Genomic DNA, 72089 nt, shown 5'->3' with positions numbered 1-72089 from the left:
CACCGTTTCCTCTGCTCCCTCGTCTGATTGCCAAGATCAAGCAGGAGAGAGCTTCAGTGATTTTGATAGCTCCTGCGTGGCCACGCAGGACTTGGTACGCAGATCTGGTGGACATGTCATCCTTTCCACCTTGAACTCTGCCGCTGAGGCAGGACCTTCTACTTCAAGGTCCCTTCAAACATCCAAATCTAATTTCTCTGCGTCTGACTGCTTGGAGATTGAACGCTTGATTTTGTCAAAACGTGGTTTTTCAGAGTCGGTCATTGATACCTTAATTCAGGCTCGAAAGCCTGTCACCAGGAAAATCTATCATAAGATATGGTGTAAATATCTTCATTGGTGTGAATCCAAGGGTTACTCATGGAGTAAAGTCAGGATTCCCAGGATATTGTCCTTTCTCCAAGAAGAATTGGAGAAGGGATTGTCAGCTAGTTCCTTAAAGGGACAGATTTCTGCTCTGTCTATTCTTTTGCACAAGCGTCTGGCGGATGTTCCAGACGTTCAGGCGTTTTGTCAGGCTTTAGTTAGAATCAACCTGTGTTTAAACCTGTTGCTCCGCCATGGAGTTTAAATTTAGTTCTTAAAGTTCTTCAAGGGGTTCCGTTTGAACCTCTGCATTCCATAGATATCAAGCTTTTATCTTGGAAAGTTCTGTTCTTGGTAGCTATCTCTTCGGTTCAAAGAGTTTCAGAGTTATTTGCCTTGCAGTGTGATTCCCCTTATCTGATCTTCCATGCAGATAAGGTAGTTTTGCGTACCAAACCAGGGTTTCTTCCTAAGGTGGTATCCAATAAGAATATCAATCAAGAGATTGTTGTTCCGTCACTGTGTCCTAATCCTTCTTCAAAGAAGGAACGTCTATTACACAATCTTGACGTGGTTCGTGCTTTAAAGTTTTATTTACAAGCTACTAAAGATTTTCGTCAAACATCTGCATTGTTTGTTGTCTACTCTGGACAGAGGAAAGGCCAAAAGGCTTCAGCAACTTCTCTTTCTTTTTGGTTAAGAAGCATAATCCGCTTAGCTTATGAGACTGCTGGCCAGCAGCCTCCTGTAAGAATTACAGCTCATTCCACTAGAGCGGTGGCTTCCACATGGGCCTTTAAAAATGAGGCTTCTGTTGAACAGATTTGTAAGGCGGCGACTTGGTCTTCGCTTCATACGTTTTCTAAATTCTACAAATTTGATACTTTTGCTTCTTCGGGGCTATTTTTGGGAGAAAGGTCTTACAGGCAGTGGTGCCTTCCGTTTAAGCGCCTGCCTTGTCCCTCCCTTCATCCGTGTCCTATAGCTTTGGTATTGGTATCCCACAAGTAATGGATGAATCCGTGGACTGGATACACCTTACAAGAGAAAACAAAATTTATGCTTACCTGATAAATTTATTTCTCTTGTGGTGTATCCAGTCCACGGCCCGCCATGTTATTTTAAGGCCAGGTGTTTTTTAATTTTTAAACTCCAGTCACCACTGCACCCTATAGTTTCTCCTTTCTCTTGCTTGTCTTCGGTCGAATGACTGGGAGGTGGCAGTTAGGGGAGGAGCTATATAGACAGCTCTGCTGTGGGTTATCCTCTTGCAGCTTCCTGTTGGGAAGGAGAATATCCCACAAGTAATGGATAAATCCGTGGACTGGATACACCACAAGAGAAATAAATTTATCGGGTAAGCATAAATTTTGTTTTTCCATTCTGATAAGGTGGTGTTACGTACCAAACCTGGTTTTCTTCCTAAGGTTGTTTCTAACAAAATTATTAATCAGGAAATTGTTGTTCCTTCCTTGTGTCCTAATCCTTCTTCTAAGAAGGAGCGTCTGTTACATAATTTGGACGTAGTCCGTGCCTTGAAGTTCTACTTGCAGGCAACTAAGGATTTTCGTCAAACATCTTCATTATTTGTTGTTTTTGCTGGGAAACGTAGGGGTCAGAAAGCTACGGCTACCTCTCTTTCTCTTTGGCTGAAGAGTATCATCCGTGTTGCGTATGAGACTGCTGGACAGCAGCCTCCAGATTCTACTAGGGCTGTGACTTCTTCATGGGCATTTAAAAATGATGCTTCTGTTGAACAGATTTGCAAAGCTGCAACTTGGTCGTCGTCTTCACGCTTTTTACAAATTTTACAAATTTGATACTTTTGCCTCGTCCGAGACTGTTTTTGGGAGAGAGGTTCTTTAAGCAGTGGTGCCTTCCGTTTAGGTTCCTGTCTTGTCCCTCCCTTTCATCCGTGTCCTATAGCTTTGGTATTGTATCCCATAAGTAAGGATGAAATCCGTGGACTCGTCATATCTTGTAAAAGAAAAGGAAATTTATGCTTACCTGATAAATTTATTTCTTTTATGATATGACGAGTCCACGGCCCACCCTGTCGTTTTTTTTTTTTCTAAAGACAGGTTTTTATTTTTGTTAAACTTCAGTCACCTCTGCTCCTTCGCTTTTCCTTTCTCTTCCTAACTTCGGTCGAATGGGTTGGGGGGGAAGGGAGGAGCTATTTATGCAGCTCTACTGTTGAGCTCTTTGCCTCCTCCTGCTGACCAGGAGGCGATATTCCCATAAGTAAGGATGAAATCCATGGACTCGTCATATCGTAAAAGAAATAAATTTATCAGGTAAGCATAAATTTCCTTTTTGCTGCGTAATACCGGAGCACTCTTCCAAAACCTGTATGAAAAATAAATGGGTTTAGTATCACATTTTTGCCAAAGCATAAAAGCCGCTGGCCATTGTCAACTATTCACAATAACGTTTTAAAGCGACAGGAAACCCAAAAATGTATTTGATTTGGATATAACATATATTTTTAAACAACGTTCAAATTTACTTCAATTATCAATTTTGCTTTATTCTCTTGTTATCCTTTGCTGAAGGAACAGCATTGCACTACAGGCAGCTAGCTGAACACATCTTGTTAGCCAATTACAAGAGACACATGTGCAGATATCAATCGGCAACTAGCTCCAACTAGTGTATAATATTTGCGTTTTGTTTTTCAACAATGAATACCAAGAGAATGAAACACATTTAAAAATAGAAGTGAATTTAAGCGTCTTAACATGACATGCTCTGTCTGAATCATGCAAGTCTAATTTCAACTTTCCTATCATTTTAAGTAAAATCTTTTGTGTGTAGATAGTTCTGCTAGCTCAATAATGATTAAAAAAATAATTTTAGGATATTTTTCTTATTTACACAGTAAATTTTTTTATCCAGTTTTTAATTTTTACAATTCTTCAATATGTTGTAATGGATATCTGCTCGTGCTACATTTTGGAGATCCAGGGGTTTTTCGGTTTATAAGCAGTTTTGCCTTTAAAGGAGGGGAATAGCTTATCTTAAAGTTAAGGAAAGTTACATGTCTACTGCAAAAAGCTGCCTCAGGAAGAAACACCTCTCCAGACATAGTCAAGGAGAGGGAGATTGATTACTGTTGGCTCTGGATGAGTGAGAGCAGTAGATTAATAGTAGCTCTGTACTCTACCTCTGTCTTTATTTTAACTCCTCTGTTTCTCATACTGAATCCTCCTGTTATGAGTGCTGTTCCTTTAATAGGTTAGTCAAATCTTCTAATATTGGAACCACAAAATATAGGTAATTACTGCAGATGTGATTTTAAGAATTGTTCTTTTGTGAGGGGAGTCCTCAAACCAATTTGAGGCGCATTTTCCCTTCAGAGAGCTACTGTTTGGGCAGAGGAAAGTTTATGCAGTATTGGGTAGTAGATCACTCAATGGATCATAGTTATCCTTCACATATACAGATCCTCTGCTGTGTCATGCTTACAGCACTGGATCTGCTGGCAGCAGCTTTTATCTGCAGATTTTAAGTCCAGTAGTATGGGTGCTTATTAGGTACATATGTAGTTAACATTTATTTGGGCACTCACTTAACCTATAGGCTATTAAGTTGGTACACTTAGTGTTGTACATCATATCCATGGCACTATTGTGACAGGCATCATTTATTAAATGTTATGTATGGGATTTTGGGCTGCAGAAACCTTATTTTTTTCAATTCACCCTATATTTTATTTATCTTTTTGTAGCATGTCCATTTTTTTATGAGCTTGTTATTTAGGTTTTCGCATGTGTTCTTTCTTTCATACAGGTGGTGAATATCCACGATCCATTACACCTGTAAATTATACTCCTGGTTACTAGGAGGAGGGAAAGATTCTCAAAACTCAAAGAACACTTAAAACCCTTCCCAACTTACTGGAAACTAGTCTTGTGTTTTGTCTCTGCAGAAGGAGGGTGAAGAATGAAAGTGTGTCAACTTTCATACAGATTGTGAGAGTCCACAATCCATTTCTTTTACAAAGATATGACGAGTCCACGGATTTCATCCTTACTTGTGGGATATTAACCTCCTGCTAGCAGGAAGTGGCAAAGAGCACCACAGCAGAGCTGTATATATAGCCCCTCCCTTCCCCTCCACCCTTAGTCATTCTCTTTGCCTGTGTTATACTAGGAAGACATGGTAAAGTGAGGTGTTAGTTTTAGTTTCTTCAATCAAGAAGTTTTTTATTTTAAATGATACCGGTACGTACTATTTTCCTCTGGGGGATATGGAAGAAGATTTCTGCCCTGAGGTTTGATGATCTTAGCATTTGTAACTAAGATCCAAGCCGGTTCCCACAAGACTTCTGAAGGTAACCATGAGACATCTTCAGTGTGGAGACCGGTTTCATGCTACAAGCAGCATTAAGGTATGTGCAGCCTTTTTTTCTGAGGAGACTTGGTGTATCAGAACTGTCTGGCATTATTTCCATGTATGGGAATGGGGTAAGCAGTAAAACCTATTTTAATAAGAGGGGTGTTACTGGAGTCCCTATTTTATATTTATCATTAGTTGATATTTGGGCATTATGTGACATGGGAGATAATATAAAAAACAATGTTTTATGTTTTTTATTTTTCGCACTTAAAACTTATTGGTTTTATGCTTGAGGGTTGTATTGTGTGTGTATTTTTACTTTAGTGCAAAACTGCATTTCCATGCGGTGTTGTTTGGGCCTACTCCGACTTTTGACCTTAAGGGGCAGAGCCTATTTTGGCGCAATTTCTTCAGGCTTAGCAGCAGCAAACAGTAACTTGGTGACTCCTGGACTGTGTAGCTGGTCTGAAGGGTTGGAAACTTGATTCAAAGTACCCTGGGGGCAGGTAGGCGCCACAGAGGTGCAGAGTGTATTTTTATCTATCTTTTGACTACATGTTGATATAAGTACTTCTAAAGCCTTATTTCTGCCCTTGCTTCTGGGTGCAGTAATTTTTAAATTAACCAACGATATTAAGTTTAATTTGTGCATTTTGGAAAAATTGTTAACTTTCTCCTGTTAAGTGTAGTCAGTCCACGGGTCATCCATTACTTATGGGATTATAACTCCTCCCTAACAGGAAGTGCAAGAGGATCACCCAAGCAGAGCTGCTATATAGCTCCTCCCCTCTACGTCATACCCAGTCATTCTCTTGCACCTAACTAAAGATAGGACGTGTGAGAGGACTGTGGTGTGTTAAACTTAGTTTTTATTTCTTCAATCAAAAGTTTGTTATTTTAAACAGCACCGGAGTGTGTTGTTTGTTCTCAGACAGCATTAGAAGAAGAATCTGCCTGAGTTTTTCTATGATCTTAGCGGTCGTAACTAAGATCCACTTGCTGTTCTCGGCCATTCTGAGGAGTGAGGTAACTTCAGAACAGGGGATAGCATGCAGGGCCCACCTGCAAGGAGGTATGTGCAGTAAATTATTTTCTAAGGAATGGAATTGACTGAGAAAATACTGCTAATACCGATGTAATGTAAGTGCAGCCTTAAATGCAGTAGTAGCGACTGGTATCAGGCTGATATGTATGTATGTATACTCTGAGGTATTTCTGGGGAATGGAATTTCACTAAGAAAATACTGTCAATATTAAAGTAATATTTGAGCCTGCACTGCAGTGAAAGCGACTAGCAGCAGGCTTATTAATAACACTTCATAATTTTCAATTTTAAAACGTTTACTGGCATGTTAATCGTTTTTTCTGAGGTACTTGGTGATAAAACTTTATGGGCATGATTTTTACCACATGGCTGTCGTTTTTTTCTGCATAAAAACAGTTTACTGAGCTTCCCCACTGTTGTAATATGAGTGGGAGGGGCCTATTTTAGCGCTTTATTGCGCAGTACAAATTTAGTCAGTGTCTTCCTATTTCTTCCTCCATGATCCAGGACGTCTCTACAGAGCCCAGGGGTCTCCAAAACTAGTTTTGAGGGAGGTAATCAGTCACAGCAGACCTGTGACAGTGTGTTTGACTGTGATAAAAACGTTTATTATTTCAACTGTTATCCGTTTTGGGTATTAAGGGGTTAATCATCCTTTTGCTGGTGGGTGCAATCCTCTGCTAACTTTATACATTTTCTGTTAAAATTTGTTTGTTTTAACATATTTGGTTCATTGTTAATTCAACTGTGTCACATTTTTATGTTTCTTAAAGGCGCAGTAGCGTTTTTTATATAGCTTGTAAATTTATTTAAAAGTTTTTTCCAAGCTTGCTAGTGTTATTGCTAGTCTGTTTAAACATGTCTGACACAGATGAATCTGTTTGTTCACTATGTTTAAAGGCCAATGTGGAGCCCAATAGAAATTTGTGCACTCAATGTATAGATGTTACTTTGAATAAAAGTCAAACTTTATATGTTAAAAAAATATCACCAGACAACGAGGGGGAAGTTATGCCGACTAACTCTCCTCACGTGTCAGTACCTTCGCCTCCCGCTCAGGAGGTGCGTGATATTGTGGCGCCAAGTACATCAGGGCGGCCCATACAAATCACTTTGCAAGACATGGCTAATGTTATGACTGAAGTACTATCTAAATTGCCAGAATTAAGAGGTAAACGCGATCACTCTGGGGTAAGAACAGAGTGCGCTGATAATAGTAGAGCCATGTCTGATACTGCGTCACAATTTGCAGAACATGAGGACGGAGAGCTTCATTCTGTGGGTGACGGATCTGATCCAAGTAAACTGGATTCAGAGATTTCAAATTTTAAATTTAAGCTTGAGAACCTCCGTGTATTACTAGGGGAGGTATTAGCGGCTCTGAATGATTGTAACACGGTTGCAATTCCAGAGAAAGTATGTAGGCTGGATAAATATTTTGCGGTACCGGCGTGTACTGACGTTTTTCCTATACCTAAAAGGCTTACAGAAATTATCAAGGAGTGGGATAGACCCGGTGTGCCCTTTTCACCCCCTCCTATATTTAGAAAAATGTTTCCAATAGACGCCACCACACGGGACCTATGGCAGACGGTCCCTAAGGTGGAGGGAGCAGTTTCTACTCTGGCTAAGCGCACCACTATCCCGGTGGAGGATAGCTGTGCTTTTTCAGATCCAATGGATAAAAAGTTAGAGGGTTACCTTAAGAAAATGTTTGTTCAGCAAGGTTTTATATTACAACCCCTTGCATGCATTGCGCCTGTCACTGCTGCGGCGGCATTCTGGTTTGAGTCTCTGGAAGAGACCCTTAGCACAGCTCCATTGGATGAGATTATGAACAAGCTTAAAGCCCTTAAGCTAGCTAATTCATTTATTTCTGATGCCGTAGTACACGTAACCAAACTTACGGCTAAGAACTCCGGATTCGCCATTCAAGCGCGCAGAGCGCTGTGGCTTAAATCCTGGTCAGCTGATGTGACTTCTAAATCTAAATTGCTTAATATTTCTTTCAAAGGGCAGACATTATTCGGGCCCGGCTTGAAAGAAATTATCACTGACATTACTGGAGGTAAGGGCCATGCCCTGCCTCAAGACAGGGCCAAATCAAAGGCTAAACAGTCTAATTTTCGTGCCTTTTGTAACTTCAAGGCAGGAGCAGCATCAACTTCCTCCGCTCCAAGACAGGAAGGAACTGTTGCTCGCTACAGACAGGGCTGGAAACCTAACCAGTCCTGGAACAAGGGCAAGCAGGCCAGAAAACCTGCTGCTGCCTCTACGCTGTGTACAAGACCTCTTACTAATGGGAGTGATCCACCCAGTTCCGCGGTCGGAACACGGGCAAGGATTCTATTCAAATCTGTTTGTGGTTCCCAAAAAAGAGGGAACCTTCAGACCAATCTTGGACTTAAAGATCCTAAACAAATTCCTAAGAGTTCCATCGTTCAAAATGGAAACTATTCGAACCATCTTACCCATGATCCAAGAGGGTCAGTACATGACCACAGTGGATTTAAAGGATGCCTACCTTCACATACCGATTCACAAGGATCATTACCGGTATCTAAGATTTGCCTTCCTAAACAGGCATTACCAGTTTGTAGCTTTTCCCTTCGGGTTAGCTACGGCTCCAAGAATCTTTACAAAGGTTCTGGGCTCTCTTCTGGCGGTACTAAGACCGCGAGGCAAGCGTCAAGTTTCCAAACTGCCAAGTCTCATACAGAGTTAGTTCTGGCATTTCTAAGGTCGCATGGGTGGAAGGTGAACGTAGAAAAGAGTTCTCTATTGCCACTCACAAGAGTTCCCTTTCTAGGGACTCTTATAGATTCTGTAGAAATGAAAATTTACCTGACGGAGGACAGGTTATCAAAACTTCTAAATGCTTGCCGTGTCCTTCATTCCATTCAACACCCGTCAGTGGCTCAGTGCATGGAGGTAATCGGCTTAATGGTAGCGGCAATGGACATAGTACCATTTGCGCGCCTGCATCTCAGACCGCTGCAATTGTGCATGCTAAGTCAGTGGAATGGGGATTACTCAGATTTGTCCCCTCTGCTAAATCTGGATCAAGAGACCAGAGATTTTCTTCTATGGTGGCTTTCTCTGCCACATCTGTCCAAGGGGATGCCCTTCCGCAGGCCAGATTGGACGATTGTAACAACAGACGCCAGCCTTCTAGGTTGGGGCGCAGTCTGGAATTCCCTGAAGGCTCAGGGATCATGGACTCAGGAGGAGAGACTCCTTCCAATAAACATTCTGGAATTAAGAGCAATTTTCAATGCTCTTCTGGCTTGGCCTCAGTTAGCAACTCTGAGGTTCATCAGGTTTCAGTCGGACAACATCACGACTGTGGCTTACATCAACCATCAAGGAGGAACAAGGAGTTCCCTAGCGATGATGGAAGTCTCAAAGATAATTCGCTGGGCAGAGTCTCACTCTTGCCACCTGTCAGCGATCCACATCCCAGGCGTGGAGAACTGGGAGGCGGATTTTCTAAGTCGCCAGACCTTTCATCCGGGGGAGTGGGAACTTCATCCGGAGGTGTTTGCCCAACTGCTTCATCATTGGGGCAAACCAGATCTGGATCTCATGGCGTCTCGCCAGAACGCCAACCTTCCTTGTTACGGATCCAGGTCCAGGGACCCGGGAGCGGTGCTGATAGATGCTCTGACAGCACCTTGGGTCTTCAACATGGCTTATGTGTTTCCACCTTTCCCGATGCTTCCTCGATTGATTGCCAGGATCAAACAGGAGAGAGCATCGGTGATTCTAATAGCGCCTGCGTGGCCACGCAGGACCTGGTATGCAGATCTAGTGGACATGTCGTCCTGTCCACCATGGTCTCTGCCTCTGAGACAGGACCTTCTGATTCAGGGTCCTTTTCAAACATCCAAATCTAATTTCTCTGAGGCTGACTGCATGGAGATTGAACGCTTGATTCTATCAAAGCGTGGATTCTCGGAGTCAGTGATTGATACCTTAATACAGGCTAGGAAACCTGTTACCAGGAAAATTTACCATAAAATATGGCGTAAATACTTATATTGGTGCGAATCCAAGAGTTACTCATGGAGTAAGGTTAGGATTCCTAGGATATTGTCTTTTCTACAAGAGGGTTTAGAAAAGGGTTTATCTGCTAGTTCGTTAATGGGACAGATTTCAGCTCTGTCTATCCTTTTACACAAACGTCTGGCAGAAGTTCCAGACGTTCAGGCTTTTTGTCAGGCTTTGGCTAGGATTAAGCCTGTGTTTAAGACTGTTGCTCCGCCGTGGAGCTTAAACTTAGTTCTTAACGTTCTACAAGGTGTTCCGTTTGAACCCCTTCTTTCCATCGATATCAAGCTGTTATCTTGGAAAGTTCTGTTTTTAATGGCTATTTCCTCGGCTCATTCAGACAAGGTAGTTCTGCGTACTAAACCTGGGTTCTTACCTAAGGTAGTCACTAACAAGAATATCAATCAAGAGATTGTTGTTCCATCATTGTGCCCTAACCCTTCTTCAAAGAAGGAACGACTTTTGCACAATCTGGACGTCGTCCGTGCCCTGAAATTTTATTTGCAGGCAACTAAAGATTTTAGTCAAACTTCTTCCCTGTTTGTCGTTTATTCTGGACAGAGGAGAGGTCAAAAAGCTTCGGCTACCTCTCTCTCTTTTTGGCTTCGTAGCATAATACGTTTAGCCTATGAGACTGCTGGACAGCAGCCTCCTGAAAGGATTACAGCTCATTCTACTAGAGCTGTGGCTTCCACTTGGGCCTTTAAGAATGAGGCCTCTGTTGAAAGATTTGCAAGGCTGCAACTTGGTCTTCACTTCATACTTTTTCAAAATTTTACAAATTTGACACTTTTGCTTCTTCGGAGGCTGTTTTTGGGAGAAAGGTTCTACAGGCAGTGGTTCCTTCCGTGTAAAGATCCTGCCTGTCCCTCCCGTCATCCGTGTACTTTTAGCTTTGGTATTGGTATCCCATAAGTAATGGATGACCCGTGGACTGACTACACTTAACAGGAGAAAATATAATTTATGCTTACCTGATAAATTCATTTCTCCTGTAGTGTAGTCAGTCCACGGCCCGCCCTGTTTTTACGGCAGGTCTAAATTTTAATTAAACTCCAGTCACCACTGCACCCTATAGTTTCTCCTTTCTCGTATGGTTTCGGTCGAATGACTGGATATGACGTAGAGGGGAGGAGCTATATAGCAGCTCTGCTTGGGTGATCCTCTTGCACTTCCTGTTAGGGAGGAGTTATAATCCCATAAGTAATGGATGACCCGTGGACTGACTACACTACAGGAGAAATGAATTTATCAGGTAAGCATAAATTATATTTTTTCTATATTTTTTCTTTGTGGGATATTATCCTCCTGCTAACAGGAAGTGGCAAATAGCACCACAGCAGAGCTGTATATATATATATATAGCTCCTCCCTTCTCTCCACCCCCAGTCATTCTCTTTGCCTATACTAAGTAATAGGAAGAGGTAAAGTGAAAGAGTTGTTAAAATGATAGTTTTTATTTTCTTCAAACAAGATTTAGTTATTTTAAATGGCACCAGTGAGTGCTATTTTTTCTCAGGCAGCAGATGGTGAAGATTTCTGCCTGGAGACTGATGATCTTAGCAATTGTCACTAAGATCCAGAGAAGTTCCCACAGACTGGCTGAGGAGTACTTGAGAAGCTTCAGTGTGGGGAACATTTTTTCATGCTACAAGCATTGAGGTATGGTCAGTCATTTTTTTCTGGAGAGACTGTGTTATTTCAGAACTGGCTGACAGTATCCCCATAAGGGAAGGGGTAAGCAGTAATCCTACATGTGATAGCAGGGTATTACTGGAACCTGTATGTTATGAGCTGAAAATGGTTGACACTGATAACGTAATGTTTTTTGAGCAAAACGATTTTGTGTTTAGAGGGCAACTTAACATTTTCTCCAACATTGGTGTGTCCGGTCCACGGCGTCATCCTTACTTGTGGGAATATCTCTTCCCCAACAGGAAATGGCAAAGAGTCCCAGCAAAGCTGGCCATATAGTCCCTCCTAGGCTCCGCCCACCCCAGTCATTCTCTTTGCCGTTGCACAGGCAGCATCTCCACGGAGATGGTTAAGAGGTCATTCCAGAAAAATTATGCAAGATGGACAAGTTCCTAGAGGTTCCGGTGCACCCCGACGCTTTTCCTATACCCAAGCGGGTGGCGGACATAGTGAATAAGGAGTGGGAGAAGCCCGGCATACCTTTTGTTCCCCCTCCTATATTTAAGAAATTATTTCCTATGGTCGACCCCAGAAAGGACTTATGGCAGACAGTCCCTAAGGTCGAGGGGGCAGTTTCTACTCTAAACAAGCGCACTACTATTCCTATCGAGGATAGTTGTGCTTTTAAAGATCCTATGGATAAAAAATTGGAAGGTTTGCTTAAAAAGATTTTTGTACAGCAGGGTTACCTTCTACAACCCATTTCGTGCATTGTTCCTGTCACTACAGCAGCGTGGTTCTGGTTCGAGGAACTAGAAAAGTCGCTCAGTAGAGAGACTCCATATGAGGAGGTTATGGACAGAGTTCACGCACTTCAGTTGGCTAACTCTTTTATTTTAGATGCCGCTTTGCAATTAGCTAGATTAGCGGCGAAAAATTCAGGGTTTGCAATTGTGGCGCGCAGAGCGCTTTGACTAAAGTCTTGGTCAGCAGATGTATCATCCAAGACAAAATTGCTTAACATCCCCTTCAAGGGTAAAACTCTCTTTGGACCAGAATTGAAAGAGATTATCTCAGACATCACTGGGGGAAAGGGCCAAGCCCTCCCACAAGATAGGCCTTTCAAGGCCAAGAATAAGTCTAATTTTCGTTCCTTTCGTAATTTCAGGAACGGACCGGCCTCTAATTCTACATCCTCTAAGCAAGAGGGTAATGCCTCACAGTCCAAACCAGCCTGGAAACCGATGCAAGGCTGGAACAAGGGTAAGCAGACCAAGAAACCTGCTACCGCTAACAAAACAGCATGAAGGAGTAGCCCCCGATCCGGGACCGGATTTAGTGGGGGGCAGACTCTCTCTCTTTGCTCAGGCTTGGGCAAGAGATGTTCAGGATCCCTGGACGCTAGAAATAGTTTCTCAGGGTTATCTTCTGGAATTCAAGGAACTACCCCCAAGGGGAAGGTTCCACATGTCTCACTTATCTTCAAACCAAATAAAGAGACAGGCGTTCTTACATTGTGTAGAAGACCTGTTAAAGATGGGAGTGATACACCCAGTTCCAATGACGGAACAAGGAATGGGATTTTACTCAAATATGTTCGTAGTTCCCAAAAAAGAGGGAACCTTAAGACCAATTCTGGATTTAAAGATCCTAAACAAATTTCTCAGGGTTCCATCGTTCAAAATGGAAACCATTCGAACGATTCTACCCACTATCCAGGAAGGTCAATTTATGACTACCGTGGATCTAAAGGATGCGTACCTACATATTCCTATCCACAAAGAACATCATCAGTTCCTAAGGTTCGCCTTTCTGGACAAACATTACCAGTTTGTGGCCCTCCCATTCGGATTAGCCACTGCTCCAAGGATTTTCACAAAGGTACTCGGGTCCCTTCTAGCGGTTCTAAGACCGAGGGGCATTGCAGTAGTACCATACTTGGACGACATTCTAATACAAGCGTCGTCTCTTTCAAAAGCAAAGGCTCATACAGACATCGTTCTGGCCTTTCTCAGATCTCACGGATGGAAGGTGAACATAGAAAAAAGTTCTCTGTCTCCGTCAACAAGAGTTCCCTTCTTGGGAACAATAATAGATTCCTTAGAAATGAGGATTTTTCTGACAGATGTCAGAAAGTCAAAACTTCTAAGCGCTTGTCAAGTTCTTCATTCTGTTCCACGTCCTTCCATAGCTCAGTGCATGGAAGTAGTAGGGTTGATGGTTGCAGCAATGGACATAGTTCCTTTTGCGCGAATTCATCTAAGACCATTACAACTGTGCATGCTGAAACAGTGGAATGGGGACTATACAGACTTGTCTCCAGTGATTCAAGTAGATCAGAAGACCAGAGATTCACTCCATTGGTGGATATCCCTGGACCACCTATCCCAGGGAATGAGTTCAGGGTCCATTCGGACATCCAAATCTGATCTCCCTCCAGCTGACGGCTTGGAGATTGAACGCTTGATTCTATCAAAGCGTGGGTTTTCAGATTCTGTGATAGATACTCTGGTTCAGGCCAGAAAACCGGTAACTAGAAAGATTTACCATAAAATATGGAAAAGATATATCTGCTGGTGTGAATCCAAGGGATTCCCATGGAATAAGATAAAAATTCCTAAGATTCTTTCCTTTCTGCAAGAAGGTTTGGATAAAGGATTATCTGCGAGTTCTCTAAAGGGTCAGATTTCTGCTTTATCTGTCTTACTACACAAACGACTGGCAGCTATGCCAGATATTCAAGCATTTGTTCAGGCTCTGGTTAGGATCAAGCCTGTTTTTACAGACCTTTGACTCCTCCCTGGAGTTTAAATCTAGTCCTTTCAGTTCTTCAAGGGGTTCCGTTTGAACCTCTACATTCCATAGATATTAAGTTGTTATCTTGGAAAGTTTTGTTTTTGGTTGCTATTTCTTCTGCTAGAAGAGTTTCAGAGTTATCTGCTCTGCAGTGTTCTCCGCCCTATCTGGTGTTCCATGCAGATAAGGTGGTTTTGCGTACTAAGCCTGGTTTTCTTCCAAAGGTTGTTTCTAACAAAAATATTAACCAGGAGATAGTTGTACCTTCTTTGTGTCCGAATCCAGTTTCAAAGAAGGAACGTTTGTTACACAATTTGGACGTAGTCCGTGCTCTAAAATTCTATTTAGAAGCTACAAAAGATTTCAGACAAACATCTTCTCCGTTTGTCGTCTATTCTGGTAAAAGGAGAGGTCAAAAAGCGACTTCTACCTCTCTTTCCTTTTGGCTTAAAAGCATCATCCGATTGGCTTACGAGATGGCAGCCTCCTGAAAGAATCACAGCTCACTCCACTAGGGCTGTGGCTTCCACATGGGCCTTCAAGAACGAGGCTTCTGTTGACCAGATATGTAAGGCAGAGACTTGGTCTTCACTGCACACTTTTGCCAAATTTTACAAATTTGATACTTTTGCTTCTTCAGAGGCTATTTTTGGGAGAAAGGTTTTGCAAGCCGTGGTGCCTTCCGTTTAGGTAACCTGATTTGCTCCCTCCCTTCATCCGTGTCCTAAAGCTTTGGTATTGGTTCCCACAAGTAAGGATGACGCCGTGGACCGGACACACCAATGTTGGAGAAAACAGAATTTATGCTTACCTGATAAATTACTTTCTCCAACGGTGTGTCCGTTCCACGGCCCGCCCTGGTTTTTTAATCAGGTCTGATGAATTATTTTCTCTAACTACAGTCACCACAGTACCATATGGTTTCTCCTATATTTTTCCTCCTGTCCGTCGGTCAAATGACTGGGGTGGGCGGAGCCTAGGAGGGACTATATGGCCAGCTTTGCTGGGACTCTTTGCCATTTCCTGTTGGGGAAGAGATATTCCCACAAGTAAGGATGACGCCGTGGACCGGACACACCGTTGGAGAAAGTAATTTATCAGGTAAGCATAAATTCTGTTTTTGTGTGCAAACGTTTTGATGGCACTGGAGGGTTTCACATGGCTTTCAATAATAGGTTGGGTATATGAAAACGCACATGGCTAGGTTCTAGACCCCTTTACAGCGGTTCTTACTAGGCAGAAAGACATCAATATAGATGGGCGGGGCCTAATTTCGCGCTTCAGATGCGCAGTTGAATTTCCTATGCAAGCAGCATCCGGTGGGCCTAAACTGAAAGATTTGGCCTAAACAAAGTGATAGAGTGACTTTACAGACCCCTGAGGGCAGGTAGGCGCCACAGGGGGTTGATTCGTTAATCTCATAAAATTTTTGAGTAACGTTTTTTTCCATTAAGGGTTAAGCATTCCTTACTTGTGGTGCAATATTAGCTGGCAAGATTAGACACATATATCTTAAAATTGTGATAATTATAACATTTTAGAGCAGTTTTGCAGAATTTGTACGCTTTTTTACTCTTAAAGGCGCAGTACCGTTTTTCAGATTGTTGTTTTTTTTCACTAAATAAAGTGTTTTCAAGACTGTTTGTGGTCATTACTAGTCTGTTTCAACATGTCTGACATTGAAGAAAGTCAATGTTCTATGTGTTTAGAAGCCATTGTGGAACCTCCACTTAAAATGTGTCTCTCATGTACTCTCATGGGCCTTACATTGCAAAGAACATATTTTAGGTGATAAAAGTATGTCTCAGGATGATTCTCAGTCTGAAGAGAATAAGGTTATGCCATCCAATTCTCCCCAAGTGTCACAACCTTTAACGCCCGCTCAAGCGACGCCTAGTACTTCTAGTGCGTCTAATTCTTTCACCCTTCAAGATATGGCTGCAGTTATATCTACTACCCTTACTGAGGTATTATCTAAACTGCCAGGCTTACAGGGTAAGCGCAGCAGGTCAGGTATTAGAGTAAATGCTGAGCCCTCTGATGCTTTATTGGCCATCTCCGATGTACCCTCACAGTGTTCTGATTTGGGGGTGGGGGAATTGCTGTCTGAGGGAGAGCTTTCAGACTCAGAAAAGATGTTCCCTCAAACAGACTCAGATGTGACAGCCTTTAAATTTAATCTTGAACGCCTCCGCTTGTTGCTCCGGGAGGTTTTAGCGACTCTGGATGATTGTGACCCTATTGTCATCCCACCAGAGAAATTGTGTTAAATGGATAAATACCTTGAGGTCCCTACTTACACTAATGTTTTTCCAGTCCCTAAAAGGATTTCGGACATTGTTACTAAGGTATGGGATAGACCATTCATTCCATTCTCTCCCCCTCCTGCTTTTAAGAAAATGTTTCCCATATCTGACACCATTCGGGATTCCTGGCAGACGGTCCCTAAGGTAGAGGGAGCTATTTCTACCCTGGCTAAGCGTACAACCATACCTATTGAGGACAGTTGTGCTTTCAAAGATCCTATGGATAAAAAATTAGAGGGTCTTCTAAAGAAATTGTTTATTCATCAGGGTTTTCTTCTACAACCTATAGCGTGCATTGTTCCAGTACTACTGCAGCAGCTTTTTGGTTTGAGGCTCTAGAGGAGTCTCTTAAGGTTGAGACCCCATTAGATGATATTTTGGATAGAATTAAGGCTCTCAATCTAGCTAATTCTTTTATTACAGATGCCGCTTTTCAAATGGCTAAATTAGCGGCAAAGAATGCAGGCTTTGCCATTTTAGCGTGTAGAGCGTTATGGCTTAAGTCTTGGTCTGCTGATGTGTCATCAAAATCTAAGCTGTTAGCTATTCCTTTCAAAGGTAAGACCCTATTCGGGCTTGAACTAAAGGAGATCATTTCCGACATTACTGGAGGTAAAGGTCATGCCCTTCCTAAGGATAAGGTGGTTAAAATGAGGGCCAAACAAAATAATTTTCGTTCCTTTCAAAACTTTAATGGTGGACCCTCTACTTCCTCCTCCGCCACAAAGCAGGAGGGGAATTTTTCACAATCCAAGTCAGTCTGGAGACCTAACCAGACCTGGAATAAAGGTAAACAGGCCAAGAAGCCCGCTGCTGCTACTAAGACAGCATGAAGGGGCAGCCCCCGATCCAGGACCGGATCTAGTAGGGGGCAGACTTTCTCTCTTCGCTCAGGCTTGGGCAAGGGACGTTCAGGATCCCTGGGCATTAGAAATTGTGACCCAGGGCTATCGACTGGAATTCAAGGATTTTCTCCCAAGAGGGAGATTTCATCTTTGTCTGTAGACCAGACAAAAAGAGAGGCATTTTTACGCTGTGTAAAAGACCTATATACCATGGGTGTAATCTGCCCAGTTCCAAAACTAGAACAGGGGCAGGGGTTTTACTCAAATCTGTTTGTGGTTCCCAAAAAAGAGGGAACCTTCAGACAGATTTTAGATCTCAAATGCCTAAACAAATTTCTCAGAGTCCCATCGTTCAAGATGACTAGATGACAAGAGACTATTCAAACTATTTTACCAATGATCCAGGAGGGTCAATATATGACTACCGTGGACTTAAAGGATGCGTATGTTCACATTCCTATCCACAGAGATCATTACGGGTTTCTCAGGTTCGCCTTCCTGGACAAACACTACTAGTTTGTGGCCCTTCCTTTCAGGTTGGCCACAGCTCCCAGAATCTTCACAAAGGTGCTAGGGTCCCTTCTGGCGGTTCTAAGACCGGGGGGCATTGCAGTGGCGCCCTATCTGGACGATATTTTGATTCAGGCGTCAACTTACCAGCTAACCAAATCTCACACGGACATGGTGCTGGCTTTTCTAAGAACTCACGGGTGGAAGGTGAATATACAAAAGAGTTCACTAGTTCCACTGACTCTGATAGACTCGGTACACATGAAAATATTTCTGACGGAGGTCAGAAAGTCAAAGATCTTAACTACTTGCCGGGCACTTCGGTCCACTCCTCGACCATCAGTGGCGCAGTGTATGGAGGTCATTGGATTAATGGTAGCGGCAATGGACATCGTTCTGTTTGCTCGCTTACATCTCAGACCATTGCAGCTGTGCATGCTCAGACAGTGGAATGGGGATTATGTGGATTTATCTCTTCAGATAAATCTGGATCTAGAGACCAGAGACTCTCTTCTTTGGTGGTTGTCACAGGATCATCTGTCCCGTGGAATGTGCTTCCGCAGACCAGCATGGGTCATAGTGACGACGGACGCCAGCCTCTCGGGCTGGGGTGCAGTCTGGAATTCACTGAAGGCTCAGGGTGTTTGGACTCAGGAGGAGTCCCTACTACCAATCAATATTCTGGAACTGAGAGCAATATTCAACGCGCTTCAAGCGTGGCCTCAGTTGGCTTTGGCCAAATTTATAAGGTTCCAGTCGGACAATATCATGACTATTGCATATATCCATCATCAAGGGGGAACAAAGAGTTCTCTCGCGATGATAGAGGTTTCCAAGATAATTCGATGGGCAGAGGCGCACTCTTGCCATCTATCAGCAATCTACATCCCAGGAGTGGAGAACTGGGAAGCAGATTTTCTAAGTCGTCAGACTTTTCATCCAGGGGAGTGGGAGCGCCATCCGGAAGTGTTTGCGACATTGATTCGTCAATGAGGCACACGGAATTGGATCTGATGGCATCTCATCAGAATGCCAAACTTCCTTGTTACAGGTCCAGATCAAGGGATCCCCAAGCAGTACTGATAGATGCTCTAGCAGTACTTTGGTCCTTCAACCTGGCTTATGTGTTTCCTCCTTTTCCTCTCCTGCCTCGTCTGATTGCCAGTATCAAACAGGAGAGGGCTTCGATAATCTTGATAGCGCCTGCGTGGCCACGCAGGACTTGGTATGCAGATCTTGTGGAAATGTCATCTCTTCCACCATGGAAACTGCCACTGAGACAGGACCACCTTATTCAAGGTCCGTTCCAACATCCAAATCTAAATTCTCTGCAGCTGACTGCCTGGAGATTGAACGCTTGATTTTATCTAAGCGGGGATTCTCTGAGTCAGTTATTGATACCTTGATTCAGGCTCGGAAGCCTGTCACTAGGAAAATTTACCATAAGATATGGCGTAAATATCTTTATTGGTGTGAATCCAAGGGCTACTCATGGAGTAAGGTTAGGATTCCTTGGATTTTGTCCTTTCTCCAAGAGGGATTAGTTCCTTAAAGGGAAAAATTTCTGCTTTGTCAATCTTATTACACAAGCGTCTGGCGGATGCCCAGACGTTCAATCTTTTTGTCAGGCTTTAGTCAGAATCAAGCCTGTGTTTAAACCTGTTGCTCCGCCATGGAGTTTGAATTTAGTTCTAAATGTTCTTCAAGGGGTTCCGTTTGAACCTATGCATTCCATAGATATTAAGCTTTTATCTTGGAAAGTTGCTATCTCTTCTGCTCGAAGAGTTTCTGTGCTTTCTGCATTACAATGTGATACGCCTTATCTTATATTCCATTCTGATAAGGTGGTGTTGCGTACTAAACCTGTATTCCTTCCTAAGGTTGTTTCAAATAAGAATATTAATCAGGAAATTGTTGTTCCTTCTCTATGTCCTAATCCTTCTAAGAATGAGCGTCTATTACATAATCTGGACGTTGTTCGTGTTTTACTTACAAACGACCAAGGATTTCCGTCAAACATCTTCTCTATTTGTTGTTTATTCTGGAAAGCATAGGGGTCAAAAAGCTACGGCTACCTCTCTTTCACTTGTAAGGTGTATCCAGTCCACGGATTATCCATTACTTGTGGGATATTCTCCTTCCCAACAGGAAGTTGCAAGAGGATCACCCACAGCAGAGCTGCTATATAGCTCCTCCCCTAACTGCCATATCCAGTCATTCTCTTGCAACTCTCAGCAAGCATGGAGGTAGTAAGAGAGAAGTGGTATAACGTAGTTGTCTTTTTTCTTCAATCAAAAGTTTATTATTTTTAATTGGTACCGGAGTTGTACTATTTTGTCCCAGGCAGAAAATAGAAGAATCTGCCTGTGATTTCTATGATCTTAGCAGGTTGTAACTAAGATCCATTGCTGTTCTCACACATGACTGAAGAGAGAGGTAACTTCAGTGGGGGAATGGCGTGCAGGTTATCCTGCTATGAGGTATGTGCAGTTAAATTTTTTTCTAGAAGATGTGAATGCTAGAAAATACTGCTGATACCAGATTTATGTAAGGTAAGTCTGAATACAGTGATTTAATAGCGACTGGTATCATGCTTACTTTCTGAGGTAATACTCTTATATATTTACAATATTTATAACGTTTGCTGGCATGTTTAAACGTTTTTATATATACTTTGGTGATAAAACTTTATTGGGGCCTAGTTTTTTTTTCCACATGGCTGGCTTAAATTTGCCTAGAAACAGTTTCCTGAGGCCTTCCACTGTGTTACTATGAGTGGGAGGGGCCTAATTTAGCGCTTTTTTGCACAGTAACTTTTACAGACTGAGACACCCAGCTTCCTCCAGGAGTCCCCTGAATGCTATAGGACCTCTCTCAAAGGCTCTTAGGCTTTCCAAAATCGTTTCTTGGGGAAGGTAGGCCCACAGCAAGGCTGTGGCAGTTTGGTGTGACTGTTAAAAAAAAGTCTATATCGTTTTTTTGATCCGTTTTTTGAACTAAGGGGTTAATCATCCATTTGCAAGTGGGTGCAATGCTCTGTTAGCTTATTATACACACTGTAAAAAATTCGTTTGATTTACTGCTTTTTTTCACTGTTTTTCAAATTCTGACAAAATTTGTTTCTCTTAAAGTCACAGTACCGTTTTTATTTTTTGCTTGTTAACTTGATTTAAAGTGTTTTCCAAGCTTGCTGGTCTCATTGCTAGTCTGTTTAAACATGTCTGACATAGAGGAAACTCCTTGTTCATTATGTTTAGAAGCCATGGTGGAACCCCCTCTTAGAATGTGTACCAAATGTACTGATTTCACTTTAAGTAATAAAGATCATATTCTGTCTTTAAAAAAATTATCACCAGAGGAATCTGACGAGGGGGAAGTTATGCCGACTAACTCCACGTGTCAGACCCTTTGACTCCCGCTCAAGGGACTCACGCTCTAATGGCGCCAAGTACATCTAGTGCGCCCATAGCGTTTACTTTACAAGACATGGCGGCGGTCATGGACAATACCCTGTCAGCGGTATTATCCAGACTACCTGGGTTTAGAGGAAAGCGAGACAGCTCTGGAGTTAGAAGAAATACAGAGCATACTGCCGCTTTAAGAGCTATGTCTGATACTCCCTCACAATATACAGAAGCTGAGGAAGGAGAGCTTCTTTCTGTGGGTGATGTTTCTAATTCAGGGAAAAAGATTCAACCTGATTCTGATATGTCTACATTTAAATTTAAGCTTGAACACCTCCGCGTGTTGCTCAGGGAGGTTTTAGCTGCTCTGAATGACTGTGATACAATTGCAGTGCCAGAAAAATTGTGTAGATTGGACAAATACTATGCAGTGCCGGTGTGCACTGATGTTTTTCCAATACCTAAAAGGTTTACAGAAATTATTACTAAGGAATGGGATAGACCAGGTGTGTCGTTCTCTCCCCCTCCTATTTTTAAGAAAATGTTTCCAATAGATGCCACCACACGGGACTTATGGCAGACAGTCCCTAAGGTGGAGGGAGCAGTTTCTACTCTAGCTAAGCGTACTACTATCCCTGTCGAGGACAGTTGTGCTTTCTCAGATCCAATGGATAAAAAGTTAGAGGGTTACCTTAAAAAAATGTTTATTCAACAAGGTTTTATTCTACAGCCCCTTGCATGCATTGCCCCAGTCACTGCTGCTGTGGCTTTCGGGTTTGAGTCTCTGGAAGAGGCTTTACAGGTAGAGACCCCATTGGATGACATACTTGACAAGCTTAGAGCACTGATGCCATTGTTCATTTGACTAAACTAACGGCTAAGAATTCTGGTTTTGCTATTCAAGCGCGCGTTACTTCAAAGTCTAAGCTGCTTAACATTCCCTTCAAGGGGCAAACCCTATTCGGGCCTGGTTTGAAGGAGATCATTCTGATATCACTGGAGGAAAAGGTCAATCCCTTCCTCAGGATAGGTCCAAATCAAGGGCCAAACAGACTAATTTTCATGCCTTTTCGAAATTTCAAGGCGAGTACGGCATCAACTTCCTCTAATGCAAAACAAGAGCGAACTTTTGCCCATTCCAAGTCGGTCTGGAGACCTAACCAGACCTGGAACAAAGGTAAGCAGGCCAAAAAGCCTGCTGCTGCCCCTAAGTCAACATAAAGTATCAGCCCCCTATCCGGTAACGGATCTAGTAGGGGCAGACTTTCGCTCTTCGCCCAGGCTTGGGCAAGAGATGTCCAGGATCCCTGGGTGTTGGAAATTGTATCTCAGGGATATCTTCTGGACTTCAAAGCTTCTCCTCCAAAAGGGAGATTTCACCTTTCACAATTATCTGCAAACCAGATAAAGAGAGAGGCATTCTTACACTGTGTTCAAGACCTCCTAGTTATGGGAGTGATCCATCCTGTTCCACAGGAGGAACAAGGACAGGGATTTTACTCAAATCTGTTTGTGGTTCCCAAAAAAGAGGGAACCTTCAGACCAATTTTAGATCTCAAGATTTTAAACAAATTCCTCAGAGTTCCATCATTCAAGATGGAGACTATTCGTACCATCCTACCTATGATCCAGGAGGGTCAATACATGACTACAGTGGATTTAAAGGATGCTTATCTTCACATTCCGATACACAAAGATCATCATCGGTTTCTCAGGTTTGCCTTCTTGAACAGGCATTACCAGTTTGTAGCTCTTCCCTTTGGGTTAGCTACAGCCCCAAGAATCTTTACAAAGGTTCTGGGGTCACTTCTGGCGGTCCTAAGACCACGGGGCATAGCAGTTGGCCCTTATTTAGACGACATTCTGATACAGGTGTCAAATTTCCAAATTGCCAAGTCTCATACGGACATAGTTCTGGCATTTCTGAGGTCGCATGGGTGGAAGGTGAACGAGGAAAAGAGTTCTCTATCCCCTCTCACAAGAGTCTCCTTTCTGGGAACTCTAATAGATTCTGTAGAAATGAGGATTTACCTGACAGAGTCCAGGTTATCAAAACTTCTAAATTCCTGCCGTGTTCTTTATTCCACTTCTCGCCCTTCGGTGGCTCAGTGTATGGAAGTAATCAGCTTAATAGTAGCGGCAATGGACATAGTGCCGTTTGCACGTCTACATCTCAGACCACTGCAACTATGCATGCTCAGTCAGTGGAATGGGGATTACACAGATTTGTCCCCTCTACTAAATCTGGATCAAGAGACCAGGGATTCTCTTCTCTGGTGGCTATCTCGGGTCCATCTGTCCAAGGGAATGACCTTTTCGCAGGCCATATTGGACAATTGTAACGACAGATGCCAGCCTTCTAGGCTGGGGGGCAGTCTGGAACTCTCTGAAGGCTCAGGGATCGTGGACTCAGGAGGAGACACTCCTTCCTATAAACATTCTGGAACTGAGAGCGATATTCAATGCTCTTCAGGCTTGGCCTCAGCTAGCGACAATGAGGTTCATCAGATTTCAGTCGGACAACATCACGACTGTGGCTTACATCAACCATCAAGGGGGAACAAGGAGTTCCCTAGCGATGTTAGAAGTCTCAAAGATAATTCGCTGGGCAGAGTTTCACTCTTGCTACCTATCCGCTATCCATATCCCAGGTGTAGAGAACTGGGAGGCGGATTTTCTAAGTCGACAGACTTTTCATCCGGGGGAGTGGGAACTCCATCCGGAGGTGTTTGCACAATTGATTCATCGTTGGGGCAAACCAGAACTGGATCTCATGGCGTCTCGCCAGAACGCCAAGCTTCCTTGTTACGGATCCAGGTCCAGAGACCCTAAGGCAACGCTGATAGATGCTCTAGCAGCGACTTGGTCCTTCAACCTGGCTTATGTGTTTCCACCGTTTCCTCTGCTCCCTCGTCTGATTGCCAAAATCAAGCAGGAGAGAGCATCGGTGATCTTGATAGCGCCTGCGTGGCCACGCAGGACTTGGTATGCAGATCTGGTGGACATGTCATCCTTTCCACCATGGACTCTGCCGCTGAGACAGGACCTTCTACTTCAAGGTCCTTTCAACCATCCAAATCTAATTTCTCTGAGGCTGACTGCCTGGAGATTGAATGCTTGATTTTATCAAAGCGTGGTTTCTCCGAGTCAGTCATTGATACCTTAATTCAGGCACGAAAGCCTGTCACCAGGAAAATCTATCATAAGATATGGCGTAAATATCTTTATTGGTGTGAATCCAAGGGCTACTCATGGAGTAAGGTCAGGATTCCCAGGATATTATCTTTTCTCCAAGAGGGATTGGAGAAAGAATTGTCAGCTAGTTCCTTAAAGGGACAGATTTCTGCGCTGTCTATTCTTTTGCACAAGCGTCTGGCGGATGTTCCAGACGTTCAGGCATTTTGTCAGGCTTTAGTTAGAATCAAGCCTGTGTTTAAACCTGTTGCTCCACCTTGGAGTTTAAATTTGGTTCTTAAAGTTCTTCAGGGGGTTCCGTTTGAACCTCTTCATTCCATAGATATCAAACTTTTATCTTGGAAAGTTCTTTTTTTGGTAGCTATTTCCTCGGCTCGTAGAGTTTCCGAGTTATCTGCCTTACAATGTGATTCTCCTTATCTGATCTTCCATGCAGATAAGGTAGTTCTGTGTACCAAACCTGGGTTTTTACCTAAGGTGGTATCAAATAAGAATATCAATCAGGAGATTGTTGTTCCATCATTGTGTCCTAATCCTTCTTCAAAGAAGGAACGTCTATTACACAATCTTGACGTGGTTCGTGCTTTAAAGTATTATTTACAAGCTACTAAAGATTTTCGTCAAACATCTGCTTTGTTTGTTGTCTACTCTGGACAGAGGAGAGGCCAAAAGGCTTCGGCACCCTCTCTTTCATTTTGGCTAAGAAGTATAATCCGCTTAGCTTATGAGACTGCTGGCCAGCAGCCTCCTGAAAGGATTACAGCTCATTCTACTAGAGCAGTGGCTTCCACATGGGCCTTTAAAAATGAGGCTTCTGTTGAACAGATTTGCAAGGCGGCGACTTGGTCTTCGCTTCATACTTTTTCAAAATTTTGCAAATTTGATACTTTTGCTTCTTTGGAGGCTATTTTTGGTAGAAAGGTTTTACAGGCAGTGATACCTTCCGTTTAAGTACCTGCCTTGTCCCTCCCTTCATCCGTGTACTTTAGCTTTGGTATTGGTATCCCACAAGTAATGGATGATCCGTGGACTGGATACACCTTACAAGAGAAAACATAATTTATGCTTACCTGATAAATTTATTTCTCTTGTGGTGTATCCAGTCCACGGCCCGCCCTGTCATTTTAAGGCAGGTATTTTTTAATTTTAAACTACAGTCACCACTGCACCCTATGGTTTCTCCTTTCTCTGCTTGTCTTCGGTCGAATGACTGGATATGGCAGTTAGGGGAGGAGCTATATAGCAGCTCTGCTGTGGGTGATCCTCTTGCAACTTCCTGTTGGGAAGGAGAATATCCCACAAGAAATGGATGATCCGTGGACTGGATACACCACAAGAGAAATAAATTTATCAGGTAAGCATAAATTATGTTTTTTGGCTAAAAAGCATCATCCATTTGGCATACGAGACTGCTGGACAGCAGCCTCCTGAAAAGATTACAGCTCATTCTACTAGAGCGGTGGCTTCCACATGGGCTTTTAAAAACGATGCTTCTGTTGAACAGATTTGTAAGGCTGCGACTTGGTCCTCCCTTCTTACTTTCTCCAAATTTTACAAATTTGATACTTTTGCTTCTTCTGAGGCTGTTTTTGGGAGAAAAGTTCTTCAAGCAGTGGTGCCTTCTGTTTAGGTATCTGTCTTGTCCCTCCCATTCATCCGTGTCCTATAGCTTTGGTATTGTATCCCACAAGTAAGGATGAATCCGTGGACTCGTCGTATCTAGTAGAAGAAAAGGACATTTATGCTTACCTGATAAATTGATTTCTTCTATGATATGACAAGTCCACGGCCCTCCCTGTCATATTAGACAGATTATATTTTTATGTTCAAAACTTCACCTCTGCAACTTTTAGCTTTTCTTTTCTCTTCTTATACCTTCGGTCGAATGACTGGGGGTGGAGAGAAGGGAGGAGCTATATATACAGCTCTGCTGTGGTGCTCTTTGCCACTTCCTGTTAGCAGGAGGATAATATCCCACAAGAAAGGATGAATCCGTGGACTCGTCGTATCGTAGAATAAATCAATTTTCAGGTAAGCATAAATTTCCTTTTTATGCTATAAATAAGTGTTTAAACGACTTTTGTGGTATTACTAGTCTGTTCAACATGTCTGACATTGAGGTTTCTCATTGTTGTATGTGTTTAGAAGCTATTGTGCAACCCCCTCTAACATTGTTTAACTTTTGTACTGAAAGGGCTTTACAATGTAAAAAGCATATTTTAAATAAAGTAAGTGTGCCTAAGGATGATTCTCAGTCTGAAGAGAATCAGTATATGCCATCCAATTCTCCCCAAGTGTCACAACCTTTTATGCCCACACAAGCGACGCCTAGTACTTTTAGTGAGTCTAATTCCTTTACTCTGCAGGAGATGGCTGCAGTTATGTCAACTACCCTTACAGAGGTATTGTCTAAATTACCAGTGTTGCAGGGTAAACGCAGTAGGTCAAGTATTAATGTAAATATTGAATTCTCTGATGCTTTATTATCTATTTCTGATGTTCCCTCAGAGTGCTCTGAGTTGGGGATCAGGGAATTACTGTCTGAGGGTGAAATTTCTGATTCAAGGAATGTTTTGCCTCAGACAGATTCGGATGCTATGTCATTTAAATTTAAGCTTGAACACCTCCGCCTGTTGCTTAGGGAGGTTTTAGCGATGATTGTGATACTATTGTAATTCCTCCAGAGAAATTGTGTAAAATGGATAAATATTTGGAAGTTCCTACTTACACTGATGTTTTCTTTCATGTAATTAGCAAGAGTCCATGAGCTAGTGACGTATGGGATATATATTCCTACCAGGAGGGGCAAAGTTTCCCAAACCTCAAAATGCCTATAAATATACCCCTCACCACACCCACAAATCAGTTTTACAAACTTTGCCTCCTATGGAGGTGGTGAAGTAAGTTTGTGCTAGATTCTACGTTGATATGCGCTCCGCAGCAGGTTGGAGCCCGGTTTTCCTCTCAGCATGCAGTGAATGTCAGAGGGATGTGAGGAGATTATCGCCTATTTGAATTCAATGATCTCCTTCTACGGGGTCTATATCATAGGTTCTCTGTTATCGGTCGTAGAGATTCATCTCTTACCTCCCTTTTCAGATCGACGATATACTCTTATATATACCATTACCTCTACTGATTCTCGTTTCAGTACTGGTTTGGCTTTCTACTACATGTAGATGAGTGTCCTGGGGTAAGTAAGTCTTATTTTCTGTGACACTCTAAGCTATGGTTGGGCACTTTTATATAAAGTTCTAAATATATGTATTCAAACATTTATTTGCCTTGACTCAGGATGTTCAACGTTCCTTATTTCAGACAGTCAGTTTTATATTTGGGATAATGCATATGAATAAATCAATTTTTTTCTTACCTTAAAATTTGACTTTTTTCCCTGTGGGCTGTTAGGCTCGCGGGGGCTGAAAATGCTTCATTTTATTGCGTCATTCTTGGCGCTGACTTTTTTGGCGCAAAATTTTTTTTCTGTTTCCGGCGTCATACGTGTCGCCGGAAGTTGCGTCATTTTTGACATTTTTTTTCGCCAAAAGTGTCGGCGTTCCGGATGCGGCGTCATTTTTGGCGCCAAAAGCATTTAGGCGCCAAATAATGTGGGCGTCTTTTTTTGGTGCTAAAAAATATGGGCGTCACTATTGTCTCCACATTATTTAAGTCTCATTATTTATTGCTTCTGGTTGCTAGAAGCTTGTTCACTGGCATTTTTTCCCATTCCTGAAACTGTCATTTAAGGAATTTGATCAATTTTGCTTTATATGTTGTTTTTTCTATTACATATTGCAAGATGTCCCAGATTGACACTGAGTCAGAAGATACTTCTGGAAAAACGCTGCCTGGTGCTGGATCTACCAAAGTTAAGTGTATCTGCTGTAAACTTGTGGTATCTATTCCTCCAGCTGTTGTTTGTAATGAATGTCATGACAAACTTGTTAATGCAGATAATATTTCCTTTAGTAATGTTACATTACCTGTTACTGTTCCATCAACATCTAATACTCAGAGTGTTCCTGTTAACTTAAGAGATTTTGTTTCTAAATCCATTAAGAAGGCTATGTCTGTTATTCCTCCTTCTAGTAAACGTAAAAGGTCTTTTAAAACTTCTCATTTTTCAGATGAATTTTTAAATGAACATCATCATTCTGTTTCTGATAATGGTTCCTCTGGTTCAGAGGATTCTGTCTCAGAGGTTGATGCTGATAAATCTTCATATTTATTCAAAATGGAATTTATTCGTTCTTTACTTAAAGAAGTCTTAATTGCATTAGAAATAGAGGATTCTGGTCCTCTTGATACTAAATCTAAACGTTTAAATAAGGTTTTTAAATCTCCTGTAGTTATTCCAGAAGTTTTTCCTGCCCCTGATGCTATTTCTGAAGTAATCTCTAGGGAATGGAATAATTTGGGTAATTCATTTACTCCTTCTAAACGTTTTAAGCAATTATATCCTGTGCCATCTGACAGACTAGAATTTTGGGACAAAATCCCTAAAGTTGATGGGGCTGTCTCTACTCTTGCTAAACGTACTACTATTCCTACGGCAGATAGTACTTCCTTTAAGGATCCTTTAGATAGGAAGATTGAATCTTTTCTAAGAAAAGCTTACTTATGTTCAGGTAATCTTCTTAGACCTGCTATATCTTTAGCGGATGTTGCTGCAGCTTCAACTTTTTGGTTAGAAGCTTTAGCGCAACAAGTAACAGATCATAATTCTCATAGCATTGTTAATCTTCTTCAACATGCTAATAACTTTATTTGTGATGCCATCTTTGATATCATTAGAGTTGATATCAGGTATATGTCTCTAGCTATTTTTGCTAGAAGAGCTTTATGGCTTAAAACTTGGAATGCTGATATGTCTTCTAAGTCAACTTTGCTTTCCCTTTCTTTCCAGGGTAATAAATTATTTGGTTCTCAGTTGGATTCTATTATCTCAACTATTACTGGAGGGAAAGGAACTTTTTTACCACAGGATAAAAAATCTAAAGGTAAATTTAGGTCTAATAATCGTTTTCGTTCCTTTCGTCACAATAAGGAACAAAAGCCTGATCCTTCACCCACAGGAGCGGTATCAGTTTGGAAACCATCTCCAGTCTGGAATAAATCCAAGCCTTTTAGAAAACCAAAGCCAGCTCCCAAGTACACATGAAGGTGCGGCCCTCATTCCAGCCCAGCTGGTAGGGGGCAGATTACGATTTTTCAAAGAAATTTGGATCAATTCAATTCACAATCTTTGGATTCAAAACATTGTTTCAGAAGGGTACAGAATTGGCTTCAGGATAAGGCCTCCTGCAAAGAGATTTTTTCTTTCCCGTGTCCCAGTAAATCCAGAGAAGGCTCAAGCATTTCTGAAATGTGTTTCAGATCTAGAGTTGGCTGGAGTAATTATGCCAGTTCCAGTTCTGGAACAGGGGCTGGGGTTTTATTCAAATCTCTTCATTGTACCAAAGAAGGAGAATTCCTTCAGACCAGTTCTGGATCTAAAAATATTGAATCATTATGTAAGGATACCAACATTCAAAATGGTATCTATAAGGACTATCCTGCCTTTTGTTCAGCAAGGGCATTATATGTCCACAATAGATTTACAGGATGCATATCTGCATATTCCGATTCATCCAGATCACTATCAGTTTCTGAGATTCTCTTTCCTAGACAAGCATTACCAGTTTGTGGCTCTGCCGTTTGGCCTAGCAACAGCTCCAAGAATTTTTACAAAGGTTCTCTGTGCCCTTCTGTCTGTAATCAGAGAACAGGGTATTGTGGTATTTCCTTATTTGGACGATATCTTGGTACTTACTCAGTCTTCACATTTAGCAGAATCTCATACGATCTTCAAGATCATGGTTGGAGGATCAATTTACCGAAAAGTTCATTGATTCCTCAGACAAGGGTAACCTTTTTAGGTTTCCAGATAGATTCAGCGTCCATGACTCTGTCTCTGACAGACAAGAGACGTCTAAAATTGATCTCAGTTTGTCGAAACCTTCAATCACAATCATTCCCTTCGGTAGCCTTATGCATGGAAATTCTAGGTCTTATGACTGCTGCATCAGACGCGATCCCCTTTGCTCGTTTTCACATGCAACCTCTTCAGCTCTGTATGCTGAACCAGTGGTGCAGGGATTACACAAAGATATCTCAATTAATATCTTTAAAACCGATTGTACGACACTCTCTGACATGGTGGACAGATCACCATCGTTTAGTTCAGGGGGCTTCTTTTGTTCTTCCGACCTGGACTGTAATTTCAACAGATGCAAGTCTGACAAGTTGGGGAGCTGTTTGGGGGTCTCTGACAGCACAAGGTGTTTGAGAATCTCAGGAGGTGAGATTACCAATCAATATTTTGGAACTCCGTGCAATTTTCAGAGCTCTTCAGTCATGGCCTCTTCTAAAGACAGAATCGTTCATTTGTTTTCAGACAGACAATGTCACAACTGTGGCATACATCAATCATCAAGGAGGGACTCACAGTCCTCTGGCTATGAAAGAAGTATCTCGGATACTGGTATGGGCGGAATCCAGCTCCTGTCTAGTTTCTGCGGTTCATATCCCAGGTATAGACAATCTTGTCCGGATGGCCTCTTGACAACCGTGGACTCTTCCGTTAAGACCAGATCTTCTGTCGCAAGGTCCTTTTTTCCATCAGGATCTCAAATCCTTAAATTTAAAGGTATGGAGATTGAACGCTTGATTCTTAGTCAAAGAGGTTTCTCTGACTCTGTGATTAATACTATGTTACAGGCTCGTAAATCTGTATCTAGGAAGATATATTATAGAGACTGGAAAACTTACATTTCTTGGTGTCTTTCTCATCATTTTTCCTGGCATTCTTTTAGAATTCCAAGAATTATACAGTTTCTTCAGGATGGTTTGGATAAAGGTTTGTCTGCAAGTTCCTTGAAAGGACAAATCTCTGCTCTTTCTGTTCTTTTTCACAGAAAGATTGCTAATCTTCCTGATATTCATTGTTTTGTTCAAGCTTTGGTTCGTATAAAACCTGTCATTAAGTCAATTTCTCCTCCTTGGAGTTTGAATTTGGTTCTTGGGGCACTTCAAGCTCCTCCGTTTCAACCTATGCATCCATTGGACATTAAATTACTTTCTTGGAAAGTTTTGTTTCTTTTGGCCATCTCTTCTGCTAGAAGAGTTTCTGAATTATCTGCTCTTTCTTGTGAGTCTCCCTTTCTGATTTTTCATCAGGATAAGGCAGTGTTGCGAACTTCTTTTAAATTTTTACCTAAGGTTGTGAATTCTAACAACATTAGTAGAGAAATTGTGGTTCCTTCATTGTGTCCTAATCCTAAGAATTCTAAGGAGAGATCGTTGCATTCTTTGGATGTAGTTAGAGCTTTGAAATATTATGTTGAAGCTACTAAGAATTTCCGAAAGACTTCTAGTCTATTTGTTATCTTTTCTGGTTCTAGGAAAGGTCAGAAGGCCTCTGCCATTTCTTTGGCATCTTGGTTGAAATCTTTAATTCATCATGCTTATGTTGAGTCAGGTAAAACTCCGCCTCAAAGGATTACAACTTATTCTACTAGGTCAGTTTCTACTTCCTGGGCGTTTAGGAATGAAGCTTCGGTTGATCAGATTTGCAAAGCAGCAACTTGGTCTTCTTTGCATACTTTTACTAAATTAAAAAAAAAAAATTAAAACTATTTTGATGTGTTTTCTTCTTCTGAAGCAGTTTTTGGTAGAAAAGTACTTCAGGCAGCTGTTTCAGTTTGATTCTTCTGCTTATAATTTCAGTTTTTTTCATTATAAGATTTAAACTTTATTTTGGGTGTGGATTATTTTTAGCGGAATTGGCTGTCTTTATTTTATCCCTCCCTCTCTAGTGACTCTTGCGTGGAAGATCCACATCTTGGGTAGTCATTATCCCATACGTCACTAGCTCATGGACTCTTGCTAATTACATGAAAGAAAACATAATTTATGTAAGAACTTACCTGATAAATTAATTTCTTTCATATTAGCAAGAGTCCATGAGGCCCACCCTTTTTGTGGTGGTTATGATTTTTTTGTATAAAGCACAATTATTCCAATTCCTTATTTTTTATGCTTTCGCACTTTTTTCTTATCACCCCACTTCTTGGCTATGCGTTAAACTGATTTGTGGGTGTGGTGAGGGGTTTATTTATAGGCATTTTGAGGTTTGGGAAACTTTGCCCCTCCTGGTAGGAATGTATATCCCATACGTCACTAGCTCATGGACTCTTGCTAATATGAAAGAAATGAATTTATCAGGTAAGTTCTTACATAAATTATGTTTTTCCGGTTCCTAAGATAATTTTGGAAATTATTAGTAAAGAATGGGATAGACCAGGTATACTGTTTTCTCCCTCTCCTAATTTTAAGAAAATGTTTCCTATATCAGATACCATTCGGGACTCATGGCAAACGGTCCATAAGGTAGAGGGAGCTATATCTTCCCTAGCTAAGCGTACTACTATACCCATTGAGGATAGTTGTGCTTTCAAGGAGCCTATGGATAAGAAATTAGAGGGTCTACTAAAGAAATTATTTGTTAATCAGGGATTTATTTTACAACCTACGGCTTGCATTGTTCCAGTAACTACTGCAGCAGCTTTTTGGTTTGAGGCTCTAGAAGAGTCTCTTAAGGTTGAGTCTCCATTAGATGACATTCTAGATAGAATTAAGGCTCTTAAGCTAGCTAATTCTTTTATTACTAATGCCGCTTTTCAAATTGCTAGATTAGCGGCAAAAAATGCAGGATTTGCTATTTTAGCACGTAGAGCATTGTGTCTCAAATCTTGGTCTGCTGATGTGTCATCAAAACATAAGCTTTTAGCTATTCCCTTTAAAGGTAAGACCCTTTTTGGGCCAGAATTGAAGAATTTCTGATATTACAGGAGGTAAGGGCCATGCCCTACCTCAGGATAGGTCGGTTAAAATGAGGGGTAAACAGAATAATTTTCTTCCTTTCTGAACTTTAAAGGCGGACCCCCCGCTTCTTCTTCTTCCACAAAGATGATCTAAGTCAGTCTGGAGACCCAATCAGAACTGGAATAAGGGTAAACAATCCAAAAATTCCACTGCTGGTCCTAAGACAGCATGAAGGGGTGGCCCCCGATCCGGGACCGGATCTAGTAGGGGCAGACTTTCTTTCTTTGCTCAGGCTTGGGCAAGAGATGTTCAGGATTCCTGGGCACTAGAAATAGTGACCCACGGTTATCAATTGGTATTCAAGGATTTTCTCCCAAGAGGGAGATTTCATCTTTCAAAATTATCTGCAAACCAGATAAAGAGAGAGGCGTTCTTAAGCTGTGTAAAAGACCTTTTTTCTATGGGAGTAATCTGTCCTGTTCCAAAATTGGAACAGGGACAGGGGTTTTACTCAAACCTATTTGTGGTTCCCAAAAAAGAGGTAACGTTCAGACCCATTTTGGAAAAACATTATCAGTTCGTGGCTCTTCCTTTCGTGTTGGCCACAGCACCCAGAATCTTCTCAAAGGTTCTAGGGTCTCTTTTGGTGGTTCTCAGACCGCAAGGAATAGCGGTGGTGCCTTATCTGGACGATATTCTGATTCAGGCGTCAACATATCATCTGACAAAATCTCACACGGGCACAGTGTTGTCTTTTCTGAGAACTCACGGCTGGAAGGTGAACATAGAGAAGAGTTCACTTGTTCCACAGACAAGGGTTCCTTTCTTGGGAACTTTGATAGACTCGGTAGCCATTAAAGTATTTCTGACAGAGGTCAGAAAATCAAAGATTTTGAATACTTGCCGAGCACTTCTGTCCATTCCTCGGCCATCAGTGTCTTAGTGTCTCAGTGTATGGAGGTAATCGGATTAATGGTAGCGGCAATGGACATTGTTCCTTTTGCTCGCTTTCATCTCAGACCACTGCAACTGTGCATGCTCGGTCAGTGGAATGGGGATTATGCGGATTTATCTCTAAAGATAATTCTGGATCAAGAGACCAGAAACTTTCTTCTTTGGTGGTTGTTGCCAGATCATCTGTTCCAGGGGACTTGTTTCCGCAGACCCTCGTGGGTGATAGTGACAACAGATGCCAGCCTTCTGGGCTGGGGTGCAGTTTGGAACTCCCTGAAGGCTCAGGGTGTTTGGACTCAAGTGGAGTCTCTACTTCCAATTAATATTCTGAGAGCAATATTCAATGCACTTCAGGCGTGGCCTCAGTTGGCTTCGTCCAAATTAATCAGATTTCAGTCGGACAACATAACGACTGTGGCATATGTCAATTATCAGGGGGGGAACAAGGAGTTCCTTAGCGATGATAGAAGTATCCAAGATAATCAGTTGGGCAGAGGTCCACTCTTGTCATCTGTCAGCGATCTACATCCCAGGGGTAGAGAACTGGGAAGCAGATTTTCTAAGTCGACAGACTTTTCATCCAGGGGAGTGGGAACTTCACCCGGAGGTATTTGCCTCATTGATTCTCAGATGGGGCAGACCGGAATTGGATTTGATGGCATCTCATCAGAATGCCAAGCTTCCAAGATACGGATCCCGGTCAAGGGATCCTCAGGCCAAACTGATAGATGCCTTGGCAGTACCTTGGTTGTTCAGCCTAGCTAATGTGTTTCCGCCGTTTCCTCTCCTCCCACGCGTGATTGCTCGAATCAAACAGGAGAGAGCTTCAGTGATCCTGATAGCGCCTGCGTGGCCACGTAGGACTTGGTATACGTATCTAGTGGACATGTCCTCTCTGCCACTGTGGAAACTTCCGTTGAGACAGGTCCTTCTCATTCAAGGTCCTTTCCAACATCCAAATCTAATTTCTCTGCAACTGACTGCGTGGAGATTGAACGCTTGATTTTATCGAAGCATGGATTCTCTGATTCAGTTATCAATACTTTGATACAGGCTAGAAAGCCTGTCACTAGAAGAATCTATCATAAGATATGGCGTAAATATCTTTATTGGTGTGAATCAAAGGGTTACTCATGGAGTAAAGTTAGGATTCTTAGGATTTTCTCTCTTCTCCAAGAAGGATTGGAGAAAGGGTTATCAGCAAGTTCCTTAAAGGGAGAAATTTCAGCTTTGTCAATTCTGTTTCACAAACGTTTGGCAAATGTATCACATGTTCAGTCTTTTTGTCAGGCTCTATCTAGAATTAAGCCTGTATTTAGACCTATTACACCTCCCTGGAGTTTGAATTTAGTTCTTCGAGTTCTGCAAGGGGTTTCGTTTGAACCTATACATTCCATAGATATTAAACAATTATCTTGGAAAGTTCTGTTTTTGGTTGCTATTTCTTCTGCTCGAAGAGTTTCTGAGCTTTCAACATTACAGTGTGATTCGCCTTATCTCATATTTCATTCTGATAAGGTGGTTTTATGTACTAAACCTGGGTTCCTTCCTAAGGTTGTTTCGAATAAGAATATTAATCAGGAAATTGTTGTTCCTTCCTTGTGTCCTAATCCTTCTTCTAAGAAGGAGCGTCTGTTACATAACTTGGATGTGGTCCTTGCCTTAAAGTTTTACTTACAGGCAACTAAGGATTTCCGTCAATCATCTTCATTATTCATTGTTTATTCTGGAAAGTGTAGGGGTCAGAAAGCTACAGCTACCTCTCTTTCTTTTTGGCTGAGAAGTATCATCTGCCTGGCATATGAGACTGCTGGACAGCAGCCTCCTGAAAGAATTACGGCACATTTTACTAGGGCTGTGGCTTCCACATGGGTTTTTAAAAACGATGCATCTGTTGATCAGATTTGTAAGGCCTACAGACCGGCTGAGATGGGGAGGGGGATGGGCGGGGAGTTAGAGAAGGATTTATAAATTATTATTTTTTTTTTTTTTTTTTTTTTTGTTTGTTTTGTTCAATTGGAATATAAAAGAGGGTCAAATTATTATTGGTGTATATGTTAATTTGGTATGTTAATGTCGCTAGTTTGTTTGTTTTTTCTCTTCCTTGTTGTATTGTTTCTTTCTTTTCTTGTTGTACAGAATCCTGCTTGTCATTTGTAACATGTTTTATATATATTGATATAATAAAAATATTTAAAAATTAAAAAAAAAAAAAAAAAGATTTGTAAGGCTGCGACTTGGTCGTCCCTTCACACTTTTTCCAAATTTTACAAATTTGATACTTTTGCTTCTTCTGAGGCTATGTTTGGGAGAAAGGTTCTTCAAGCAGTGGTGCCTTCCGTTTAGGTTCCTGTCTTGTCCCTCCATTTCATCCGTGTCCTATTGCTTTGGTATTGGTTTCTCACAAGTAAGGATGAAATCCGTGGGCTTGTCATATCTTTGTAAAAAAAACTAAATTTATGCTTACCTGATAAATTACTTTCTTTTACGATATTATGAGTCCACGGCCCACCCTGTTCTTTTTAAGACAGTTTTTTTTTTGTAAACTTCAGTCACCTCTGCACCTTTTTAGCCTTTCCTTTTCTCTTCCTATACCTTCGGCCAAATGGAAGGGAGAAGGCTATATATACAGCTCTGCTGTGGTGCTCTTTGCCACTTCCTGTTAGCAGGAGGTTAATATCCCACAAGTAAGGATGAAATCCGTGGACTCGTCATATCGTAAAAGAAAGTAATTTATCAGGTAAGCATAAATTTAGTTTTTTCCTGGGAAATACTATTCCCTGCCACTAGGGGGAGGCAAAGATTCCCAAACCCCAGGAACTCTATAAACCCCCCACCACCACCACCTCAATGGTAAGTCAGTCTTGTCTTTGCCCCCACTGGAGGAGGTTGAAGAATACTGTAAAGATGTGCCTTTGATTCCTCAGTAAGAGTAGGTCTCAGACTGATTTGAGGCCCATTTCCGCTGAGTACATTGATTGTTGGAGGAATGTAATTTGGAGTATTGGGATTTAATCACAAGCCTTTCCACGGATGTCACAGGGACCTGTCCTTTGCCGCCTCCTGTTTGTTCGTCAATTTACTTACTATTCCAGATCCCCTCTGCTGTTATGTTTCAGCACTGGTTTTGACTACCTACTGGTTTAATAATCTTTTTGGGCAAATTGCCCAAGGTTTTAAACTTCTCTGGCTAATGTGCTTATGCTTTCATTAAGTGTTATGTTAAAGCATGTCTTTGGCAGTACTTTCTAGGGCTCTCCATCTTTATATGAGTAGTGCCCACGGCTTTATTCCTTGTGGGGAATACAGAACCTGGCCACCAGGAGGAGGCAAAGACACCCCAGCCAAAGGCTTAAATACCTCCCCCACTCCCCTCATCCCCCAGTCATTCTTTGCCTTTCGTCACAGAAGGATGGCAGAGAAGTGTTGGAAGATTCAGAGTAGTCTCTTATAGAGGGTAGAACTCTTTGGTATGGGACTGGAGTTTTAAGTAGTCTTGTTAGCCTCTCAGTGAGAGCATTGACGAATGTTAGGGTCTGGAGATGCAGGGAGAGTCTTTCCCGCGAAGCCATCCAGACACGTATTTCACTGCCTGCTTCTATCACTCAAGTCCATGTCAGGTGCGATGCTACAGGACTTTCAAACTTGAGAGGCTGTGTCTGTTCCACGGCAGAGATTCCGGTACAATCATTTCATTTTATCTCATATGATAACGTAAAGAAGACAGGTTCCCAGTGTGACTCCTTTATCTGTATGGAATCAAGGGTTAATAGTCCGGAAGGAGGTTATTGAACAGAGGGGATTTATACATAACTTGCTTTATTATGTTTTTTGCTGCGATGTGGGAGATGAGGCTCAGGCAGATGTGGAACATTTAGGTTTTACTTTAGTTTTTGAGATAACTGCGCAGCCTCTTCTTTTTGGCGAGTTTCTCTCCAGGAGCAGGGGTGCTCCTGCATGGCACTCCATGTGACCGGGTATAATCTCATTGACTTCCTCTTTCCTGACCGTGCGGGTTACAGGAGAAGCGGTTTCTCTGTGTGGCCTTGGTCATAGGAGGTGGTGAGTGCCCCCGCCATTGGGGGTATAAAGGTACAATTTATCTTGTTCTATTGTCCATCTTCAAAGCACAAGCTATGGAGGACTCTGATGCGTTAGAGCAGTGCTTTCTAAACTCTGTGTCGTGACACAGTGTGTCGGCGGCAGTTTGAAGGTGTGTCCCTGCTTCAGCACAAATTGGGTTTACGATTTTCCGCCTGCCTGCTACGCATATCAGATGGTTGACACATGATTGATACCTAGTGGGTTACTGATCATCTTAACCTATTGGCACAGCTCAGCAGGAACTCAAACTATTCCCATTTGCGGCTTTGATGGCGCATTGGCTCCTGACTGCACGTGTAGTTTCCTCAATCGGCTCGTGTCTGCATGTGTAGTCAGTGAGTGGGACAGCTGTTTGATGATGAAATGTGAGTGTCTTTATATAATACACCAAATATTCAGAAACTTTGTTCATCCCATCAACCTCATACATCCCATTAAAATAGTAAATAGCTATTGATGTTATTAAACTTTTTTTTTTTATTCTTGCACATACATACTGTTACTTGTAAATACATTTTATTATAAAATGTGTGTGTCTCCGTATCTCTTAAAACAAGTTAGTTTAACCTCCTGTTTGCTAGTACAACTGAATAACTGTGTTGCGGAATGATGTAGGTCTGAAAAGTGTGTCGCCAACATGAAAGGTTTGGAAAGCTCTGCGTTAGAGGGTACTCCCTCTTTTCCTAAATCTAATACCTGTTTTTATTGTGAGGAGGCTACGGTATATCTATACGGTATACCCAGGACATACTTGAAAACAAGAGAAATCTCAATGTATCCTTCCTGGTAAAATATTTTATCAATAAATAAATAAATACCTGCTCAATTATGTTCCACATGCCTCGATAAGGTAGTTATATCTAAAAAGACAAAGATGTTTAGTACCACTAAGCTGTCCACCTCTGAGGGGTCTCTGTCCCATTAGGTGCGTTCCCTGCAATTATCTCCTATTACACATGCAGCCTCCCATTGCACTGCTAATCCTCCTTCGGGAGGTGCCCTCTCACCGCCAGACTTTTCTGAAATGTTACAAACGGCAGTGTCTGCGGCCTTCAGTGCTTTTCCTCGCCCTGCTAAGTGCAAGCAAAAGGTCAAATATTGCTATCCTTCCCAGGGGTCATCTACCAATTTGTTGGATTTATCTGATACTAGATTATCCGCTGATGAAGACGCTTCTGTTAGTTCAGAGGAAGATCTTTCTGGGTCGGAATCTGCTGCCTCTAAACCTCCGGCTGCGGAGGAACTAGACTTAAGATTTAGGATCGAACACTTACGCTTTCTGTTAAAGGAAGTGTTGGCTACGTTAGAGGTTTCCGAAATTACCTGAGGAACCTTCTATTCCTAAACTTGACAGGGTGGTGCCACAGACTTCTCCGGTTCCCGTAAAGATGGCAAATATTATTAAGAATGAATGGGAGAGACTTGGATCTTCTTTTTCCCCTTCTTTTAAGAAATTGTTCCCCATTCCAGACTCTCAATTAGAGTTGTGGGGGTCTGTCCCTAAGGTGGATGGAGCTATCCCCATGCTTGCTAAGCGCACCGCTATCCCGCTTGAGGATAGTTTGTCGTTTAAGGAGCCCATGGATAAGAAGCTAGAAACTCTATTAAGTTGAAAAAAAAAAAATGTTTCAGCACACAGGTTACTTGTTTCAGCCTGCAGCTGCGGTAGCTGGAGCAACTACCAATTGGTGCGACTCTTTATCGGAGATGATCAAGGTGGAAACTCCCCTCTATGAGATCCAGGAAAGAATTAGGGCCTTGAGGGTAGCTAATTCTTTCATCTGTGATGCAAACATGCAGATTATTCGCCTGAATGCCAAAACATCAGGGTTTTCTGTTCTAGCCCGTAGGACTCTGGCTGAAGTCTTGGTCTGTGGACATGACTTCAAAATCTAGATTGCTTTCCCTTCCATTTAAGGGGAATATTCTTTTTGGTCCAGGACTGGACTCTTGTCATATCCCCGGTCACTGGGGGTAAGGGTGCCTTTCTACCGCAGGATACGAAGAATAAACCTAAAGGACAAGGTCCTAATTTTCATCCCTTTCGTTCAGGCAAATCCCAACACCAGCAACCCTCGGCGAAGCCTGATCAGTCCAAGGGAACTTGGAAACCATCTCAATCTTGGAATAAATCCAAGCTGAACAAGAAGCCCGCCGAAACAGTCAGCATGAAGGGGTGGCCCCCGATCCGGCGTTGGATCGTGTTGGGGCAGACACTCTTTGTGGAGGCTTGGTTGGAGGACGTGCAAAACCCTTGGGTTCTAGAGGTCATTGCTCAGGGTTTCAGGATAGGTTTTAAATCTCATCCACCCAGGGGCAGATTCCTTTTATCAAACCTGTCTTCAAGACCAGAAAAACGAGAAGCTTTTCTAGGGTGCGTGAGTGATCTCTCCTCCCTGGGAGTAATTGTGCCAGTACCTCTATCAGAGAGAGGTCTAGGGTACTACTCAAACCTTTTTGTGGTTCCAAAGAAGGATAGTAATTTTCACTCGATTCTAGACCTAAAGTGCCTAAAGTTTCTGTTGGTCCCATTGTTCAAGATGGAGACAATAAGATATATTCTGCCCCTAGTTCAAGAGGGACTGTTCATGACTACGATAGACTTGAAGAATGCTTACCTACATGTTCCAATACACAAGGATCACTTCAAGTTCTTAAGATTTGCTTTTCTGGACCAGCACTTCCAGTTTGTGGCTCTTCCTTTTGGTCTGGCTACTGCTCCAAGAGTCTTTATGAAGGTTCTGGGGGCTCTGCTCGCGGTGGCAAGGTCCAGAGGTATTGTAGTAGTGTCATACTTGGACGATATCCTGGTCCAGGCTCCGTCCTGACAGCTAGCAGAAGACCATTCAAGAGCTCTTCTTCAATCTCATGGATGGAAGATATACTTAGGAAAGAATTCTCTGGTTCCCAGTACCAGGGTGGAAATCCTGGGCATGATAATAGATTCCATGTCCATGAGGATATTCCTTACAGACTAGAGACGTTGCAAAATTACTTACAATTGTCTTACCCTCCAGACCTTTTCAGGGCCATCTGTGGTCCAGGGTATGGAGGTAATTGGGCTCATGGTGTCCAGCATAGATATTCCATTTGCCAGGTTCAATCTCAGACCTCTTCGGCTGTGCATGCTGAGGCAATGGAATGGCGACCACTCAGATCTGTCTCAACAGAGTTCTCTGGACAGCTGGTCAAGAGAATCGCTCTCTTGGTGGCTCTGTCCAGATCGCCTGTTCCAAGGGTCGTCTTTCTTGAGACCATCCTGGGAGATTGTGACTACGGATGCAAGCCTCTCAGGATGGGGAGCCGTTTGGGGTGCCAGGAAGGCACAAGGCTGGTGGACTTGAGAGGAATCTTTTCTCCCGATCAACATTTTGCAACTTTGAGTGATTTTCAACGCTCTGAAGGCTTGGCCTCTTCTGGGTTCATCCCAGTTTATCAGATTCCAATCGGACAACATTACCTCGGTGGCTTACATCAACCATCGGGGGTACGAGGAGCTCCCTAACAATGAGGGAAGTATCTCGGATTCTGGAATGGGCGGAGGCCCCATTTCGGGTGTGGACAACTGGGAAGCGGATTTCCTCAGCAGACAATCTATTCATCAGGGGGAATGGTCTCTCCATCCCGAGATGTTTGCGGAGATTTGCAACAGATGGGAGACCCCGTAGATGGATCTCATGGCGTCCTGACTCAATTCCAAGCTTTCCAGATACGGGTCGCGGTCCAGGGATCTACAGGCAGAGCTGATAGATGCCTTAGCAGTACCTTGGGGGTTTAAACTAGTTTACATTTTTCCACCGTTACCACTTCTATCTCGGGTAGTGGCCCGCATCAAGCAGGAGCAAGCTTCGGCGATTCTAATTGCTCCATCGTGGCCTCAAAGGATGTGGTTTGTGGACCTGGTGGGGATGTCCTCATCTCTTCCATGGAGGTTACCTTGTCGCAGAGATCTGCTGGAACAGGGTCCCTTTGTTCATCAGAATTTAGATTCTTTGAGGCTGACTGCGTGGAGATTGAACGCTTAGTCCTAGCCAACAGAGGTTTTCCTGAGAGTGTGATTGATACTTGCTTTCAAGCTAGAAAGCCGGTCATTCGTCGCATCTATCATAAGGTGTGGAGGACCTACTTATTCTGGTCTAAAGAGCGTGGATTCCCCTGGCATAAGTTCAAGGTCTCCAGGATTCTTTCCTTTCTCCAAGATGGTTTGGAGAAGGGACTTGCCGCTAGTTTCTTGAAGGGACAGATTTCGACTCTCTCTGTTATTACACAAGAGGCTCCCTGATATACAGTCTTTTGTTCAGGCTCTGTCTAGAATCAGGCCTGTGTTTAGACATTCCGCTCTTCCTTGGAGTTTAAATCTGGTTCTTAAGGTTTTGCAGAGGGCTCTATTTGAGCCCATGCATTCAGTTGACATTAAGTTACTGTCTTGGAAGGTTCTTTTTCTACTGGCTATTGCATTGGCACACAGTGTCTCTGAGATGGCGGACTTGCAATGTGAGCCTCCTTACCTAGTTTTTCATGCTGACAATGCTGTTCTTCGCACTGGGTTGGGTTTTCTCCCTAAGGTTGTGTCTGATCGCAACATCATAGGGAGATTGTGGTTCCTTCCTTGTGTCCTAATCCTCCTCCTTCGAAGGAACGATTACTTCAGAATCTGGATGTGGTTTGGGCTTTGAAATTCTATCTTCAGGCCACATAGGATTTAAGACAGACTTCAGCATTGTTTGTTGTCTATTCTGGGAAGTGCAGAAGGCTTATTCCACTTCTCTATCTTTTTGATTGAGGAGCATTATTCGCTTAGCATATGAAACAGTGGGACACAAGCCTCCTCAAAGAATTACGGATCATTCAACCAGAGCTGTGGCTTCATCTTGGGCCTTCAAGAATGAGGCCTCTATGGAGCAGATTTTTAGGGTGGCTACCTGGTCCTCTTTACATACTTTTTCAAAGTTTTACAAGTTTAATGGCTGAAGCAGCTTTTGGGAGAAAGGTTTTGCAGGCTGTGGTGCCCTCAGAATAGGGTCTGCCTCTCTCTTACTCTCCCAATTTCATTCAGTGTCCTCTAGAGCTTGGGAATATGTTCCCCACAAGTAAGGAATGAAGCCGTGGACTCTCATATTAAGATGGAAAACATAAATTATGCTTACCTGATCATTTCCTTTCCATCTGTATGAGGAGAGTCCACAGGTCATGAAAAGTTGTAAGTTTTTTTACAGAGCGAGCATTCCAGATGGCACAAGAAAAGAGGGGATAAGCACTGTGGGTTAATGGGATTGTTGGTATTGCGTGACCTAGATTTTTTGCAGTGGGAGACTGAGCAAGAGTGTAAAATTGTGGTGATTGCTGCAGGGCCAGGGTTAAGAGAGATGTCACCAGCAGCAAGCAGTAGTAGCAGTGAGTGTGACAGAAGGTGAGAGTGAGACTTGTAGGAGCGTGTATGATTAGACACAGGAGAGTTAGAGGGGGAAGTGTTTCTAAGGATACAGAGTAGTTGATGAGAGGACAGCATAGAGGATGAGAGAAGGGAGGGTGAGATATGGATAGTGGGGGGGGGGGGTTATAGGGGCATGCAGTGAGTTTTAGGAGAAGGGCAGACAGAGCAGAAAATACAGGGAGAGCATTGTGCAGGTGTATAGTTAGTAAGTTTTACCCATTATTGGGACTGCAGATTCCACCTCAAATTTCTAACTCCAGTGAGTAACTCTGCCACTTCTAATAAAGAGCCACTTAGAATCTGAGAGCCACGGCTCAACTGAGCCTGTAGGCTGCTGTATGTAGTAGTGTAATGAAATGATTCTATCCAGCTGGCTACAAGCAGTCTAGCTAGCCAGACAGAAGTTACACACTTGCAAATTAGAGGGGAGGGCAGGATGCATTAAAGTTAAATAAGAAAAGATTATTAAAGGTAGACAAATGGAGACAGAGGAAATGCTTACCAGAGAATGCTAGCAGAAATTAAAGGGACGTTTAACAGCAGTCAGAGAGGCAGAAGCAGGAAGACATACCAGAGAATTCTAGCAGAAATTAAAGGCTCTGTACTAATCTTTTCTCTTGTAAGGTGCATCCAGTCCACGGATCATCTATTACTTGTGGGATATTCTCATTCCCAACAGGAAGTTGCAAGAGGAAACCCACAGCAGAGCTGTAATATAGCTCCTCCCCTAACTGTCATAGCCAGTCATTCTCTTGCAACTCTCAACAAGCAAGGACGTTGTAGGAGAGAGTGGTTAAATATAGCTAGTTTATTTTCTTCAATCAAAGGTTTGTTATTTTTAAATAGTACCGGAGTTGTGCTATTTTTCCTCAGGCAGTAAATAGAAGAAGAATCTGCCTGAGGTTTCTATGATCTTAGCAGGTTGTAACTAAGATCCATTGCTGTTCTCACATATGTCTGAGGGGATTACACAGATGAGGTAAAACTTCAGCGAGAGAATGGCGTTCAGTTTATTCTGCTTTATTCTGGTATGTGCAGTTATAATTTTTTCTAGAGATGGAAAACACTAGAAAATGCTGCTGATACCGGATTAATGTAAGTTAAGCCTGAATACAGTGATTTAATAACGACTGGTATCATGCTTACTCCCAGGGGTAATACCCTTATGATATTGCAATATAAAACGTTTGCTGGCATGTTTAATTGTTTTTATATATGCTTTGGTGATAAAACTTTATTGGGGCCTAGTCTTTTCCACATGGCTGGCTTAAATTTTGCCTAGAAACAGTTTCCTGAGGCTTTCCACTGTTGTAATATAAAAGTTACAGTTGGTGCAGTTAAAATTACAAACTGTGACATCCAGCTTCCCTCAAAGGCCCTCTGAATGCTATAGGACATCTCTAAAGGGCCCAAAGGCTTTCCAAAGTCGTTTATTGGGGAAGGTAGGGCTACAGCTTGCTGCGGCAGTTGGTTGTGACTGTTAAAAAAACGTCTATTTCGTTTTTTTGATCCGTTTTTTGAACTAAGGGGTTAATCATCCATTTGCAAGTGGGTGCAATGCTCTGCTAGTCTACATACACTGTAAAAATTTTGTTTCATTTACTGCATTTTTTCACTGTTTTTCACTGTTTTTCAAATTCTGACAAAATTTGTTTCTCTTAAAGGCACAGTACCGTTTTTTATATTTGCTTGTTAACTTGATTTAAAGTGTTTTCCAAGCTTGCTAGTCTCATTGCTAGTCTGTATAAACATGTCTGACATAGAAGAAACTCCTTGTTCATTATGTTTAAAAGCCATGGTTGAACCCCCTCTTAGAATGTGTACCAAATGTACTGATTTCATTTTAGGCAATAAAGATAATTTTCTGTCTTTTAAAACATTTTATCACCAGATTAATCTGACGAGGAGGAAGTTATGCCGACTAACTTTCCCCATGTGTCAGACCCTTTGACTCCCGCTTAAGGGACTCGCGCTCAAATGGCGCCAAGTACATCTAGGGCACCCATAGCGTTTACTTTACAAGACATGGCGGCAGTCATGGATAATACACTGTCATCGGTATTAGCCAGACTACCTGAACTTAGAGGTAAGCGAGATAGCTCTGGGGTGAGACAAAATGCAGAGCATACTGACGGTTTAAGAACCATGTCTGATACTGCCTCACAATATGCAGAAGCTGAGGAAAGAGAGCTTCAGTCAGTGGGTGATGTTAATGACTCAGGAAGATACATTTACATTTCTACATTTAAATTTAAGCTTGAATACCTCCGCGTGTTGCTTAGGGAGGTTTTAGCTGCTCTGAATGACTGTGATTCCATTGCAGTGCCAGGGAAATTGTGTAGACTAGATAAATACTTGCAGTGCCGGTGTGTACTGATGTTTTTCCAATACCTTAAAGGTTTACAAAAATTATTAATAAGGAATGGGATAGACCAGGTGTGCCGTTCTCTTCCCCTCCTATTTTTAGAAAAATATTTCCAATAGACGCCACCACACGGGACTTATGGCAGACAGTCCCTAAGGTGGAGGGAGCAGTTTCTACTCTAGCAAAGCGTACTACTATCCCTGTCAAGGACAGTTGTGCTTTTTTAGATCCAATGGATAAAAAATTAGAAGGTTACCTTAAGAAAATATTTATTCAACAAGGTTTTATCCTACAGCCCCTTGCATGCATTGCCCCTGTCGCTGCTGCGGCGTACTGGTTTGAGTCTCTGGAAGAGGCTTTACAGGTAGCGACTCCATTGGATGACATACTTGGCAAACTTAGAGCACTTAAGCTAGCCAATTCTTTTCTTTCTGATGCCATTGTTCATTTGACTAAACTAACGGCTAAGAATTCTGGTTTTGCTATACAGGCGCGCAGAGCGCTATGGCTTAAATCATGGTCAGCTGACGTGACTTCAAAATCTAAGCTACTTAACATTCCCTTCAAGGGGCAGACCCTATTCGGGCCTGGTTTGAAGGAGATTATTGCTGATATCACTGGAGGATAAGGTCATGCCCTTCCTCAGGACAGGTCTAAATCTAGGGCCAAACAGTCTAATTTTCGTGCCTTTTAAAACTTCAAGGCAGGTGTGGCATCAACTTCCTCTAATAATAAACAAGAGGGAACTTTTGCTCAATCCAAGACGGTCTGGAGACCAAACCAGACCTGGAAAAAAGGTAAGCAGGTCAAAAAAGCCTGCTGCTGCCTCTAAGACAGCATGAAGGAACGGCCCCCTATCCGGTAATGGATCTAGTAGGGGGCAGACTTTCACTCTTCGCCCAGGCATGGGCAAGAGATGTTCAGGATCCCTGTGCGTTGGAAATTATATCCCAGGGATATCTTCTGGACTTCAGTTTCCCCCCCCCAAAAGGGAGATTTCACCTTTCACAATTATCTGCACACCAGATAAAGAGAGAGGCATTCTTACACTGTGTACGAGACCTCCTAGTTATGGGAGTGAACAGGAACAGGGTTTTTACTCAAATCTGTTTGTGGTTCCCAAAAAAGAGGGAACCTTCAGACCAATTTTGGATCTAAAGATCTTAAACAAATTCCTCAAAGTTCCGTCGTTCAAGATGGAAACTATTCGTACCATCCTACCACTGATCCAGGAGGGTCAATATATGACTACAGTGGATCTAAAGGATGCTTATCTTCACATTCCGATACACAAAGATCATCATCGGTTTCTCAGGTTTGCCTTTCAAGACAGGCATTACCAGTTGTAGCTCTTCCCTTTGGATTAGCTACAGCCCCAAGAATCTTTACAAAGGTTCTAGGGTCGCTTATGGCGGTCCTAAGGCCGCGGGGCATAGCAGTAGCCCCTTATTTAGACGACATCCTGATACAGGCGTCAAACTTCCAAATTGCCAAGTCTCATACGGACGTAGTACTGGCATTTCTGAGGTCGCATGTGGAAAGTGAACGAGGAAAAGAGTTCTCTATCCCCACTCACAAGAGTTTCCTTTCTAGGGACTCTGATAGATTCTGTAGAAATGAAAATTCACCTGACGGAGTCCGGGTTATCAAAGCTTCTAAATTCCTGCCGGGTTCTTCATTCCATTCCGCGCCCTTCGGTGGCTCAGTGTATGGAAGTAATCGGCTTAATGGTAGCGGCAATGGACATAGTGCCGTTTGCACGCTTACATCTCAGACCGCTGCAACTATGCATGCTCAGTCAGTGGAGCGGGGATTACACAGATTTGTCCCCTCAACTGAATCTGGACCAAGAGACCACGTATTCTTTTCCCTGGTAGCTATCTCGGGTCCATCTGTCCAAAGGTATGACCTTTCGCAGGCCAGATTGGACAATTGTAACAACAAATGCCAGCCTTCTAGGTTGGGGTGCAGTCTGGAACTCCCTGAAGGCTCAGGGATCGTGGACTCAGGAGGAGTCTCTCCTTCCAATAAATATTCTGGAACTAAGAGCGATATTCAAGGCTCTTCAGGCTTGGCCTCAGTTAGCAACTCTGAGGTACATCAGATTTCAGTCGGACAACATCACGACTGTAGCTTACATCAACCATCAAGGGGGAACAAGAAGTTCCCTAGAGATGTTAGAAGTTTCAAAAATAATTTGCTGGGCAGAGATTCACTCTTGCCACCTATCAGCTATCCATATCCCAGGTGTAGAGCACTGGGAGGCGGATATTCGAAGTCGTCAGACTTTTCATCCGGGAGAGTGGGAACTCCATCCGGAGGTATTTGCACAACTGATTCATCGTTGGGGCAAACCAGAACTGGATCTCATGGCGCCTCGCCAGAACGCCAAGCTTCCGTGTTACGGATCCAGGTCCAGGGATCCCAAGGCGACACTGATAGATGCTCTAGCAGCGCCCTGGTCTTTCAACCTGGCTTCTGTGTTTCCACTGTTTCCTCTGCTCCCTAGACTGATTGCCAAGATCAAGCAGGAGAGAGCATCGGTGATTCTGATAGCACCTGCGTGGCCACGCAGGACCTGGTATGCAGATCTAGTGGACATGTCATCCTTTCCACCATGGTCTCTGCTTCTGAGACAGGACCTTCTACTTCAGGGTCCTTCCAACCATCCAAATCTAATTTCTCTGCGGCTGACTGCCTAGAGATTGAACGAAAGCCTGTCACCAGGAAAATTTACCATAAGGTATGGCATGGATATCTTTATTGGTGTGAATCCAAGGGTTACTCATGGAGTAAGGTCAGGATTCCTAGGATATTATCTTTTCTCCAAGAAGGTTTGGAAAAAGAATTGTCAGCTAGTTAAGCGTCTGGTAGATGTTCCAGACGTTCAGGCTTTTTGTCAGGCTTTAGTTAGAATCAAGCCTGTGTTTAAACCGGTTGCTCCACCATGGAGCTTAAACTTGGTTCTTAAGGTTCTTCAAGAAGTTCCGTTTGAACCTCTTCATTCCATAGATATCAAACTTTTATCTTGGAAAGTCCTTTTTTTGGTAGCTATTTCCTCGGCTTGTAGAGTCTCCGAGTTATCTGCCTTACAATGTGATTCTCCTTATCTGATTTTTCATACGGATAAGGTAGTCCTGCGTACCAAATCTGGGTTCTAACCTAAGGTGGTATCTAACAAGAATATCAATCAAGAGATTGTTGTTCCATCCTTGTGTTACACAATCTGGACGTGGTCCGTGCTTTAAAGTTTTACTTACAAGCTACTAAAGATTTTCGTCAAACATCTGCTTGGTTTGTTGTCTACTCTGGACAGAGGAGAGGTCAAAAGACTTCGGCAACCTCTCCTTCTTTTTGGCTAGGAAGCTTAATCTGCTTAGCCTATGAGACTGCTGGACAGCAGCCTCCTGAAAGGATTACAGCTCATTCCACTAGAGCTGTGGCTTCCACTTGGGCCTTTAAAAATGAGGCTTCTTTTGAACAGATTTGCAAGGCGGCGACTTGGTCTTCACTTCATACTTTTTCAAAATTTTGCAAATTTGATACTTTTGCTTCTTTGGAGGCTATATTTGGGGGAGAGGTTTTACAGGCAGTGTTTCCTTCCATTTAAGTTCCTGCCTTGTCCCTCCCTTCATCCGTGTACTTTAGCTTTGGTATTGGTATCCCACAAGTAATGGATGATCCGTGGACTGGATACACCTTACAAGAGAAAACACAATTTATACTTACCTGATAAATTTATTTCTCTTGTGGTGTATCCAGTCCACGGCCCGCCCTGTCATTTTAAGGCAGGTAATTTTTAAATTTAAACTACAGTAACCACTGCACCCTATGGTTCCTCCTTTCTCGGCTTGTTTTCGGTCGAATGACTGGCTATGACAGTCAGGGGAGGAGCTATATTTCAATTTATGTCCATAATAGTTTTATGGAGATGTTTATCTTCATGTTTCTATTTCCTAGGAACATCATCAGTTTTGTAGGTTTGCCTTTCTGGTCTAGTATTTGTAGTTCCTTGCTCTTCAGTTTGGTCTTGGTTACCCCTTCGTCTGCAATCAGAACTCAGGGTATTGAAGTGTTTCCTTTTCTGGACGATTGGTTAAAATTGTTGTTTCTTCAGCATCATGGTTGGAAAAATCTTTTCTTTCCATAAGGCAGGGAGAGTCCACGACTTAATTCCTTACTGTTGGGAAATACAACACCTGGCAACCAGTATAGAGGCAAAGACACCCCAGCCAAAGGCTTAAATATCCCTCCCACTTCCCCCATCCCCCCAGTCATTCTTTGCCTTTCATCACTAGAGTAGGATGGCAGAGAAGTGTCAGAAGAATCAGTTCTTAAAAGGGTATGTTCCCTTCAAGAAAGGACTGGAGTTTTAAGTAATCATATAAACCTCTCCATGAGATTATTATTTTTCTGCAAAGCGATCCAGACTGTCTAACCGCTCTTGGACGATCAGTGTTAACGAGTTACACTGCTTTCCCTTTTACACTCAGGTCCCTGTGAGAACACCGCGGCAAGGCTGTCACACTTGAGGGGCTGTATCTGTTCCACAGCATAGATCCTGGAGGGTAAGTCTGCTTTATGTACTATTTAGCAGGGACTCCTATTATTAGGGTCACAGTGTGACTCCTCATAATCTCAATAGGATAAATGGTTAATATCTCCTTTAATTCAGAGATTCATTTGGAACTGTTTGGGGATATATGTATTGCTTTCTTCTATAAGGAACACATTGTGAAGGTTTGGGCTCAAATAAACTGCATACTTTAGGCAATGGAGCACACAGGTTTCACTTTCGGTTTTTGTGAGTTCCGCAGCTTCTATTAGCTTCGCACACTTTTTCTCATAGCAGGGGAGGTCCCTTCTTGCACACCATGTAATTGGGTGTGGCTCATTCGTTTTCCTTGCGATCCTACTGCAGGAACTCTGGTAAATCTACATAGAGATTTTTTCCTTTTAACTGTCTGGGTCTAGGAGGTGCTGAGTGCCCCAGCCATTGGGGTTATAAAGGTGCCTCTTTTTATAAATAAACTGTTGTTTAAATCTGTTTTCTTACTTTGGGATTGCATCTCCAGCAATGGAGGACTCTGATTATATGTTAGGTTCTGCACCTTCTACTCTAAATAATAATACCTTTTTATACTGTGATGAGGCGGTGGTTTGTCCACCTGCTCAATTTTGTTCTAATTGCCTGGGTACCGTTCTAAAGAAGGGAACTAAATATGCTAATCCCCCTAGCATAATTAGTCCCTCTGAGCCATCAACCTCTCGGGATTCTTAAACCACTTCACATGCACTTCCCCGCGGCACGCCTAATCCACTCTTTCCCTGCGGACTTTACCACGCAGTTACAATCTGCTGTTTCTGCGGCTCTGAGTGCCTTACCTATCTCTGGGAAATGAGAGAAAGGTTTAAAATAGTTCCAATCGAATTTAGCCAGTATGTCTCAATTGTCCGAGGATGAGTTAACCTCTGTAGCGTCAGATGGTGAACTCTCTGAGTTGGAGACTTCATTTACTAAACCCCCTCCTTCCGAGTAACCCATCTTAGGATTTAAGATTGAGCACTAAAGTAGGCACTGTCTACTTTAGAGGTTCCGGAAGCAAAACTGCAGGAGGAACTTTTCCTGTCCCAGTTTGCATGGCAAATATTATCAGTAGTGAATGGGAAAGAGTTGGAACTCCTTTTTCTCCTTCGTCAACTTTTAAGAAGTTATTTCAGGTCCCTGATTCTCAGCTGGAATTGTGGGGTTCCATCCCTAAGGTGGATGGTGCCATTTCAACGCTAGCTAATCGTACCACTATCCCTCTGGAAGATAGTTCTTCCTTTAGGGATCCTATGGACAAGAAGTTGGAAAGTTAACTGAGAAGAATGTTCCAACACACAGAATTTATTTCCTATGGCATGGAGAGTCCACAAAACATTCTAATAACTAGTGGGATATTCACTCATGGTCAGCAGGAGGCGGCAAAGAGCACCCCAGCAGAGCTGTTAAGTATCGCTTCCCTTACCCCCCAGTAATTCTTTGCCTTGATCACGGGAGGATGGCGAAGATGGTGTCTAAAGATTTTAATCCTTTTAATGGGTACTTTTACCTGCAAGCAAGGATTGGGGCTATGCTGTGTCCATGTCAATCTCTTTAGTAAGAATAATGGTGGCTATTAGCAGTTAGAAGTTTAAGCAAAGACCACCTCGCCATCTTCTAACATTGCTACCCCTATTAAAGAAAGCCAGGGTTGGTCACGCTGTTCTTTCTTTTCTATAGGTCCCTGGTAGAAATGGTGAAGCTGCCACACCTCGGAAAACAGCTCCTGTCTGACAGAGAAGGATCCACAGGTAAGTGCTTTCCCTTCTAGGTTTGAAGGTACCGGCACTATAGGGGTTAAATCCTTGTGGAAGATATTTGAATCTGTTTTAGGGGCACTGCTTTTATGTGAAAAGAGGCATAATTTTTTATTGGGGCTCAGAGATGGAGAGTGTATGTAGTTAGGTTTGTTTTACTTTTTACTTGTTGCAATCGCTTTTTCAGCTCAGTTTATTTGGCCCAATCACTTTTGCTGTGCTGCTGTTGGTTTTCGATTCTCTGTTCAGATCAGAGTTTGCCGCGGCTAGTGTGGAGGTTGCAGTTTTCTCTCTATCTACAGTGGCAAGTGGATTTGGGCTGTTCTGGTTGTATTTTACTACCAGGTGTGTCCGGTTTTCTGTGCTAGTGGGAAAGCAACTTCTGGAGGGGTAAGACCTTAGCAGAGCTGAGGGTTTTAGGTGCTTATTTATGTTTTATTGCTTCATATAAATAAACTTAATTTGGCATTTACATTTTTTTTTTGTTCGGAACTGATACCCAATTATGGACACTAATACTGAAGTTGATTCATTTGAAAAATGCTTACAGGTGGCCCTCGGGTTACAACGGTTCAATTTGCACCGTTTCAGAATAACAACCATTTTTTTCAGTCATGTGACTGCTATTTAAAAACATTGAGAAGTAGTGTATTGATTAAAATAGCCAGTAGGTGGAGCTGTCCGCTTGTGTTGCAGCAAAGATATGCAAGCCAAGCAAGCTGAAATTAACCAGTTTAACCAGATCTGAGCTATCGAGCAGATTTCAAAGGAACAAGATCTTCCTGTCAATAAATCAGTCCAGATTGTAATGCTTAGAAAGAACTATTTGCAGAAAAATGCAAGTAAAGTCTGTGTTTTTGTTCATTTAACTTAGTTTAATTATATATTCTGTGTTGTGTGATTATTTTATTAGGTTTATGATGCTTTAGCATTTAAAGTCTTCATTTCAAAGCTTTAAAAATAATGTATTAGGTCTTACTTATGACAATTTTGAGAGGGGCCTGGAACCTAACTCCCTCACTTCCCATTGACTTACATTATAAACTGGGTTTCAATTTACAACGGTTTCGATTTACAACCATTCCTTCTGGAACCTAACCCCGGCGTAAACTGAGGGCTACCTGTATTGTGTTTTGATAATTCCTCCTGTACAGTTTTGCTCTTCATGTCTAAATAAAACTTTAAAGTTTAAAGATAAGATGTCTCTCCCTGAGCCTCCTGTCTCTCAGGATAGTGTTATCCTAGCTACACCTTTCCCCTCAAGCTTCCCAAGTTTCACATGCAGTGCCCTGCGGTTCCTCTCAACTTCCTGGGGGTGTTTTTTTCCCTGGGGATTTCACTGCACAGATTACTCCTGCTGTTTCTGCATCTTTATCAGCTTTTCCAAAGGTTTCTGGTAAGCGTAAGAGGAAATCTAAACATATTGATGTTAGTAAGGCTGACTCTGCTAAGGCTGCGTTAATCAGTTTGTCTCAATTATCTGATGAGGATGATTCTTCAGTGGCTTCTGAGGGGGAATTGTCAGATTCTGATACTGTAGTGACCAATTCTGCAGATTCAGAGGAGATTAATTTCAGATTTAAGTTAGAACACAGAGTTCTTTTGAAGGAGGTTCTTGCTACTTTGGAAGAATCTAACGCATCTGTTGCGGAGAATCCAAAGAGGTCTAGTGAGCTTAATAGGGTATATGATGTACCCTCATGTGTGGAAGTATTTCCAGTTCCAGACTGTATGGCAGATATTATAACTCAGGAATGGGATAAACCAGGGATTCCTTTTTCCCCATCCCATGTTTCCTGCTCCTAATCCTATTTGCGATTTGTGGCGAATGGTGCCTAAGGTAGCGGGAGCTATCTCTACTCTGGCTAAGAGAACTACTATTTCTATTGAATATAGTTGTTCTTTCAAGGATCCCATGGATAAGAAGCTTGAGGCTTTTTTGAAGATGTACATTCATCAGGGATTACAGTGGCAACCTGTTGCTAGTATTGCTACAGTTGCGGGGGGCAGCATCTTATTGGTGCGATGATTTATCTAATCTTATCCTAGAAGAGACTACTATAGAGGAGGTCCAAGATAGGATTAAGGCTCTCAAGCTAGCCAATACCTTTATTTGTGATGCCAACATGCAAGTTCTTAGGTTGAGTGTTAAGATTTCTGGTATTACTGTTTTAGCTCGCAGAGCTTTCTGGTTAAAATCTTGGTCTGCAGATGTTACATCCAAGCCCAAGCTTTTATCTCTGCCTTAAAAGGGTAAAACCTTGTTTGAACCAGGTCTGGAAGAAATTATTTCTGACATTACAGGTGGAAATGGTTTTCTTTCATGTAATTAGCAAGAGTCCATGAGCTAGTGACGTATGGGATATACATTCCTACCAGGAGGGGCAAAGTTTCCCAAACCTTAAAATGCCTATAAATACACCCCTCACCACACCCACAAATCAGTTTTACAAACTTTGCCTCCTATGGAGGTGGTGAAGTAAGTTTGTGCTAGATTCTACGTTGATATGCGCTCCGCAGCAGGTTGGAGCCCGGTTTTCCTCTCAGCGTGCAGTGAATGTCAGAGGGATGTGAGGAGAGTATTGCCTATTTGAATGCAATGATCTCCTTCTACGGGGTCTATTTCATAGGTTCTCTGTTATCGGTCGTAGAGATTCATCTCTTACCTCCCTTTTCAGATCGACGATATACTCTTATATATATACCATTACCTCTGCTGATTTTCGTTTCAGTACTGGTTTGGCTTTCTACAACATGTAGATGAGTGTCCTGGGGTAAGTAAGTAAGCTTATTTTCTGTGACACTCTAAGCTATGGTTAGGCACTTTTTTATAAAGTTCTAAATATATGTATTCAAACATTTATTTGCCTTGACTCAGGATGTTCAACATTCCTTATTTTCAGACAGTCAGTTTCATATTTGGGATAATGCATTTGAATCAATCATTTTTTCTTACCTTAAAAAAATTTGACTTTTTCCCTGTGGGCTGTTAGGCTCGCGGGGGCTGAAAATGCTTCATTTTATTGCGTCATTCTTGGCGCTGACTTTTTTGGCGCAAATTTTTTTTTCTGTTTCCGGCGTCATACGTGTCGCCGGAAGTTGCGTCATTTTTTTACTTTTTTTGCGTCAAAAGTGTCGGCGTTCCGGATGTGGCGTCATTTTTGGCGCCAAAAGCATTTAGGCGCCAAATAATGTGGGCGTCTTATTTGGCGCTAAAAAATATGGGCGTCATTTTTGTCTCCACATTATTTAAGTCTCATTATTTATTGCTTCTGGTTGCTAGAAGCTTATTCACTGGCATTTTTTTCCCATTCCTGAAACTGTCATTTAAGGAATTTGATCAATTTTGCTTTATATGTTGTTTTTTCTATTACATATTGCAAGATGTTCCACGTTGCAACTGAGTCAGAAGATACTTCAGGAAAATCGCTGCCCGGTGCTGGAGCTACCAAGCTAAGTGTATCTGCTATAAATTTTTGGTATCTGTTTCTCCAGCTGTTGTTTGTATTGCATGTCATGACAAACTTATTAATGCAGATAAAATTTCCTTTAGTACTGTTACATTACCTGTTGCTGTTCCGTCAACATCTAATTTTCAGAGTGTTCCTGATAACATAAGAGATTTTATTTTTAAATCCATTAAGAAGGCTATGTCTGTTATTTCTCCTTCTAGTATACATAAAAGTCTTTTAAAACTTCTCTTTTTTCAGATGAATTTTTAAATGAACATCATCATTCTGATACTGATAATGGTTCTTCTGGTTCAGAGGTTTCTGTCTCAGAGGTTGATGCTGATAAATCTTCGTATTTGTTCAAGATGGAATTTATTCATTCTTTACTTAAAGAAGTATTAATTGCATTAGAAATAGAGGATTCTCGTCCTCTTGATACTAAATCTAAACGTTTAAATAAGGTTTTTAAATCTCCTGTAGTTATTCCAGAAGTGTTTTCTCTCCCTGATGCTATTTCTGAAGTAATTTCCAGGGAATGGAATAATTTGGGTAATTCATTTACTCCTTCTAAAACGTTTTAAGCAATTATATCCTGTGCCATCTGACAGATTAGAGTTTTTGGGACAAAATCCCTAAGGTTAATGGGGCTGTCTCTACTCTATTTTTAGCGGATGTTGCTGCAGCTTCAACTTTTTGGTTAGAAGCTTTAGCGCAACAAGTAACAGATCATAATTTTATAGCATTATTATTATTCTATAACATGCTAATAATTTTATTTGTGATACCATCTTTTGATATCATTAGAGTTGATGTCAGGTATATGTCTCTAGCTATTTTAGCTAGAAGAGCTTTATGGCTTAAAACTTGGAATGCTGATATGTCTTCTAAGTCAACTTTGCTTTCCCTTTCTTTCCAGGGTAATAAATTATTTGGTTCTCAGTTGGATTCTATTATCTCAACTGTTACTGGAGAGAAGGGAACTTTTTTACCAAAGGATAAAAAATCTAAGGTAAATTTAGGTCTAATAATCGTTTTCGTTCCTTTCCTCACAACAAGGAACAAAAGCCTGATCCTTCATCCTCAGGAGCGGTATCAGTTTGGAAATTATTTCCAGTTTGGAATATATCCAAGCCTTATAGAAACCCAAAGCCAGCTCCTAAGTACCCATGAAGGTGCGGCCCTCATTCCAGCTCAGCTGGTATGGGGCAGATTACGTTTTCTTCAAAGAAATTTGGATCAATTCCGTTCACAATCTCTGGTTTCAGAACATTGTTTCAGAAAGGTACAGAATTGGCTTCAAGTTAAGGCCTCCTGCAAAGAGATTTTTTTTTTCTTTCCCGTGTCCCAGTAAACCCAGCAAAGGCTCAGCATTTCTGAAATGTGTTTCAGATCTAGAGTTGGCTGGAGTAATTATGCCAGTTCCAGTTCTGGAACAGGGGCTGGGGTTTTATTCTATCTCTTCATTGTACCAAAGAAGGTCAATTCCTTCAGACCAGTTTCGGATCTATCAATATTGAATCGTTATGTAAGGATACCAACATTCAAGATGGTAACTGTAGGACTATCCTGCCTTTTGTTTAGCAAGGGCATTATATGTCTACAATAGATTTACAGGATGCATATCTGCATATTCCGATTCATCCAGATCACTTTTAGTTTCTGAGATTCTCTTTTTAGACAAGCATTACCAGTTTTGTGGCTCTACCGTTTGGCCTAGCATCAGCTCCAAGAATTTTTTCAAAGGTTCTCGGTGCCCTTCTGTCTGTAATCAGAGAACAGAGTTTTGGTATTTCCTTATTTTGGACGATATCTTGGTACTTGCTCAGTCTTCACATTTTCGCAGAATCTCATACGAATCGACTTGTGTTGTTTCTTCAAGATCATGGTTGGAGGATCAATTTACCAAAAAGTTAATTGATTCCTCAGACAAGGGTAACCTTTTTAGGTTTCCAGATAGATTCAGTGTCTATGACTCTGTCCTTGTCAGACAAGAGAAGTTTAACATTGATATCAGCTTGTCAAAACCTTCAGTCACAATCATTCCCTTTGGTAGCCTTATGCATGGAAATTTTAGGTCTTAGGACTGCCGCATCGGATGCGATCTCCTTTGCTCGTTTTCACATGCGACCTCTTCAGCTCTGTATGCTGAACCAATGGTGCAGGGATTACACAAAGATATCTCAATTAATATCTTTAAACCGATTATACGACACTCTCTGACGTGGTGGACAGTTCACCATCGTTTAGTTCAGGGGGCTTCTTTGTTCTTCCGACCTGGACTATAATCTCATCAGATGCAAGTCTTACAGGTTGGGGAGCTGTGTGGGGTCTCTGACGGCACAAGGGGTTTGGGAATCTCAGGAGGTGAGATTACCGATCAATATTTTGGAACTCCGTGCAATTTTCAGAGCTCTTCAGTCTTGGCCTCTTCTGAAGAGAGAGTTGTTCATTTGTTTTCAGATAGACAATGTCACAACTGTGGCATACATCAATCATCAAGGAGGGACTCACAGTCCTCTGGCTATGAAAGAAGTATCTCGAATTTTGGTTTGGGCGGAATCCAGCTCCTGTCTAATCTCTGCGGTTCATATCCCAGGTATAGACAATTGGGAAGCGGATTATCTCAGTCGCCAAACGTTGCATCCGGGCGAATGGTCTCTTCACCCAGAGGTATTTCTTCAGATTGTTCAAATGTGGGAACTCCCAGAAATAGATCTGATGGCTTCTCATCTAAACTAGAAACTTCCCTGGTATCTGTCCAGATCCCGGGATCCTCGGGCGGAGGCAGTGGATGCATTATCACTTCCTTGGAAGTATCATCCTGCCTATATCTTTCCACCTCTAGTTCTTCTTCCAAGAGTATTCTCCAAGATTCTAAAGGAATGCTCGCTTGTCCTCACAGGTTTTGGTATGCGGATCTTGTCCGGATGGCCTCTTGCCAGCTGTGGACTCTTCCGTTAAGACCAGACTTTCTGTCGCAAGGTCCTTTCTTCCATCAGGATCTCAAATCCTTAAATTTTAAGGTATGGAGTTTGAACGCTTGATTCTTGGTCAAAGAGGTTTCTCTGACTCTGTGATTAATACTATGTGACAGGCTCGTAAATCTGTATCTAGAGAGATATATTATAGAGTCTGGAAGACTTATATTTCTTAGTGTCTTTCTCATCATTTTTCTTGGCATTCTTTTTGAATACCGAGAATTTTACAGTTTCTTCAGGATGGTTTAAATAAAGGTTTGTCCGCAAGTTTCTTGAATGGACAAATCTCTGCTCTTTCTGTTCTTTTTCACAGAAAGATTGCTAATCTTCCTGATATTCATTGTTTTGTACAAGCTTTGGTTCGTATAAAACCTGTCATTAAGTCAATTTCTCCTCCTTTGGTTCTGGGGGCTCTTCAAGCTCCTCCTTTTGAACCCATGTATTCTTTGGTCATTAAATTACTTTCTTGGAAAGTTTTGTTTCTTTTGGCCATCTCTTCTGCCAGAAGAGTCTCTGAATTATCTGCTCTTTCTTGTGAGTCTCCTTTTCTGATTTTTCATCAGGATAAGGCGGTGCTGCAAACTTCTTTTGAATTTTTTACCTAAGGTTGTGAATTCTAACAACATTAGTAGAGAAATTGTGGTTCCTTCATTATGTCCTAATCCTATGAATTCTAAGGAGAAATCATTGCATTCTTTGGATGCTGTTAGAGCTTTGTATTATTATATTGAAGCTACTAAGTCTTTCCGAAAGACTTCTAGTCTATTTGTCATCTTTTCCGGTTCTAGAAAAGGCCAGAAAGCTTCTGCCATTTCTTTGGCATCTTGGTTGAAATCTTTATTTCATCATGCCTATGTCGAGTCGGGTAAAACTCCGCCTCGAAGGATTACAGCTCATTCTACTAGGTCAGTTTCTACTTCCTGGGCGTTTAGGAATGAAGCTTCGGTTGATCAGATTTGCAAAGCAGCAACTTGGTCCTCTTTGCATATTTTTACTAAATTCTACCATTTTTGATGTGTTTTCTTCTTCTGAAGCAGTTTTTGGTAGAAAAGTACTTCAGGCAGTGGTTTCAGTTTGAATCTTCTGCTTATGTTTTCATTAAACTTTATTTTGGGTGTGGATTATTTTCAGCAGGAATTGGCTGTCTTTATTTTATCCCTCCCTCTTTAGTGACTCTTGCGAGGAAAGAACCACATCTTGGGTAGTCATTATCCCATACGTCACTAGCTCATGGACTCTTGCTAATTACATGAAAGAAAACATAATTTATGTAAGAACTTACCTGATAAATTCATTTCTTTCATATTAGCAAGAGTCCATGAGGCCCACCCTTTTTTGTGGTGGTTATGATTTTTTTGTATAAAGCACAATTATTCCAATTCCTTATTTTTTATGCTTTCGCACTTTTTTCTTATCACCCCACTTTTTGGCTATTCGTTAAACTGATTTGTGGGTGTGGTGAGGGGTGTATTTATAGGCATTTTAAGGTTTGGGAAACTTTGCCCCTCCTGGTAGGAATGTATATCCCATATGTCACTAGCTCATGGACTCTTGCTAATATGAAAGAAATGAATTTATCAGTTAAGTTCTTACATAAATTATGTTATTTCCTACCTCAGGATAAAAATAATAGACTTAAGGGTTGCTAGAATTCTTATTTTCGTCCTTTAGTAACTTTAAGGGACAGAAGTCTTCCTCTTTTTCTTCTAAGTCGGATCAATCCTCCAATTCTTGGAGGTCCAGTCAGCTTTGTAATAGGGGGAAACAAGCTAAGAAGACTTCCGTTGATTTTAAATCAACGTGGAGGGGCCACCCCGGATCCTGTAGTGGATCAAGTAGGGGGTAGACTTTTTCAGCCAGGCTTGGATACGCGATGTTCCAGATCCTTGGGCCATAGATATAGCTAACAATGAAAAACTTGCGACAGTCTCACTATAGCATACATAAACCTACACGCTGCTTGTAGCTAGAAGATGAAAGTTGAGGAAAAACTTTTAGTGCAGCAATTAATGCAATTGAAATGTCACTATGCAATTATTAAAACTTTGACTGTGATGTCATTCATATCAATTTGTTTGTACTGAATGGGCAAATCAATGATCAATTTAACTTTGATGAGCAGCACAGGAAGGTGTGGTTTGTTTTAACCAATGGGGGTGTGTGTTACACCTTTATAAATTGGATGGGTGATGGTCACTAATTATGCTATGACTACGGCGAGGGAAGCCGAAACACGTCGGCATTAGTGACCACCATCCCGTGCTGCAGCCCTGTATGCTGTATTTGTGGATTATTGTGCCTGCTTTTCAAACCAAAATAAAGCTGACTTTATGTAATTTCAAACAAGGAAGCACCGGATTTTTCTTTATTTCGTTTCTTACATAGATATAGTATCCCAGGGTTACAGAATAGGATTCAAATCTTGTCCTCCCAGGGGCAGGCCCTGGGTTATCGTTTTCCTTTGGGTATTGATGTTACCCTGCCTGTGTGTGTTGCCCCTTGCCTACGAGATTTCATGCGATCCATTGCACTGGGTGCTGATTCTCAGACTGCTCAGGAGTCCTTCGTGACCCTTGGGTTTAAGGCTATCTAGATCGCCAAGTCTACGGACTTGAGAGGTGCGGTCCTCCTTGGAGGAGGCAGTTTAGGGTTCTCTCGGAGATTGGATCTTTTCATCGTCTGTTGTCGAGAACCCTGGCCTTGGTCGACGTCTCTACATGGATGGGTGTGGACAGTTCGGTTCACATTTGAAGTTGTGGTCTCGTGACCCCTCTTTGTAGGGGTTGGGGCTCTGTGAGAGATGCCTTTGTGACTGTTGCTCAGGCTTTAGGCCTTTGTGACGGTCCCCTACCTGTCTTCTGGTGCATTTATGATGTTCCTGTAGACTCCAGGTGCTTTTCAACTGGGTTGGCAATGTGGCCGAGCAGTCTCTCCCCTATGGTAGGGTTTTTTTTTCCTTTGTTCATTCCCTTCTCTTCCAGAGTAGGGTTTGGGTTCTCCGGGTTCGAAGTTACCTTAGCATCGTGGAGTACTGGGGGTCCTTGGTCCTGCCTTGCAGGGGGTTTTTCCCTTCCTGTGTTTCAAGTTCCTGGGAGGGGAGCTGGGATGTAGTCTCTGGTTCCTCTGTTCCTGCAGCCGGAGGCTGAGGGTTTTGCTCCCGTGGGGGCTTCCACTACGTGTATCCAATATATGGATGCTGAGGTTTTTTGAGGGACTTCTTCCCTTGGGAAGTGTGCCCTTTTCTTTCATGTAATTGGCAAGAGTCCATGAGCTAGTGACGTATGGGATATAAAATCCTACCAGGAGGGGCAAAGTTTCCCAAACCTCAAAATGCCTATAAATGCACCCCTCACCACACCCACAATTCTGTTATCGGTCGTAGAGATTCATCTCCTACCTCCCTTTTCAGATTGACGATATACTCTCATATTCCATTACCTCTACTGACAACCGTTTCAGTACTGGTTTGGCTATCTGCTATATGTGGATGGGTGTCTTTTGGTAAGTATGTTTTTTCATTACTTAAGACACTCTCAGCTATGGTTTGGCACTTTATGTATTTATATAAAGTTCTAAATATATTTATTGTACTTATATTTGCCATGAGTCAGGTTTAAGTATATTTCCTTTTGCAGACTGTCAGTTTCATATCTGGTAAATGCATTTTTTAGGGGAAAAAATTTCTTACCTGGGGTATAGTCTTTTTTCAATTGACTGTTCTTTTTAATTTGCAGGCAAAATTAGGCTCGCGAGGGCGCAAAATGCCAAAGTATATTGCGTCATTTTTGGCGCAAGATTTTTTGGCGCGAAGTTGTGTTCGATGAGGCAAATTCGGCATCTTAGTCGACGCCGAGTGATTTCACGAGATTGTGTCTTTAATGACACGAGTGTGTCATTCCGGATGTTAGTGCCAAAAAATTTGCGTTAGAGTTTGTGTTGCGTGTCATACTTGGCGCCAAATATTTTTATTATTTAAAACCCCATTCCTATATGCCTCTTGATTTTTTTTCTCTATCAGAGGGCTATGCTGTTTGCATTTTTTTCCAATTCCTAAAACTGCCATATAAGGAAATAGATAATTTTGCTTTATATGTTGTTTTTTCTCTTACATTTGCAAGATGTCTCAATCTGATCCTGTCTCAGAAATCACTGTTGGAACCCTGCTGCCTGATAAATTAATTTGTTGTAAACTTGTGGAGATTATTTCTCCAGCTGTGGTTTGTAATAGTTGTCATGATAAGCTTTTACATGTAGAGAATGGGGGGTAGTTATCAAGCCGTCTACTTTTCTGGCTTCGCCGGCCCAATAAGTCCGCCTAAGCTCGCCTACCTTCGCCGCCGCGGACCTTGAATACGTTCGCCTAAGTTATCAAATAAAGCTGTCCAAAAGCCGCGGGGCGATGAGCAGCGGACTGTGACGGTTATCACTCATCCGATCGCGCTGCCCTTCGGCTTTTTCCCAGCTTTATTGCTAGCCTGTCACTAAGCACTCACACTAAACTACACTGTTCTACCCCCTATACCGGCGCCCCCGGAGGCCCCCGCAACTAAATAAAGTTACTAACCCCTAAACCGCCGCTCCTAGACCCTGCCGCAAGTCTTATAAATGTATTAACCCCTAAACCGCCGCTCCCGGACACTGCTGCCACCTACATTATACCTAGTAACCCCTATCCTGCCCCCCCTATACCGTCGCCCTCTATTATAAAATTATTAACCCCTATCCTGCTGATCCCGCACCTCTCCGCAACTAAATAAATAGTTTAACCCCTAAACCGCCGCTCCATGAACCCGCCGCAACCTATATTAAACCTATTAACCCCTATCCTGCCCCCCCTACACCGTCGCCACCTATAATAAATTTATTAACCCCTATCCTGCCCCCCACTACGCCGCCGCCACTGTAATAAAATGATTAACCCCTAAACCTAAGTCTAACCCTAACCATAACGCCCCCCTAACTTAAATATTAATTAAATAAATTAACTCTTATTAACTAAATGAATCCTATTTAAAACTAAATACTTACTTATAAAATAAACCCTAATATAGCTACAATATAAATAATAATTATATTCTAGCTATCTTAGGATTTATTTTTAGTTTACAGGTACCTTTCAATTTATTTTAACCATGTACAATAACTATTAAATAGTTATTAACTATTTAATAGCTTACCTAGCTAAAATAAAGAGAAATGTATCTGTGAAATAAATCCTAACCTAAGTTACTATTACACCTAACACTACACTATACTTTAATAAATTATTCCTGTTTAAAAATAAATACTTACCTGTAAAATAAACCCTAAGATAGCTACAATATAAATAATAATTATATTCTAGCTATCTTAGGATTTATATTTATTTTACAGGTAACTTTGTATTTATTTTAGCTAGTTAGAATAGTTATTAAATAGTTATTAACTATTTAATAACTACCTAGCTAAAAGAAATACAAAATTACCTGTAAAATAAATCCTAACCTAAGTTACAATTAAACCTAATACTACACTATCATTAAATTAACTAAATAAACTACCTACAAATAACTACAATTAAATACAATTACATAAACTAACTAAAGTACAAAAAATAAAAAAAGCTAAGTTACAAAAAATAAAAAATTAAGTTACAAACATGTTAAAAATATTACAACAATTTTAAGCTACTTACACCTAATCTAAGCCCCCTAATAAAATAACAAACCCCCCCAAAATAAAAAAAATCCCTACCCTATTCTAAATTAAATAAATTTCAAAGCTCTTTTACCTTACCAGCCCTTAAAAGGGCCATTTGTGGGGGCATGCCCCAAAAAGTTCAGCTCTTTTGCCTGTAAAAGAAAAATACAACCCCCCCCAACATTAAAACCCACCACCCACATACCCCTAATCTAACCCAAACCCCCCTTACAAAAACCTAACACTAATCCCCTGAAGATCATCCTACCTTGAGTCGTCTTCACTCAGCCGAGCCACCGATGGAACTGAAGAGGACATCCGGAGCGGAAGAAGTTAATCCTCCAAGCGGCGCTGAAGAAATCTTCCATCCGATGAAGTTATCATCCAGGCGGCGCTGAAGAAGTCTTCGATCCAGCCGATGTCATCTTCAAAGAGGCGCTGAAGAGGTCTTCTATCCGGGCGAAGTCATCTTCCAAGCCGGGTCTTGAATCTTCCTTCCGCCGACGCGGAACCACCTTCTTCACCGACGGACTACGACGAATGACGGCTCCTTTAAGGGACGTCATCCAAGATGGCGTCCCCTCAATTCCGATTGGCTGATAGGATTCTATCAGCCAATCGGAATTAAGGTAGGAAAATCTGATTGGCTGATGGAATTTCATAGGTTCTCTGTTATCGGTCGTAGAGATTCATCTCTTACCTCCCTTTTCAGATCGACAATATACTCTTATATATACCATTACCTCTACTGATTCTCGTTTCAGTACTGGTTTGGCTATCTACTATATGTAGATGAGTGTCCTGGGGTAAGTAAGTCTTATTTTCTGTGACACTCCTAGCTATGGTGGGCACTTTGTTTATAAAGTTCTAAATATATGTATTCAAACATTTATTTGCCTTGACTCAGAATGTTCAACTTTCCTTATTTTCAGACAGTCAGTTTCATATTTGGGATAATGCATTTTAATTTAACATTTTTTCTTACCTTAAAATTTGACTTTTTCCCTGTGGGCTGTTAGGCTCGCGGGGGCTGAAAATGCTTCATTTTATTGCGTCATTTTTGGCGCGGACTTTTTTGGCGCAAAAATTCTATTTCCGTTTCCGGCGTCATACGTGTCGCCGGAAGTTGCGTCATTTTTGACGTTATTTTGCGCCAAAAATGTCGGCGTTCCGGATGTGGCGTCATTTTTGGCGCCAAAAAGCATTTAGGCGCCAAATAATGTGGGCGTCTTATTTGGCGCGAAAAAATATGGGCGTCACTTTTGTCTCCACATTATTTAAGTCTCATTTTTTATTGCTTCTGGTTGCTAGAAGCTTTTTCTTTGGCATTTTTTCCCATTCCTGAAACTGTCATTTAAGGAATTTGATCAATTTTGCTTTATATATATGTTGTTTTTTCTCTTACATATTGCAAGATGTCTCACGTTGCATCTGAGTCAGAGATACTACAGGAAAATCGCTGTCAAGTGCTGAATCTACCAAAGCTAAGTGTATCTGCTGTAAACTTTTGGTAGCTATTCCTCCAGCTGTTGTTTGTATTGATTGTCATGACAAACTTGTTAAAGCAGATAATATTTTCCTTTAGTAAAGTACCATTGCCTGTTGCAGTTCCTTCAACATCTAAGGTGCAGAATGTTCCTGATAATATAAGAGATTTTGTTTCTGAATCCATAAAGAAGGCTATGTCTGTTATTTCTCCTTCTAGTAAACGTAAAAAATCTTTTAAAACTTCTCTCCCTACAGATGATTTTTAACTGAACATCATCATTCTGATTCTGATGATTCCTCTGGTTCAGAGGATTCTGTCTCAGAGGTTGATGCTGATAAATCTTCATATTTTTATTTAAAATGGAATTTATTCGTTCTTTACTTAAAGAAGTCCTAATTGCTTTAGAAATAGAGGATTCTGGTCCTCTTGATACTAAATCTAAACGTTTAAATAAGGTTTTTAAAACTCCTGTAGTTATTCCAGAAGTTTTTCCTGTTCCTAATGCTATTTCTGCAGTAATTTCCAAAGAATGGGATAATTTGGGTAATTCATTTACTCCTTCTAAACGTTTTAAGCAATTATATCCTGTGCCGTCTGACAGATTAGAATTTTGGGACAAGATCCCTAAAGTTGATGGGCTATTTCTACCCTTGCTAAACGTACTACTATTCCTACGTCAGATGGTACTTCGTTTAAGGATCCTCTAGATAGGAAAATTGAGTCCTTTCTAAGAAAAGCTTATCTGTGTTCATCCAGCTCCTGTCTAATCTCTTCGGTTCATATCCCAGGTATAGACAATTGGGAAGCGGATTATCTCAGTCGCCAAACGTTGCATCCGGGCGAATGGTCTCTTCACCCAGATGTATTTCTTCAGATTGTTCAAATGTGGGAACTTCCAGAAATAGATCTGATGGCGTCCCATCTAAACAAGAAACTTCCCAGGTATCTGTCCAGATCCCGGGATCCTCAGGCGGAGGCAGTGGATGCATTATCACTTCCTTGGAAGTATCATCCTGCCTATATCTTTCCGCCTCTAGTTCTTCTTCCAAGAGTAATCTCCAAGATTCTGAAGGAATGCTCGTTTGTTCTGCTGGTAGCTCCGGCATGGCCTCACAGGTTTTGGTATGCGGATCTTGTCCGGATGGCCTCTTGCCAACCGTGGACTCTTCCGTTAAGACCAGACCTTCTGTCACAAGGTCCTTTTTTCCATCAGGATCTGAAATCCTTAAATTTAAAGGTATGGAGATTGAACGCTTGATTCTTGGTCAAAGAGGTTTCTCTGACTCTGTGATTAATACTATGTTACAGGCTCGTAAATCTGTATCTCGAGAGATATATTATAGAGTCTGGAAGACTTATATTTCTTGGTGTCTTTCTCATCATTTTTCCTGGCATTCTTTTAGAATACCGAGAATTTTACAGTTCCTTCAGGATGGTTTAGATAAGGGTTTGTCCGCAAGTTCTTTGAAAGGACAAATCTCTGCTCTTTCTGTTCTTTTTCACAGAAAGATTGCTATTCTTCCTGATTTCATTGTTTTGTACAAGCTTTGGTTCGTATAAAACCTGTCATTAAGTCAATTTCTCCTCCTTGGAGTTTGAATTTGGTTCTGGGAGCTCTTCAAGCTCATCCGTTTGAACCTATGCATTCATTGGACATTAAATTTCTTTCTTGGAAAGTTTTGTTCCTTTTGGCCATCTCTTCTGCCAGAAGAGTTTCTGAATTATCTGCTCTTTCTTGTGAGTCTCCTTTTCTGATTTTTCATCAGGATAAGGCTGTGTTGCGAACTTCTTTTGAATTTTTACCTAAAGTTGTGAATTCCAACAACATTAGTAGAGAAATTGTGGTTCCTTCATTATGTCCTAATCCTAAGAATTCTAAGGAGAAATCGTTGCATTCTTTGGATGTTGTTAGAGCTTTGAAATATTATGTTGAAGCTACGAAATCTTTTCGTAAGACTTCTAGTCTATTTGTTATCTTTTCCGGTTCTAGAAAAGGCCAGAAAGCTTCTGCCATTTCTTTGGCATCTTGGTTGAAATCTTTAATTCATCTTGCCTATGTTGAGTCGGGTAAAACTCCGCCTCAGAGAATTACAGCTCATTCTACTAGGTCAGTTTCTACTTCCTGGGCGTTTAGGAATGAAGCTTCGGTTGACCAGATCTGCAAAGCAGCAACTTGGTCCTCTTTGCATACTTTTACTAAATTCTACCATTTTGATGTATTTTCTTCTTCTGAAGCAGTTTTTGGTAGAAAAGTACTTCAGGCAGCGGTTTCAGTTTGAATCTTCTGCTTATGTTTTTTGTTAAACTTTATTTTGGGTGTGGATTATTTTCAGCAGGAATTGGCTGTCTTTATTTTATCCCTCCCTCTCTAGTGACTCTTGTGTGGAAAGATCCACTTCTTGGGTAGTCATTATCCCATACGTCACTAGCTCATGGACTCTTGCTAATTACATGGAAGAAAACATAATTTATGTAAGAACTTACCTGATAAATTCATTTCTTTTATATTAGCAAGAGTCCATGAGGCCCGCCCTTTTTTTGTGGTGGTTATGATTTTGTATAAAGCACAATTATTCCAATTCCTTATTTTATATGCTTTCGCACTTTTTTTATCACCCCACTTCTTGGCTATTCGTTAAACTGAATTGTGGGTGTGGTGAGGGGTGTATTTATAGGCATTTTGAGGTTTGGGAAACTTTGCCCCTCCTGGTAGGAATGTATATCCCATACCTCACTAGCTCATGGACTCTTGCTAATATGAAAGAAATGAATTTATCAGGTAAGTTCTTACATAAATTATGTTTTTTCCTACCTTAATTCCGATTGGCTGATAGAATCCTATCAGCCAATCGGAATTGAGGGGACGCCATCTTGGATGACGTCCCTTAAAGGAGCCGTCATTCGTCGTAGTCCGTCGGTGAAGAAGGTGGTTCCGCGTCGGCGGAAGGAAGATTCAAGACCCGGCTTGGAAGATGACTTCGCCCGGATAGAAGACCTCTTCAGCGCCTCTTTGAAGATGACATCGGCTGGATCGAAGACTTCTTCAGCGCCGCCTGGATGATGACTTCATCGGATGGAAGATTTCTTCAGCGCCGCTTGGAGGATTAACTTCTTCCGCTCCGGATGTCCTCTTCAGTTCCATCGGTGGCTCGGCTGAGTGAAGACGACTCAAGGTAGGATGATCTTCAGGGGATTAGTGTTAGGTTTTTGTAAGGGGGGTTTGGGTTAGATTAGGGGTATGTGGGTGGTGGGTTTTAATGTTGGGGGGGGGTTGTATTTTTCTTTTACAGGCAAAAGAGCTGAACTTTTTGGGGCATGCCCCCACAAATGGCCCTTTTAAGGGCTGGTAAGGTAAAAGAGCTTTGAAATTTATTTAATTTAGAATAGGGTAGGGATTTTTTTTATTTTGGGGGGGTTTGTTATTTTATTAGGGGGCTTAGATTAGGTGTAAGTAGCTTAAAATTGTTGTAATATTTTTAACATGTTTGTAACTTAATTTTTTATTTTTTGTAACTTAGCTTTTTTTATTTTTTGTACTTTAGTTAGTTTATGTAATTGTATTTAATTGAAGTTATTTGTAGGTAGTTTATTTAGTTAATTTAATGATAGTGTAGTATTAGGTTTAATTGTAACTTAGGTTAGGATTTATTTTACAGGTAATTTTGTATTTCTTTTAGCTAGGTAGTTATTAAATAGTTAATAACTATTTAATAACTATTCTAACTAGCTAAAATAAATACAAAGTTACCTGTAAAATAAATATAAATCCTAAGATAGCTAGAATATAATTATTATTTATATTGTAGCTATATTAGGGTTTATTTTAAAGGTAAGTATTTAGTTTTAAATAGGATTCATTTAGTTAATAAGAGTTAATTTATTTAGATTTATTTAATTAATATTTAAGTTAGGGGGGCGTTAGGGTTAGACTTAGGTTTAGGGGTTAATAATTTTATTACAGTGGCGGCGGCGTAGTGGGGGGCAGGATAGGGGTTAATAAATTTATTATAGGTGGCGACGGTGTAGGGGGGGCAGGATAGGGGTTAATACATTTAATATAGGTTGCGGCGGGTTCAGGGAGCGGAGGTTTAGGGGTTAATACATTTATTATAGTTGCGGTGGGCTCCGGGAGCGGCGGTTTAGGGGGTAATAACTTTATTTAGTTGCGGCGGTGTAGGGGGGGTCAGATTAGTGGTGTTTAGACTCGGGGTACATGTTAGGGTGTTAGGTGTAGACAGCTCCCATAGAAATCAATGGGATGTCTGTCAGCAGCGAACTTGTACTTTCGCTATGGTCAGACTCCCATTGATTCCTATGGGATCCGCCGCCTCCAGGCTGGCGCTTTGAAAACCAGGTACGCTGGGCCGTAAAAGTGCCGAGCGTACCTGCTAGTTTTTTGATAGCTAGCAAAAGTAGTGAGAATGTGCCACACTTGTGTGCGGAACATCTGGAGTGACGTAAGAATCGATCTGTGTCGGACTGAGTCCGGCGGATCGAAGTTTACGTCACAAAATTCTACTTTTGACGGTCTCGAGCCTTTGATAACTAAGGCGAATCAGCCTCGCCACAAATACGCTGCGGAATTCCAGCGTATTTGAGGTTGACGGCTTGATAACTAGGCCCCACAGTGTCCATCAGTACTAGTACAATGCCTGTTGTTCCTTCAACATCTAATGTACAAGATATACCTGTGAATTTAAAATATGTTATTGCTGATTCTATTCAGAAGGCTTTGTCTGCCATCCCGCCTTCTAATAAACGTAAAAGGTCTTTTAAAACTTCTCATAAAGTTGATGAAATTTCAAATGACCGACAACATACTGAATTATTCTCCTCTGATGAGGATCTATCCGATTCAGAAGATCCTTCCTCAGATATTGACACTGACAAATCTACTTATTTATTTAAAATGGAGTACATTTGTTCTTTGTTAAAAAAAAGTGTTGATTACATTGGATATTGAGGAAACTAGTCCTCTTGTTATTAAGACTAGTAAATGTTTAAATTCTGTTTATAAACCTCCTGTGGTTACTCCAGAGGTTTTTCCAGTTCCTGATGCTATTTCTGATATGATTTCTAAGGAATGGAATAGGCCTGGTACTTCTTTTATTCCTCCTTCAAGGTTTAAAAAATTGTATCCTTTGCCAGCAGTTAAATAGTTACATTGGAGTTTTGGGAAAAGATCCCCAAAGTTGATGGGGCTATCTCTACTCTTGCTAAACGTACTACTATTCCTATGGAAGTACTTCTTTTAAAGATCTTTTAGATAGGAAACTTGAAACTTATCTAAGGAAAGCCTATTTATATTCTGGTCATCTTCTCAGGCCTTCAATTTCTTTGGCTGATGTTGTAGCTGCATCAACTTTTTGGTTGAAAAATTTAGCGCAACAAGAAATGGATTCTTATTTGTCTAGCATTGTTCACTTGCTTCAACATGCTAATCATTTTATTTGGGATGCCATTTTTGATATCATCAAAATTGATGTTAAATCTATGTCTTTAGCTAGAAGAGCTTTGTGGCTTAAATCTTGGAATGCTGACATGACTTCTAAGTCTAGATTGCTATCTATTTCTTTCCAAGGTAATAAGTTATTTGGTTCTCAGTTGGGTTCGATTATTTCAACTGTCACTGGAGGAAGGGAGTTTTTTTGCCTCAGGATAAAAGTCCTAAGGGTAAATCTAAAGCTTCTAATTGTTTTCGTTCCTTTCGACAAATTAAGGAACAGAAACCTAATCCTTCCCCAAGAAATTTGTTTCCAATTGGAAACCTTCTTCAAAATTGGAATAAATCAAAGCCGTTTAAGAAACCAAAGCCAGCTCCCAAGTCCGCATGAAGGTGCGACCCTCATTCCAGCTCAGCTGGTAGGGGGCAGATTAAGATTTTTCATGGATGTTTGGACAAATTCTGTCCAAAATCAATGGTTTCTCAGTATTGTCTCTCAGGGGTATCAAATAGAATTCAGAGTAAGACCTGTGAGAAGATATTTTCTCTCA

This window comes from Bombina bombina, chromosome 2 (assembly GCF_027579735.1).
Source record: "Bombina bombina isolate aBomBom1 chromosome 2, aBomBom1.pri, whole genome shotgun sequence".
Classification (NCBI taxonomy): domain Eukaryota; kingdom Metazoa; phylum Chordata; class Amphibia; order Anura; family Bombinatoridae; genus Bombina; species Bombina bombina.
This window is presented reverse-complemented; position numbering follows the sequence as displayed.